This window comes from Chanodichthys erythropterus, chromosome 3, assembly GCF_024489055.1.
Source record: "Chanodichthys erythropterus isolate Z2021 chromosome 3, ASM2448905v1, whole genome shotgun sequence".
NCBI lineage: Eukaryota > Metazoa > Chordata > Actinopteri > Cypriniformes > Xenocyprididae > Chanodichthys > Chanodichthys erythropterus.
This window is the reverse complement of record NC_090223.1, coordinates 918,861-990,949: the sequence shown is the minus strand read 5'-3', so window position 1 is coordinate 990,949 and position 72,089 is coordinate 918,861. Positions and strand designations below refer to the sequence as shown.

The following is a 72,089-nucleotide window of genomic DNA, read 5'->3' as shown; positions in this document are numbered from 1 at the left end:
ATAACTCAAAATCACTCATGAAACAAAATAAAGTTAAGTTTGAAGGAAAATCAATGTCTTTCTAGACGTTTTGTCTGGTTTCAGTTCACAATTAGTTATATTTTCAGTCAGAATGATCTCTGCCGATCTTTCTGTTTTAGTCTCCTCTCTTTTCTCTCTCTCTCTCTTCGCGCGCTGGTGACGTCATCCGCTTGCTTCACGTTGTCTCTCTCCTGATAGGTCGGCAATTATGGGGGGCGGTCCGTGCCAGTTCTAAGGCTAAGCAGGCGACGGATAAGGCGCAGTCTACCCTTACGTCGCCGTCAGACCGTGTCAAATTTTGAATGGGATTGATAGGGAGGACAGACGATAGACCCGCGGCGACGTCACGGCGACGTCACTGTAGATCTAATCGTAGGCGGCGACGTGGACGGCGGCGTACGTGAGAAATTTACATTAAAAATGACGTGTGATTGGTACGTCTGAAATATGTACGTCGCATCATATGACGCCTGATCATCATACGTCGCATTATATGACGCCTGATCATCATACGTCGCATCATATGACGCCTGATCATCATACGTCGCATCATATGACGCCTGATCATCATACGTCGCATTATATGACGCCTGATCATCATACGTCGCATCATATGACGCCTGATCATCATACGTCGCATCATATGACGCCTGATCATCATACGTCGCATCATATGACGCCTTTAAACGCATTTAAAAATTTCCATTAGTAGATGTAGGCTATTTGTTATAGACTATTGTTTTTACAATAATTAGTTAACTAACTAGTGGCAACAGTGCATATGAATTCTAAATTTATTTAATGTATTATGTGTGTGTGTGTGTGTGTGTGTGTCTTTGTGTGTATTGGCTGTTACGTTAGTGTTGAAGTGAACAAATTAAGCATGTTTTGAAAATTTAAAGGCATTATTTTAACTTGGATGCCATAGCCCTAAAAGCTTATGCTCAATTTGTCTATATCTTTTTTTGTTCTTTCGTGATCTTGCCTGAATTTTCTTTGTCATTTAACATTTTCTTCAACATGAGGTGGAGAACAAGTTATTCCTAGAAAACATTCTTGGTTTCATGGATATAGTTTGTCTATTTGGGAAAATAAGAAGTTACAAAAAGTATAAACAGTAAAAAGATGATGGTAGAAAGGATTCTTCTTATTATTATATTATTATTATTACATTTGTTACAACGAAGGAATACTAACATGGTAACTTCTGACCAAAAAGAGGAGCAGTTATAATAGATGTATGAATTTCTGATGCTCAGGAGAACAGCAAATTCTAAACCAGGGGTTGTCAGCTATGGTCTTTAAGGTCCATTTTACTGCAGAGTTTAGCTCCAACCCTATTCAGCTGAGAACTCCCGGTTTAGAATTTGCTGTTGTCACCCTGAACTATTATAATTTTATTTTTGGTATTATAACCACTGCTCTAAATCATCAGCAATTTCATCTACAGCCCGAAGGCTTGAATATTAACCTTGTCCACTAGATGGAGCTATAAGATAAGGAATCATTTTAGACTTATATTATTTGTTTTCAATCCCTTTGAATAGAAATAAATGCATTTATTTATGTAGATAATTTGTGTAACTTGTGTATTGACAGTATATTTCATTTACATGTAAGTTTGTGAAATGTGAAACAGTAATAGCCTATTTGATGGTGGAAAAATATATATTTTAATGATTAATTTTAAATCATATAAATGGTGAGATGTGTTAACTTACCTGCATTTTTCCATATTTTTGTATTTTTTCATTATTTATAATTAGGGGTTATTCATGAGGGCGATGCGGTTCTAAATAGAACTGTTACTATTATCATATTTTTGAGGGAAAGTGTTCCATAAGTCTATTTTTAATTTTTATTTTCCAGAGAAGAAAGAAAAAGAAATACGTGTTTGGGACAACATAAACATCTATATCCCTTTAACCCATGTTCAGTTCAACAGTTGAGTTTGTGGCAGAACCATTTGCTTTCTTGCATTATTTTATTAACCACTACATAGCTATTTTAGTTATGAAAAAATATTATATAAACGTTAAGCCAAAACGAATTCATTTAAAGCTAAACTGAAACAGAAACCTGCGTTATAACCTACCTCTCTAATTTGGCACAAATCCAAACTATATTTATTATTTAAACGCTTTTACACAGACTACTTAAAATTAGCAGTATAACCTTTTATATGTTTGGTTGAATGTATGTTATTTTGACAGTTAACAACTGCGATGTCAAGTTACTAAAACTGATATGTTTTGTGTCCGCGTCATGAGGCGCCGACGCGTTCACTTGAATTTTCTTATAAAAGCGGAAACATCTTAAAATAATCAGACATTTATGGTGTAATAACTTGAGAGAGACACACATGCAACACCATTCGAATCTGTGAAGGTTTTAATAGGCGTATTAGTTTACACTCACAAATTAAAAAGAAAACTTTGCTTGTAAAATAAACAAAGAATTTCCTGCCATCTCGGTTTCCTTTCTGTGAACTTCTCAAATGAACCGAAACTCATATAGTCTAGTCAATTGTCGCATTCTTCCCCCTTTCATTTTTTTTAATAGGCTATGTTAAGTTATGCGCATAGACATTGGCTATTTATTCCTTTTATATAGCCTAATTTGATCTTTTTTTCCGTTCACAGAAGCGCTGCAGATGCGTGATTAATGCATCCTCATGTTCTGTTGTTTATTTTGCTATTTGTTCAAGTAGGCTAAAACTAAACCCCTGGGACTTTTTATTCACAGACACTTATCAATTCTAATTTCGTTTAATTAATTTAATTTAATCTTGTCGGTTAATGAAAAGATGATCGCGTCAGTTGAAAGTCAGGGGGGAATAAACAGAAACGATATTGACAAGGCAACAATAATTTTCGTTCAGTTTAAGTTTTTCAACTAATATTTATATTTTCTTATTTCATGTTTATTTCGATTAGCATAAATGTTTTAATAGTTTTTGTTATTAATTAACTATAATGACCCTGCAAAACCGAACTACATAACAGTAAATTTTCCCGCTGTATAAGCCACGAATATTTACAAAGATTCACGAATTATTTAATTCCGTCTGGGACACAATCTCAGGCCGGGAGTCTCACGCTCATCGAGGCCAATAAACCTAAAGCTATTGCTGAAAACAAAATTGACATTACTTTTAAGAATAATGTTGGAAAAGTGATAATAATGTGCCTCTTTTGCCCACTTTCATTTATCAGTCCCCCTTTGCAATAGTAATAATTACAAAACATATATAGCCTAAATATGTAAAAATAAATTATAAATTTTGTAAAACTATAAATAAATAAATTATTTAGCAGATGATTAAAAAAACAATCATTACTGACAGCCCTAGTTAAAACATTTAAAAATTAACCTGCATTGTTATGAAATTTGTGATTAGAATATTTTCCTATATTTTGCTATAGGCCTATTTGATTTCTTGAAAATAATAGGCTATTAAAATGACTTAATCTTCTGAAAACAATATCGCATATAGTCCGATATTGTGAGCTGATCTATTCACACATTGTATAGTCAGCTGTAGGCTATTAATTAAAAATCTTACCACTAGGCTATCAAAAGTAAAAGCTCAGAATGACATCCCAGAATATTATGTTGCATAGATTATAATTATAAATTTTACGTGCTTGAATTTGAAGTTGGTAGGCTTAATAATCGTGAACATAACATAAAATTGCGAGTTTGGTGGTGTATAATTTGGTACAGTCATTAATCTCAAAGAGAAAGTTAATGATTATTTTTTAATGATTAGGTTTTTTAACAGTAGGCTACAGAGAACTGTGCATGCAATACACCATTTGTATATCCAGTGTCATCAGAACAGGAAAGTAAAAGAAAAAAGTTATTGATAAAGAAAATACGAAAACATAGGAAAAACATGAGGGTAAGATATTAATTTATTGTGGTGGCGACGTGCTCCTTCTCCGGCGTTGGTCTCACGCGTCTGTGTTGCGACGTGCTCCTTCTCACACGTAAAAAGTACACGACTGTTTCCTTTGGTTGGTAATCAATGGCACGAATCCGCCCCCATAGGCAATGAACTCCACCTCACATTCTCTTAAAGGCAACATAACATTCAATTATGTATATTTCTTACATCTTCAACATAACAAAATAACAAGAAAAATAACAATAAAAAGAAAACACTCTTTTTGATCATTAATGAAAAGTTTTAACTTTGCATTTATGCATTTAGTTATTAAAGGTGCCCTAGATTCAAAAATTGAATTTACCTCGGCATAGTTAAATAACAAGAGTTCAGTACATGGAAAAGACATACAGTTAGTCTCAAACTCCATTGTTTCCTCCTTCTTATATAAATCTCATTTGTTTAAAAGACCTCCGAAGAACAGGCGAATCTCAACATAACACCGACTGTTACATAACTGTCGGGGTGTACGCCCCCAATATTTGCATATGCCAGCCCATGTTCCCAACATTATGAAAGGCATTAGACAACAAGGGCAGAACGTCTGGATGTGCACAGCTGAATCAACAGACAAGGTAAGCAAGCAAGAACAACAGCGAAAAATGGCAGATGGAGCAATAATAACTGACATGATTCATGATAACATGATATTTTTAGTGATATTTGTAAATTGTCTTTCTAAATGTTTCGTTAGCATGTTGCTAATGTACTGTTAAATGTGGTTAAAGTTACCATAATTTCTTACTGTATTCACGGAGACAAGAGCCGTCGCTATTTTCATTATTAAACACTTGCAGTCTGTATAATGCATAAACACAACTTCATTCTTTATAAATCTCTCCAACAGTGTAGTATTAGCCGTTAGCCATGGAGCATAGCCTCAATCTCATTCAGAATCAATGTAAACATCAAAATAAACACTGTACTTACGCGATTAGACATGCTGCATGAAGAACACTTTGTTAAGATCCATTTTGAGGGTTATATTAGCTGTTTGAACTTTTTTATGTTGTTTAAGGCAAGCGCAAGCTCCGGGGGCGTGGAGCACCAGATTTAAAGGGCCACACACCCTGAATCGACTCATTTCTAATTATGCCCCAAAATAGGCAGTTAAAAAAATGAATTTTGAGCTGAAACTTCACAGACACATTCAGGAGACACCTTAGACTTATATTACATCTTTAAAAAAAACGTTCTAGGGCACCTTTAATTTACTTTTCTCTTTTTTTTTTTTTTTAGTAACCCCTCTGGCTTATTTTTTCTTAATCTTATTTCTATTTGTAATCACTCTGGGTTACAATTACAATAATTTTTATGCCTTTTTATAAATTAATTATGCTCCCTGAATCTTTCCATGAATGAGGTTCACTGATCTTTTATTGTTTAAAACATTACAGACAAATCCCATGTTTCTGTAGTGAGAACTATTACATAAATTTGTTCAGTGACACAATTATCTAATGTGATATTAACATTAACTGTTAGATTTTATTGTACTAAAATATTTAAATTATTAAGGGCCGGTCAAAATAGACTTTTCCTTCCACTGACTTCCATTCATACACATGTGAATGTGGGACACCAGAAACACAAGATCAAGTGAATTTAGCTGCGAAAACAAACACACATTTATGCAGTCAAGTGGACGAGATTGTATATTTTTACATTATTGGAATGACTATTATTTGAAAAAAAAAAAAAAAAACGAAGAAAAAAAAAAAGACGCCACTGAGTCTATCATCATATGTCTGCCATCATTTCCGTTTCACACTTACAAACAGGTCAAATAAGTAAATGGTATGTGTATCTGGCATGCTGTCCGAGGAGAGAGCTCTGAGCTCGGTATTTGGCCCAAACCCACACTACTCCCCCAGTATTTCTGGTAAGGAGTGTGAGGAGACGGGGTGGTGAAGGGATAAATAACAAGGGACGCTGAGAAACTGTCGAGGAACATGTGAGTCGACTGTATTTATAATGTCCTCCACTTATGCTGATTGGGTAAAAATATTGATACTGATTGCTGTCTGCTGGTTGGAATGACGTGATGATTGGAAGGATCATTTGAAAGCGCTCCTCCTGAACTCTATTGGTGGGAGGACAAAAATAATCTCAATCCATTGTCTTAGTTTTTACACAAACTGTACAGTGTTGATCACATTCATCAACCCTGTTATTATAAGAAGAAAAATCTCTATATCTTTGAATAACTTCTATAAGAGAAATACAACAGTAAATGTAAATATGCAGAAGTGCTTGAATCTTTCTAACATGAATGTTGTTCAGCATCATGAATGAATGAAGAATAAACACCAACCTCTTTGTTCTTCAGTATCTTCAGTGTGTTTCATTCTGCAGGGTTCTGGATCACTCATGTTCTCACTGTCCTCTTTAATAAACTCAGTCTTTGCAGATTTCAGCTCTTCCTGATGCTCTGATGCTCGTCTGATGGGAATATTCCAGCATTTATTGGAGAACTGCTGTGGGAGGAGCTTCACTGATGATATGATTGATGTGGGAGGAGCTGATCTGCCAAAATGGAAAATATACCATTAACTGAGTTTGTTTTTAAATATAATATATAAATATAAATAATGGTCAGAAAAAAAGTTAAAAGCATAAAGCCAGATATAAACACACATATTTGTAGTCATCAAATCCCCTCAGTCTGTTGACAGCAATGAAATGAGCTTTAAGTGTCCATTTACAGCAGATCTGAAGACATCAGCATAATAAATGAGGTGAAAACAGGAACTATTGACATGAAATAAAGAGTGTTTTCAGCAGTTTCTCTGTTAATATTGATGATCCTCAGACTATCAACACTCATTCAACAAGACATTCAGATCATCTCACTTTATTCTGAGTGTTTGCTGTTAGAAACTGATTATTTGAGTCAGGATATATGAGAAAAGACTATAAAACTGCTCTACTGAAAGACAATACTGTGCCACAGATGCAGAATTTTTGACTGTGTTCACTGAGAATGGTAAAGACTGGGTGGAGGGTTTGCCGTTTTTGATGTTTGCTGTGAGAGGAACCGTTCAAGAATCCTGTGTTGTCTGCTCCGAATTTTGATTTGCCTTTTAAGCTACAGGTGGATGCTATCTAGAAATTTGGCAAATAGTCTTAGAGCTGAAACATGACAAACCAGGGCCCAGATCAGGACGCAGACAAACTGGCTAAACCGACCGTCTGCTAGCCGCCTCACGTCACAGAACTCAGATAATTCACAGCACATAGAAACTCTTTCACCTAGATATTATCACATAGAGACTGTGTCTGTACCTCGAACTAGTAAATACAAAAAATTTTCGAAACCTTTTAAGGGTAAAAATTTAATTGATGTTCAAAAAATGAAAATCACAGATAAATCAGATAAACAAATGATAAAGCTTGGGTTACTGAATATTAGATCTATTTCTTCAAAAGCTCTTATTGTAAATGAAATTATCACAGACAATAAACTAGACTTGCTGTGTTTGACAGAAACCTGGCTAAAACCAGACGATTACATTACTTTAAATGAATCTAGTCCTCAAGGTTATGATTATCGACACAATCCTCGACAGAAAGGCAAAGGGGGAGGTGTTGCTGTAATTTATAGTAATATATTCAGAATCATTCAAAAGAATTTCAAATATAATTCCTTTGAAGTGATGGTGCTTTATGTAACATTATGTAAGTTGACATTTGTGCTGGCTACTGTATACAGGCCACCAGGGAACCATACTGACTTTATCAAAGAATTTGCTGAGTTTCTATCAGAGTTAGTACTAGCTGCGGATAAAGTCCTTGTTGTTGGTGATTTTAATATCCATGTAGATAATAACAAAGACGCATTTGGATTGGCATTTGCAGACATTTTAAACTCTATTGGAGTTAGACAACACGTGTCAGGACCCACTCATTGTCGTAATCATACCCTAGATCTAATACTGTCGCATGGAATTGATATTGATGCTGTTGAAATTCTACAGCAGAGCGATGATATATCAGATCATTATTTAGTCTCGTGTATAATACAATTAGCCAAGGCTACAAAACCACCACCCAGCCATAAATATTGTAGAACCATCACGTCTACCACTAAAGATTGCTTTATAAATAATCTCCCCGAGCAGTTTCATCGCCTTAGTATACCTGACAACTTAGAAGAACTCGATGCTGCAACAGAAACTATTGGCTCTCTCTTTTCCAGCACATTAGATGCAGTCGCTCCTTTACGTCTAAAGAAGATTAAGGAAACTAATCCAACGCCATGGTATGATGAGCACACTCGGGCTCTAAAACGAGCTGTGAGAAAAGCTGAACGTAGTTGGAAGAAAACAAAACTAGAAGTTTTTCGCCTTTCGTGGAAAGAAAAAATGATTGAGTACAGAACGGCTATAAGAAATGCTAGATCTACTTATTTTTCAAATCTCTTAATAGAAAACAAACATAATCCTAGGTATTTATTTGACACAGTGGCTAAATTAACTAGAAACAGAGATTCAACTGCTGACGTTTCCATAGAGCACAGCAGTAATGACTTTATGAACTTCTTTACTTGCAAGATTGACAATATTAGAGAGAAAATTAAAAACATGCAACCGTCTACAGTTTCGCTTCAGACAGTGCACTGTAGTGTCCCTGAGGTAAAACTAGAATCATTCACCGCTATAGGAGAGGAAGAATTATCTAAACTTATCAAATCATCAAAATCAACGACATGTATGTTAGACCCAATGCCGACTAAACTACTGAAAGAAATGCTTCCAGAGGTCGTAGGTCCACTTCTTGATATAATTAATTCATCGTTAACACTAGGATACGTGCCAAAAACCTTTAAGCAGGCTATTATTAAACCTCTTATTAAAAAACCTCAACTAGATCCGAGAGATTTAGTAAATTACAGGCCAATCTCGAATCTACCTTTTCTGTCAAAGATACTAGAAAAGGCAGTTTCAACACAACTGTGCTCCTTTTTAGAAAGAAATGGAATCTGTGAGGATTTCCAGTCAGGATTTAGACCATACCATAGTACTGAGACTGCTCTCGTTAGAGTTACAAACAATCTACTCCTATCATCCGATCGTGGCTGTATTTCTCTATTAGTGTTATTAGATCTCAGTGCTGCTTTTGACACTATCGATCACAACATTCTTTTAAAAAGACTTGAAAACTATATTGGCATTAGTGGAACTGCTTTGGCATGGTTCAAATCGTACTTATCTGACCGTTATCAGTCTGTAGTAGTAAATGAAGAGATGTCGTATCGATCACAGGTTCAATATGGAGTACCACAAGGCTCAGTACTAGGACCGTTGCTTTTCACTCTGTACATGCTGCCCTTAGGAGAGATAATTAGGAAGCATGGTGTTAGTTTTCACTGCTACGCTGACGATACTCAGCTCTATATTTCCTCGCGCCCTGACGAAACCTACAAATTCACAAAACTAACAGAATGCATAGCTGACATTAAAAACTGGATGACAAGAAATTTCTTATTATTAAATTCAGAAAAAACTGATATCCTAATCTTTGGACCAAAAACTTCCTCACGAAAAAACCTTGAATACTCTCTAACACTTGACGGGTGCTCCATTAAACCTTCGTCCTCAGTTAGGAACCTGGGTGTGCTCTTTGATACCAATCTTTCATTTGAAAGTCATGTTTCTAGTATCTGTAAAACCGCATTCTTCCATCTAAAAAATATATCTAAATTACGACATATGCTCTCAATGACAAATGTTGTTATTTAGCATTCATTAGAGAGAATCATTGAAGCTACAAGAGGATCTGCATACTGTAAGTGTTTTGCTGTCGTTTCTAGTTGATTTTAGTGCTGTATAGTTGCTTTACTGCTTGTTTACTGAGGTCACGTGGCAAATCGCGTTTGGTTTCGTTTGCTCTGAGTCAGTAAGGCGTGGTCAAAGCCAGCTTAGTATATAAACAGTTGTTATTTAGCATTCATTAGAGAGAATCATTGAAGCTACAAGAGGATCTGCATACTGTAAGTGTTTTGCTGTCGTTTCTAGTTGATTTTAGTGCTGTATAGTTGCTTTACTGCTTGTTTACTGAGGTCACGTGGCAAATCGCGTTTGGTTTCGTTTGCTCTGAGTCAGTAAGGCGTGGTCAAAGCCAGCTTAGTATATAAACAGTTGTTATTTAGCATTCATTAGAGAGAATCATTGAAGCTACAAGAGGATCTGCATACTGTAAGTGTTTTGCTGTCGTTTCTAGTTGATTTTAGTGCTGTATAGTTGCTTTACTGCTTGTTTACTGAGGTCACGTGGCAAATCGCGTTTGGTTTCGTTTGCTCTGAGTCAGTAAGGCGTGGTCAAAGCCAGCTTAGTATATAAACAGTTGTTATTTAGCATTCATTAGAGAGAATCATTGAAGCTACAAGAGGATCTGCATACTGTAAGTGTTTTGCTGTCGTTTCTAGTTGATTTTAGTGCTGTATAGTTGCTTTACTGCTTGTTTACTGAGGTCACGTGGCAAATCGCGTTTGGTTTCGTTTGCTCTGAGTCAGTAAGGCGTGGTCAAAGCCAGCTTAGTATATAAACAGTTGTTATTTAGCATTCATTAGAGAGAATCATTGAAGCTACAAGAGGATCTGCATACTGTAAGTGTTTTGCTGTCGTTTCTAGTTGATTTTAGTGCTGTATAGTTGCTTTACTGCTTGTTTACTGAGGTCACGTGGCAAATCGCGTTTGGTTTCGTTTGCTCTGAGTCAGTAAGGCGTGGTCAAAGCCAGCTTAGTATATAAACAGTTGTTATTTAGCATTCATTAGAGAGAATCATTGAAGCTACAAGAGGATCTGCATACTGTAAGTGTTTTGCTGTCGTTTCTAGTTGATTTTAGTGCTGTATAGTTGCTTTACTGCTTGTTTACTGAGGTCACGTGGCAAATCGCGTTTGGTTTCGTTTGCTCTGAGTCAGTAAGGCGTGGTCAAAGCCAGCTTAGTATATAAACAGTTGTTATTTAGCATTCATTAGAGAGAATCATTGAAGCTACAAGAGGATCTGCATACTGTAAGTGTTTTGCTGTCGTTTCTAGTTGATTTTAGTGCTGTATAGTTGCTTTACTGCTTGTTTACTGAGGTCACGTGGCAAATCGCGTTTGGTTTCGTTTGCTCTGAGTCAGTAAGGCGTGGTCAAAGCCAGCTTAGTATATAAACAGTTGTTATTTAGCATTCATTAGAGAGAATCATTGAAGCTACAAGAGGATCTGCATACTGTAAGTGTTTTGCTGTCGTTTCTAGTTGATTTTAGTGCTGTATAGTTGCTTTACTGCTTGTTTACTGAGGTCACGTGGCAAATCGCGTTTGGTTTCGTTTGCTCTGAGTCAGTAAGGCGTGGTCAAAGCCAGCTTAGTATATAAACAGTTGTTATTTAGCATTCATTAGAGAGAATCATTGAAGCTACAAGAGGATCTGCATACTGTAAGTGTTTTGCTGTCGTTTCTAGTTGATTTTAGTGCTGTATAGTTGCTTTACTGCTTGTTTACTGAGGTCACGTGGCAAATCGCGTTTGGTTTCGTTTGTTCTGAGTCAGTAAGGCGTGGTCAAAGCCAGCTTAGTATATAAACAGTTGTTATTTAGCATTCATTAGAGAGAATCATTGAAGCTACAAGAGGATCTGCATACTGTAAGTGTTTTGCTGTCGTTTCTAGTTGATTTTAGTGCTGTATAGTTGCTTTACTGCTTGTTTACTGAGGTCACGTGGCAAATCGCGTTTGGTTTCGTTTGCTCTGAGTCAGTAAGGCGTGGTCAAAGCCAGCTTAGTATATAAACAGTTGTTATTTAGCATTCATTAGAGAGAATCATTGAAGCTACAAGAGGATCTGCATACTGTAAGTGTTTTGCTGTCGTTTCTAGTTGATTTTAGTGCTGTATAGTTGCTTTACTGCTTGTTTACTGAGGTCACGTGGCAAATCGCGTTTGGTTTCGTTTGCTCTGAGTCAGTAAGGCGTGGTCAAAGCCAGCTTAGTATATAAACAGTTGTTATTTAGCATTCATTAGAGAGAATCATTGAAGCTACAAGAGGATCTGCATACTGTAAGTGTTTTGCTGTCGTTTCTAGTTGATTTTAGTGCTGTATAGTTGCTTTACTGCTTGTTTACTGAGGTCACGTGGCAAATCGCGTTTGGTTTCGTTTGCTCTGAGTCAGTAAGGCGTGGTCAAAGCCAGCTTAGTATATAAACAGTTGTTATTTAGCATTCATTAGAGAGAATCATTGAAGCTACAAGAGGATCTGCATACTGTAAGTGTTTTGCTGTCGTTTCTAGTTGATTTTAGTGCTGTATAGTTGCTTTACTGCTTGTTTACTGAGGTCACGTGGCAAATCGCGTTTGGTTTCGTTTGCTCTGAGTCAGTAAGGCGTGGTCAAAGCCAGCTTAGTATATAAACAGTTGTTATTTAGCATTCATTAGAGAGAATCATTGAAGCTACAAGAGGATCTGCATACTGTAAGTGTTTTGCTGTCGTTTCTAGTTGATTTTAGTGCTGTATAGTTGCTTTACTGCTTGTTTACTGAGGTCACGTGGCAAATCGCGTTTGGTTTCGTTTGCTCTGAGTCAGTAAGGCGTGGTCAAAGCCAGCTTAGTATATAAACAGTTGTTATTTAGCATTCATTAGAGAGAATCATTGAAGCTACAAGAGGATCTGCATACTGTAAGTGTTTTGCTGTCGTTTCTAGTTGATTTTAGTGCTGTATAGTTGCTTTACTGCTTGTTTACTGAGGTCACGTGGCAAATCGCGTTTGGTTTCGTTTGCTCTGAGTCAGTAAGGCGTGGTCAAAGCCAGCTTAGTATATAAACAGTTGTTATTTAGCATTCATTAGAGAGAATCATTGAAGCTACAAGAGGATCTGCATACTGTAAGTGTTTTGCTGTCGTTTCTAGTTGATTTTAGTGCTGTATAGTTGCTTTACTGCTTGTTTACTGAGGTCACGTGGCAAATCGCGTTTGGTTTCGTTTGCTCTGAGTCAGTAAGGCGTGGTCAAAGCCAGCTTAGTATATAAACAGTTGTTATTTAGCATTCATTAGAGAGAATCATTGAAGCTACAAGAGGATCTGCATACTGTAAGTGTTTTGCTGTCGTTTCTAGTTGATTTTAGTGCTGTATAGTTGCTTTACTGCTTGTTTACTGAGGTCACGTGGCAAATCGCGTTTGGTTTCGTTTGCTCTGAGTCAGTAAGGCGTGGTCAAAGCCAGCTTAGTATATAAACAGTTGTTATTTAGCATTCATTAGAGAGAATCATTGAAGCTACAAGAGGATCTGCATACTGTAAGTGTTTTGCTGTCGTTTCTAGTTGATTTTAGTGCTGTATAGTTGCTTTACTGCTTGTTTACTGAGGTCACGTGGCAAATCGCGTTTGGTTTCGTTTGCTCTGAGTCAGTAAGGCGTGGTCTGCTGAACTAACGTTGTAATAAGCTGGTATAAGTGCACAGTGTACCGCGGCAGCGGACGCGGCAGCCCTCATGTGAAGCCCTCCTCGTGTGAAGACCGAAGAGTGTAAAGACCAGCGACTCTACCTGTGCGACTCCACCGAGCAACGACACCGACAAGGCACTTGAGTATTGCTCTTTTCTTTCTTTCCTCTTTATACCGTGTGTTCTTGTCTGTCTTTTGACTTGTTTTAGATATGTGCTTCCAAATTCCCACTATTACTAACCCTCGTAAATCGCATGCTACACGCTGTAACCAGCGCAACCATAACAACCTGCGTTCTTTACCCATGTCACCTAGTACATTGTTTTCTATTTCGATTGGGCTCTGGAATTGTCAGTCTGCTGTCAACAAAGCAGAGTTCATCACAGCTATTGCTACTTATTCAGATCTCCATCTCATGGCTCTGACTGAGACATGGATCAAACCAGAGGACACTGCCACACCAGCAGCCCTCTCCTCTAATTTCACTTTCTCTCACACCTCACGCCAGATTGGGAGGGGTGGTGGTACTGGTTTGCTTATGTCCAATGAATGGAAGTTCAATCCTTTACCATCTCTCTCTGAAAATGGCTCATTTGAATCACATGCAATTACCATCACCTACCCTACCAAAATTCATGTTGTAGTTGTCTATCGTCCCCCAGGTCAGCTAGGTAACTTCTTGGAGGAGTTGGATGTGTTACTCTCATCCTTCCCTGAGGATGGCACTCCTCTGCTAGTACTTGGTGACTTCAACATCCATCTAGACAAACCTCAGGCTGCTGACTTCCACACGCTGCTTGCCTCATTTGATCTCAAGCGAGTGGCTACCTCAGCTACCCACAAATCAGGTAACCAATTGGACCTCATCTACACACGCTGTGGCTCCACCGACAATACACTGGTTACTCCACTACACACCTCAGACCACTTTCTCATTACTTTCACACTCAACCTGACCCCCAACTCATCACACACCCCACCACACGTCACTTTTCGCCGAAACCTACGCTCCCTCTCACCATCTCATCTATCCTCTTCGGTCTCATCCACACTTCCTCCCGCTAACCAATTCTCATCAATGGACACTAACACTGCTACTGACACTCTCTGCACCACTCTATCATCCTGCTTAGATGATTTCTGCCCCCTCTTAACCAGACCAGCCCGCGCCACCCCCTCTGCCCCCTGGCTCTCTGATGTTCTCCGTGAGCATCGGTCTAGACTCAGGGCTGCAGAGAGGAAGTGGCGCAAATCTAAAAATCCTACTGACCTTAGCTTATATCAGTCACTCCTTTCTTCTTTCTCTACTAATGTCACCAATGCTAAAACCTCCTACTATCACACTAAAATTAACAACTCAAATGACTCCCGAACACTTTTCAAAACCTTCTCTTCTCTTCTTTGCCCTCCTCCCCTCCCTCCCACATCAGTTCTTACAGCTGATGACTTTGCCACTTTCTTCACACATAAAATAACAACCATCAGCGGCCAATTCTCCACACCACACACTGACAAGAACATCTTAATTGAAAACACACAAATTCTCCCCTCCTTCTCCATGCTTTCTGAGGCAGATGTTTCCAAACTCATTCTTTCCAATCACCCTACTACCTGTCCGCTAGACCCTATCCCCACTCCTCTTCTTCAGGCCATCTCCTCCTCAATTCTACCTGCACTCACTCACATTATCAATTCCTCCCTTCACACTGGAACATTTCCCACAGCTTTTAAGCAGGCTAGGATTACCCCACTGCTTAAGAAACCCACTCTGAATCCAGCTCTTTTAGAAAACTACAGACCAGTATCCCTTCATTGCTAAGACACTTGAGAGAGTTGTATTCAACCAACTGTCTACTTATCTCTCACAGAACAACCTCCTTGACAACCACCAGTCTGGTTTCAAGAGTGGCCACTCTACTGAGACTGCCCTGCTCTCAGTCACTGAAGCCCTGAGACTGGCACGAGCATCTTCAAAATCATCAGTACTCATCTTGCTGGACCTGTCTGCTGCCTTTGACACAGTGAACCCCCAGATCCTCCTGTCTACACTCATGTCGTAGGGCATCACGGGAACCGCGCTCCAGTGGTTCGAGTCTTACCTCTCAGGTAGGTCCTTCAGGGTATCTTGGAGAGGTGAGGTGTCCAAGTCACATCATCTTGCTACTGGGGTACCTCAGGGCTCTGTGCTTGGTCCACTTCTCTTCTCCATCTACACGTCATCACTAGGATCGGTCATTCAGGATCATGGTTTCTCCCATCACTGTTATGCTGATGACACACAACTCTACCTCTCATTCCAACCAGATGATCCGACGGTTGCTGGTCGCATCACAGCCTGCCTGACAGCCATTTCTGCCTGGATGAAGGACCACCACCTCCAACTCAACCTTGCAAAAACGGAACTGCTTGTGATCGGTGCAAACCCAACACTTCATCACAACCTTTCAGTTCAACTTGGGTCTTCAACCATCACTCCTTCCAGGACAGCCAGAAACCTTGGAGTGGTGATGGATGCTGGTCTAACCTTCAAAGATCATGTTGCAGCAACGACCCGGTCCTGCAGATTTGCCTTGTACAACATCAGGAAGATTAGACCCTTCCTATCTGAACATTCCACACAAATTCTTGTCCAAGCTCTTGTTCTATCCAGACTGGACTACTGTAATGCTCTCTTGGCTGGCCTTCCAGCATGCACTATCAAGCCTCTACAACTGATCCAAAATGCTGCAGCAAGACTGGTCTTCAACGAACCGAAGAGAGCGCACGTCACTCCTCTCTTCATCAGTCTGCACTGGCTGCCAGTAGCTGCTCGCATCCAATTCAAGGCTCTGATGTTTGCTTACAGAACGACAGCTGGCTCTGCACCGCTATACCTTAACTCACTACTTCAGACTTACGCGCCCTCCAGAAACCTGCGTTCTGCAAGTGAACGGCGCCTTGTGGTGCCATCACATAGGGGCACAAAATCACTCTCACGGACCTTCTCCGGGACTGTTCCTGGCTGGTGGAATGACCTACCACGCTCTATCCGAGCAGCCGAGTCTCTAGCCATTTTCAAAAAAATGCTAAAGACGTATCTTTTTCGTCAGCACTTGACCCAGTAGTAGTAGCACTTACCTTGACTAATATTCTTCTCCTATCTGTGTATTTATTTATTTAAAAGAAAAAAAAAAAAAAAAAAAAAAAAATTCGCTATGAGCACTTTACTGACATAACTGTGACTTCACTCAGCACTTATACACTGTTGTTCTCATGTTGATTTAATTGATTCTACTACTCTCATTTGTAAGTCGCTTTGGATAAAAGCGTCTGCTAAATGACTAAATGTAAATGTAAATGTAAATGCGGAACAGTTGGTTCATGCATTCATGACCTCAAGACTAGATTATTGTAACGCTCTACTGGGTGGTTGTTCTGCTCAGCTTTTAAACAGACTACAGTTGGTCCAAAATGCGGCAGCTAGAGTTCTTACTAGAACCAGAAAGTATGACCATATTAGCCCAGTTCTGTCAACATTACATTGGCTCCCTATTAAACATCGTATAGATTTTAAAATCTTGCTACTTACTTATAAAGCTCTAAATGGTTTAGCTCCCCAGTACCTAAATGAGCTCTTAATGCATTATAGTCCTTCACGTCTATTGCGATCTCAGAATTCAGGCCAGTTGATAATACCCAGAATATCAAAATCAACTGAAGGCGGCAGATCCTTTTCCTATTTAGCACCTAAACTCTGGAACAATCTTCCTAGCATTGTTCGGGAAGCAGACACACTCTGTCAGTTTAAATCTAGACTAAAAACACATCTCTTTGCTCTTGCATACACATAACACATTATCAATACATTAACATTTTTCAAATCCGTTAAAGGATTGTTACGCTGCAATAATTAGGTCGGCCGGAACCGAGAACATTTCCTATAACACTAGATATACCTGTACATCAGAATAAGAATGGCATCTACGCTAATATCTGTCTCTCTGCTTATCCTGAGGTTTGCCGGGTGCTGGATCCAGGCCGTATCCAGATCAGATGGAGAACCTGTGTCTGGACCTGACTACAACGTAGCCCAGGAGACAATGGGCCTACAGATCCAGTTCTGGCTGCATCTATAATTCAGATTTTTAATCCCCGTATCCGCTTACATATATTTATATATAATCTATTTTTAATCTCTATTATAAAAATGTATAATTCAGATTTTGATCTCCATATCCATTTACATATATTATATATATCTTCCAAGGGGTTTTTTCCCTCCTAGGACTTTTTTCCCAGTGTTAGCATGCTGGGTTTTTCTCCTAGGGGGGTTTTTCCACCCCTGGGAGTCAGCCGACATTGGCTTAATGTAGCACCATCTTGTATATGTTACATATTACCACGCTTGTTTGTACAGCTTATTTTTAACCACTTCCCTTTTTTCTGTGCTTCTAATATGTAAAGCTGCTTTGAAACAATTACCAATTGTAAAAGCGCTATATAAATAAATTTGAAGAAAAAAAAATTTGAAGAAGCATTGTGTCTTCATGTTGGGTTCAGCCTGAGGAATTTGTCCACATCACAGACAATGTCATGCCAGGCAAAGGAAAAAAATCATCTAGTGTGCCAGATCCAGTCTTGACAACTGTCTCCACACCTTGCTCTTCCTCATCCTTATTCTCTTCCTCCTCATCCACCACCTCTTACACTCACTCTTCCTCCTTTTCCTCTTATATTGTATTGTTTCCATCCATTGTTGGTATCAACATTCAGTGCAACATTTTGAGTCAGTTTCGGCACTCTGAACTGTCTTGTATTATGTACAGTTGGTTTGATCACATAATTAGAAATAAGTGTAATGCAGTTTTTTTTCAATTGTTTACACGCAGTTTTGAAAACCGGGTTCTTTTTTTCAAAATATAATCACAATTATCCAAACACCATACTCAATTTGCATAATTCCAAGATTGTTTGCAAAATGACACACTTCAGTCAAAACATATACACATATTTGTGAAAATCCTATTAGTTTTCATTTAACCAACACAGTCCTCAAAGTTCAGACACTATTGCAGCCAGTTTCACACTGCTGTGATAAATAAAAAAACACACTTTTTTTAGGAAATAGCATGTGCTAGATTTTTGGCCAGACATAATTATAATGAAAAGAAAAATAGTGACAAACCCACAACATTCTTCAAGATTAGTTTGAGATATAGGGAGAATGTACACAAACAGGCCTACTATAAACTTACCAAGCACTGCACAACACTGAATATTTCAAATATTTATTTCAATACTTACAGTATTTCATGGTTGATAGCATGGTCAATAAGTGTTGCACGGATTTCTTGAGTCAAATTTGGTTCTTGTCTTCTTTGTTCAGGTTCTATCAACTCTTCAAGTCCTTCTCTATCTCTTCCTCTACCTTCTTCTCCTTTTCCTCTACCTAGGCCTCTTCCTCTACCTCCTTCATCTCTTCTTTGAGCTCCCCCTTTCATTCTCACTCTTCTTCTTCTTCTAGCTCCTTCCATTTTTGTTGAAGACAGGTGAACTCACCTGCTGCCTTTTATCACACCTGAGTGCTGCGTTTTCAATTTAGCAAATGTGCTTCCACACCTGGTGGATGTGATTATCCAGTTCGTTCATTGGTGTGGTCATTGGAAATCCGGGGCTTTGTAATGACAAGGAAGTAACCTCACAATCCTTATCTGTGTCTAAGGTGTGAAAATGTGTGTAGAGTTTTACAAATCAAATGTGTGTAATGTTGTGCAAATCTGTGGAGGTGTTTTGCTCATTGGAGTAGAATTTTGCAAATTGTGTGGAAATTTTTATTTTAGTGTGTAAACAATCGTAAAAAACTGTAAGAATTTTGAGTCATTGTGTGTAAAGGATGTACTGTGTTGTAGTTGTGTTTAAATTTTGCCTGCTTGTGTTTAGCGTTTTGCAACACAAGTGCATCACAATGAGAAATGTGTTTTAGTGAGTGAGAATGTGTTTAGAGTTTTGAAAAGAGTGCATGAGATTTGCAAACAGTGTCTAACTGCCTGAACTTGTTTAAGGTTTTAAAGAAGGAGTGATTTATTTGACAGACTGGTTTAGACTATTGAGAATTTGGTTCAGAGAATGGGATTAAGTGTTTCAGCAATTCAGAAAAACTGTAGTCATTTTAATGGGAAGTGACTTGACTTGTATGCATGTTCAGTAATTACCAAATAAACAGAAATGCAAGTGTCAAAAATGTATTTGTTTCTCAAAACATTGAGTGTTGATTTGTAAGTGATCAAATTAGGTATATTTACACTATAAACCAAAATGCAAGAGGGTAAAAATACTTTCTTTCTTTCTGAAAACCGTTTTGATTTCTAAGTGATCAGTTAAAGGTGCCCTAGAATGTGTTTTCACAACATGTAATATAAGTCTAAGGTGTCTCCTGAATATGTCTGTGAAGTTTCAGCTCAAAATACCCCATAGATTTTTTAAAATATTTTTTTTAACTGCCTATTTTGGGGCATCATTAACTACACACTGATTTTTGCAGAGCGCCGCCCCTTTAAATGGCGCGCTCCCTCCTGCCCCAGGAGCTCTTGACTATACAGTGCATAAACAAAGTTCACACAGCTAATATAACCCTCAAATGGATCTTTACAAGATGTTCGTCATGCATGCTGTATGCATGCTTCGGATTATGTGAGTAAAGTATTTATTTGAAGTATAGTATAGAAGTATAGAAGTAAAGTATATTATTTATGAGTTTGAGGCTATGCTCCGTGGCTAACGGCTAATGCTACTCTGTTGGAGAGATTTATAAAGAATGAAGTTGTGTTTATGAATTATACAGACTGCACGTGTTTAAAAATGAAAATAGTGACGGCTCTTGTCTCCGTGAATACAGTGAGAAACGATGGTAACTTTAAACACATTTAACAGTACATTAGCAACATGCTAATGAAACATTTATAAAGACCATTTACAAATATCACTAAAAATATCATGATATCATGGATCATGTCAGTTATTATTGCTCCATCTGCCATTTTTCGCTGTTGTTCTTGCTTGCTTACCTAGTCTGATGATTCAGCTGTGCAGATCCAGATGTTAATACTGCCTTGTCTAATGCCTAGAACATGGGCTGGCATATGCAAATATTGGGGTCGTACATATTAATGATCCCGACTGTTACGTAACAGTCAGTGTTATGTTGAGATCCGAGTGTTTTCTGGAGGTCTTTTAAACAAATGAGATTTACATAAGAAAGAGGAAGCAATGGAGTTTGAAACTCAATGTATGTCTTTTCCATGTACTGAACTCTTGTTATTAAACTATGCCGAGGTAAATTCAAATTTTGATTCTAGGGCACCTTTAATGTGTAAGTGTTTTCACACATGATCGTTGGGTGGGTAATTGGGAAATGAGTGAGGTATTTAGTGTTTTCCAAATAAAACAAAAGAGATGTTAGTTTTGAGGGATGTTTCTAATGTAGAAAACTGTTTAGAGTTTTGCAGAAAGTTTGTTTTACAATTGCAAATGAGTGTAAAGCAGGCAATGTGCAGACTTGGTCTGGAGATGTACAGTTGCAAGAAAATGTATGTGAACCACTTGCAGAATCTGTGAAAATGTGAATCATTTTAACAAAATAAGAGAGATCATACAAAATGCTTTTTTTTTATTTAGTACTGTCCTGAGTAAGATATTTTACATAAAATATGTTTGCATTTAGTTCACAAGACAAAACAATAGCTGAATTTATTAAAATGGCCCCATTCAAAAGTATGTGAACCCTTGGTTCTTAATACTGTGTTTTGAACAGGATGACGATGTCACAATTTTTCATATTTTGTTTAAATATCATTGTTTTTCATTTAATACTGCCCTTTCGGAAGCAGCATGTTTCCCGGAAAAAAATTAAGTACAATTTACCTTGATATTTGAATTAAAAAGTTTTCACCCCCCGACTCTTAATGTGTCGTGTTTCCTTCTGGAGCATCAGTGAATGTTTGAACCTTTTTTAATAGTTGAGTTTGAGTCCCTCAGTTGTCCTCAGTGTGAAAAGATGAATCTCAAAATCATTCAGTCACTGCTGGAAAAATAAAATATAAATAACATGCATTTTTTATGATCTCTCTAATTTTGTTAAAATTATTCACATTTTCACAGATTCTGCAAGGGGTTCACATACTTTTTCTTGCAACTGTATGAGTGATCTTTTTAGTGTGTAAGCAAAATTAAAAAACTGTAATTTACACAAGATTGTTGAAAATGATTCTGATAAAAGTGTTTTCCAAAAGTATGGCACTAATCTCCTGCACATACTTTACTTTCCTTCCTTTTTTAATTTTAATTCTCCTTTTTGAAATTTCTCTCTTGTTTTGCCTCCGGTGCTGCTTAATCAACTGGATCCTATGATTGTGTAATTTAATAACAGTCTGCACATTTTTAATGTAGGGCGAACTCTGTCAGAGTCCACAGGACAGCACAATGAGTTCAAATTCAGATAACAGTTCACTGCAGAAAAACAACTTCCTATTCCCCAAAAGACTGTCATCACCGCAGTGTCACAGAAATAAACTATTTAACCAATTACCATGGAAATCAAATTTAATTATAAACTGGCACCATTCCTGACACAAATGAGAGATTATTAACACAGAATCAGGGCTCCAACCTGTGATATATATAACACACTTTTCTGTCAGATGGACTTACGTTTGGGCTGATCTGAATCTTCACCCACTGCAAAACAAGACAGTAAAACACAGTGTAAGTGAATCTGCTGAACATTATGGCTTGACTTGCATTACTACATGATATTGAATTTCATCAGATATTCACTATGAATACAGAAACATCAACAACCCTAATGTTGAGGACACAAATCAACCATGTGCATTTCATTCACTACATTTAACTTCTGCTCGAGCATAATCCTGTAGTAGTGTCCTCAAATAACAAACTAACACACAAGACAAAACAAACAGAGACAAACAGATGAAAACCAAACTGACGAAATGCGCATTTAATAGCATAAAACATTAGTAAACTAAAGTAACTGATGAATGTTTCACGGTAAGAGTCAGATAATGTAATGGACTTACTGTAGGGGCGATCAAAATCTAGACTGCTTCTGCCTGCTGCAAAACACACACACACACACACACACACACACACACACACACACTGAGGTTCAGTTCAGTCATTGAAAGTCTAATTTAAACCTGAAAACAACAAGCTTTTAGGATTTTGAAAAGTTTAAATATAGACTACATGTAAATTTGTAAGGCCAAAGTATCGGCTCTGATTTGGACAACGGTCACTTCTGTAGTGAATATTACAGTTTTTTTCGATTGCTAAACGACAGTGGGCACAACTGGAGTCACATGTGCAAAACTCTAACTACAGTCTGTACAGCAGCAGTTCATGTGGACCAAACTCTAGTTCGTTTTTCATTGCTTGAACACAGTTTTCAAAACTCTACACACTTATCCCATGACTTTAACCACAACCTGCACAACACTGTGGATTTACAGCACTTTGTTCAAATGCTAACACACTGCTGTCAAAACTGTGAACCACACATTCAAAACAGAATAGATTTCAGCCTTGTGCCTTTCAAACACTGCTGATTGCAATTTTGCAGGATCAGCCCCTCAATTATTTGTTCGAATTACAGTATGTACTTTTAGTTTCTAACTTTTTTTTCTCATTACTGTAATTCCGTAAATTACTACAGACTATTGAAGCAATTTTCATTTACCTTAAAGAATTGTTATGTTCTAAAAATTTAAATAAATCATGTGAAAGAATGTCACTCTTTTCTTTGAAGAAAATATTACTTTGTATGAAGTCACTGAAATTGTTCAAACTGTAAAGATGAAAAGTTTGTATTTTCTGTGTTGGTGTTTGATGCTAGTGTTTTTACTCTCAGTGTGTTCTGAGTGACAGTGTGTGTTATCTCAGTGAGGGTTGTGCATAGTGTTTGGCTGCACTGAGCCTGTTTTGAGCCATGTGTTAACTGTTTAGCTCAGGTGACTGTTGGTAGTGCAGACTGTAGTTAGAGTTTTGCACATGTAGCTCCAGTTGTGCTCACTGTCGTTTAGCAATCGAAAAAAACTGTAAGCTGCATGTCATTTGGAGTGTGTCCACTAGAGGGCAACAAAGAGCTTTATTCTCAGAGTCAGCAGAGTGTTGTTGTCTTGTGCTCCTTGATTAGCATCTGCCAAATAAAGACACATAAATTACATCCTTCTGCCTCCGTATTCTGCTGCCTTACAGTATATTGCACTTCAAGTATGTTTTTATTCTTTTTACATAATATTTGTTATATTTGCATTTAACATATCTCGATAAATGTTATCACACCAGTAATCAATATACTTAAAGTGTAAGAAGTCTTACAGCTGCCATCTCAAATGGTCTACAGTGATGAACAGACAGATATAGACAGTCTAGTTAAAACACAACAACACCAGTGTTTGCTGAAACCCATCTGCCAGTAGTAACATTGTACATCAGTGGTTCTCAAACTTTTTTCCCAGTGGGCCGCACAATGGTCCAAGTGCAAGTCTCACGGTCCGCATATAATTTACATATGACGTCACCAATGCAAACCAATCAGATTTAATGTTGTGGTATTAGCAGATAATACTATTATTATACCAAGATGTTGCACACAATAAATAACAAATAAAAACTAACTTACTGACATTAGCTTTACAATAATTATCAGTAGGCCTAATGCTCAATGAACACACAAACTGTATATACAATCACTTTAAGTTGCTATTTAATTCTGTATGACTTTATGACTCTCTTCAACATCATCGCAATAGTCACCAAACAATCAAATAAATGCCTTAATAAGCAAATGTTACTCAGCTCTTTTTACAAACAACACTGAGCGCACTGTAGGCTAATTACAATCTCTGACGATATCAAGCATTCTGTCACGTCGCAATCCCTCGCACAGCATCGGATCCGCGAGCGCGCGCAGAGTTGGGCTCATCCAGCCGCGGGTGCGCTGATGCGGTTATTTTACTGATTTAAAATACATCAAACATCGAATTCACAGTTCAGTCTTTTGAAATTGTAGGTTTTGCTTGTCAAGTACTTTACTACAGAGCAAACAGGAAGGCCCATCTCTGATTCTTCCATTCTTCTTACCTTTACTGCTGATACTGCGACTCTTCTTGTTTGCATGTGTTCCTTCATTTTATCTTCCACATTTAGTTTTTCTCCTTTAATAACAAATTTGACCATTTTGAGGCTTAAATTTACAAAATTAATGGCTACTGTTTGAATTCTTCCTAAGCGCGCACTTGTTTGTTTCGTTAACTGAGTGATTGCGTCATTAGCCTACATTGCCTGATGTCTGAAAATAATAAATGCTCACCAAAGTTATTTTATACGACAAATAAAGCATTATAGCTCATTTATATATATTTTTAATTCACTTTTCACTTAATTCACAATTAATTTAAATTTTAAAACAAAAATAAATTGTATGCTAATTTTTATTTTTATTTTTATTATTATTATTATTATTATTATTATTATTGTGGTCGGCATATCGCGGGCCGCATTTATATTTGTGACAGGCCGCAGGTTGAGAACCACTGCTCCACACCCATTCAAACACTTAGCCTACTGCGCGTGAAGCGTTGCGTCGCGCGACTCGCGCCCAATTACATCAAAAGTATATGCTCACTGGATGTCATGGCAACTGAATCACGGAGGAAAAATTTAAATATCTCGCCTTCGCTTTAATTTCGGACCATCTCCAAAAAGAGAAGTGCTGTTGTACATGTTTGATATATTTCCAGTAACTTAAGTTATCAAAGACTTTGACTGTTTGTCACTTTGTAGGACTGTAGGAGAAATAATGACCGTCAGCTTGGTCCAAAGCTCCTGCAGCAGGTCTGTAGAGTTTGAACAACTGAATAAAAATGATCTGGGAGATGGATAATGTCAAGACCTTATAGCTGGGTGGTGAAGTGGACTTCAGTCCATCAAGATCATCCTTTTAGCACAACCATACCGAACATAAGAGACGGCAGCTGAGAATGTGTTCATGCTAATATAGGGTCAAAGCATCCAAGCAAAGCTAATGCAACATCTGGACTGATATCTTCTCCACAAACCTTCCAGTACCTCTGAAAAATATTCTTACAAAACCCTCGGGGCAAAACCAAAAAAAAAATACTATGTAAGTCAATGGTGCCCCAGATCTGTTCAGTTTCCCGTGTTCCTCAAAATATCTTCCTTTGTGTTCAACAGAACAAAGAAATGTGTACAGGTTTGGAAACACATGAGGGTGAGTAAATGATGACAGGAGTTTCATTTCTGAAAATGAAGTGAACCATTGCTTTAAATAGCTTTAACATTAAATATAAGTATTGTCATGTAAATACCTGCCAGGAGACAAGAGGTAAAATGAATATATTTGGATGTTTGTTTTCACTGTTTATCTACTTTTTTCAGCAGGCAGATGCAGACTTTGTCATTTCCAGGCAGAGTTCAGTGAGATACTTCTGTCTCAGTGAGGGGAGTGATGGAGTATTTTATCCATCCTTCAGAAAACAATTGTAGAATTAGTTTGCTTATTATAAAAGCTAGAAGTGTTGTGAGGCCTCTTGGCCTTTGTAACTGTAAGGGTCAAACAAGTTTACTTGGCCACAGAGCATATTTTGTTGGTAATTTTCCACAAGACAACAGGTGGCTGCGAAATGAACAAGACCATCATTAAAGGGTGTCACGTGAAGGCCTCTTGCCTCCGGGGAGTATGGACTGTTTTGATACAATGTTTCATTTGGCCAATGGGAAAAGGGTTGACCATCAATTGGCAGAAGGCCATGAGAGATTAAGTCAAAAGATGTACAGTAGTTGGCAGTCGGCCAAAATTGTCTCTTACATAAGAAACACCTGAAGTTGGTGAATTGACTGGGGTGGAAATGTTGGGGAGTACATGGGAAAGAAATGAAGGAGAGCCCCTGTAAGTGAGAATATGTTCTTCTTTGGTGTGTTTTAAGAGATAAGAAAACTGTGCCCCAGCTAGAGAGATTCAGATGTGGAGCAGGCATCTCAATTTATTGTTTGACAATAAAGTTAAATACTTCTGAGACCTGGAACTTCAACTCTGAGGGTTTTTATTCAAGACCAGAACTGAAGGGACACAGGGACACACATTTGGGACAGGGCCTAAATGTGAAAATAAACGAATGTAGAAATAAATAAAAGTGGAAATAAATAAAAGTAGAAATAAATAAATTACAAAGTAAATGTTTTTTTTAATATATATATATATATATATATATATATATATATATATATATATATATATATATATATATATATTTCTGTATATTTATTTATTTATATGTATATTTATTTATTTATTTATTTTACATTTCTTCATATATATATATTTATTTATTTATTTATTTATTTTTTTAATTTTGAAAGCTTTGGAACTCCATACGAGAACACCATTCCAGAGCTGAATATAACTGTAACTATATTATAGTGTACTGCCATGTAGGTATTTTAATATGCAGATGTTTTTTTTTCATCCATTTTGCCAATAAAATGATTATTTGTTAAACTTCAAGTGGTTTAATCCATGTCTTCTGAAAAGATACATTCACTTTACATGATGAACCGATTTTAATTTAGGCTTTTATTTACATATAAACATTGATCAAATACCATTAAAATAATCTCACTTAAACATTTGCTCATTCTTTGTTGCTTACAGCACAAGGAAGTTTGATTTAAATCTGAATTTACAAAAAGACAGGTAAACAGTCAGTAATGAATTAATTTATAACGCATATTACCATAATTCAATTAAGGTATTTTGAAATATGAAAACACCAAATATTTATACGCAGTGTTACTGTTATCTTACTGACTTTTAGAGATATGTTTGCAGGTTTTTACAATCACAAAACAACAGATTAAACAATCAATATACAGTATATACTGAACATGGCAATCTTAAAAAAATCTCAAATCTGATTCTCATGAAATATTTTAGAGAACTGAAGTAGAAATTAGTGTAGGAAGATCTGGCCTTTGTTGTTCAATCAGATTAACTGGCCCTTATTTTCTTTTTGACATTACTATTGTTGCTACTGCTGCTACTGCTGCTACTGCTGTTACTACTGCTACTGCTACTCTTGATGCTCCTACTCCTACTACTCCTGCTACTCCTGCAGCTCCTACCACTCCTCCTCCTCCTCCTCCTCCTATTACCCCATAGTCCCACAGTTTTTGTTTGAAAGCCTCTTGTTCAATCTTCCTCTGGGCTTTTTTATATATCTCATTAGTGTAGTGCTGTCCTCCATTGTTCTTCACCATTTCATCAATCTTCTGCAGCAGTTCTGTGACCTGAGAGCGATTATTCTTGTCTTCATTGTTGAATGAGTGAAATCTGCCACCGCACTCATCAATAAGAGCCCTGAGATCATTACTTTCACTGATGTATTCATCTAATGAAATACCCTTCAGATGATCAGCGTGAGTGAACAGAATGATGGTGTGATGAGAAGCTTCTTTTCCAAAGTTTTCCTGAATCCATTTCACTGTTTTCTTCTCTTCTTCTGTGAATCTCACACCCACTCTGATGACCAGCAGAAACACATGAGGGCCAGGAGCAGACATGTAGATGCACTTCTTGATCTCTTTCTTCAGCTCTTCTTCACTCATTGATGTGTCATATAGTCCTGGAGTGTCGATCACTGAGATGATTTTATCCTCCACTGTTGTCACACGTCTTTGACAGCTTCTAGTAACAGACTTAGAGGAAACACCATGTTTAAACTCAAAGTTGCCGATGATGGTGTTTCCTGTTGAACTCTTTCCTGATCCAGTTCTACCCAACAGCAGAATCCTCTGATCTGCTAAAGAGAGGAGTTTAAAATGTTATTTACACTTGTGATAATAATTCAGCACGTTGTCTTTGTTCAATAGAGGGCCTCAAGATGACTTAAAATAAGACAGAACAAGCATAAAATAAGTTAACTAACATTATTTTAATTTTTTCCCCCATCAAATAACCTGGGTTCCTGTTGCTTTGAAAAACCTGGATATACTGTACAAGGTCAGCTAATATTAAAAGTGTGATTTCTAGAAGTTCTAAAAGATTCTTTGCCCCCATATCACATTTTTTGTTTGCCTCCACTTCATGCAACCAAGACATAGATTATCACATACATATAATTTACCTTTTTTACATGAAAATCTCTCAGAATTAAAAGAAATGAAACCACAAATGGCTAAATATTTACCCAATTTAAAGCGCAATCTCTCTTCAGCAATCTCCCTTATCAGTCCTTTAATCTCTTCCGGATCTTCTTGGTCTGCAGCATCCTTCTTTCTCAGATTCAGTTTAAGTCTATTTCTGTAGTTTTGTCCTCCATTGTTCTTCATCATTTCATCAATACGCTTTAAGAGCATCGTGATCTGGTAGGGATCACATTCATTTTTGCTGTTTATCACATGATATCTTCCCTCAAAGTAGTTCAGCAGCTCTTTATATTTTTCACTCTCAGTGATTTGAATCCATTTTCTTTTGGATATTTTTTCTCGTCTAATAAACAGCACCATAGTGAACCTCATAGCTTGAGCTCCAAAGTTCTCCTGAATTTGCTCCACAACGTTCCTCTGCTCCTCTATGAAATTCTCCAGGTTGATGATGAGCAGGAAGACGTAAGGACCAGGATCAGAGAGATCCAGACTCTTTATCATCTGCTTCTTCTGCTCTTCATCAGTCAGGTGAGTGCTGAAGAATCCTGGAGTGTCGATGATGGAGATGTTTCTGTCTTCTACTCTTCCTCTCTGTCTCTCACTTTCTATCGTTCTGCTCTCCTTAAAAGCCTCTTGACCCAGTATTGCATTTGCTATTGGACTCTTTCCAGCACCAGAGACTCCCAGCAGCACAATCCTCAGATCGTTTAAATCATGTTGTTCATCAGGCTCTGTGAAAGAGAACGTCACTTTAATAAGCTGTGTTTCAAAGATGACATTTTATTAAGCACGAGCAGACAACAGCCTCTATTTATGCTTTTAAATGAGTAAGTTTGCTTTCATCTAAATTATATAATTAACTTTAATCATTTTGACGAAAATCACAGTCATTTTATACTGAATTACAACGCTCTAGTCTATGTTTTCATACAAGTATTATTAATAAAAATAATATTAAATTTGATAACAAATCTTTCAAATAAATAGAGACACAAATATTTAATTCCTTCCAGGAACAGCAGGGAAACACTAGTGTACTAACATACAGTAAGTGTATTTGTCCCTTATACAGAGGTGATGTAATGTGTCTTCTGCTAGACCTTCATCATTCCAGAGAAAATTTAAATTACCTTAAATAAACAGGTAAAACCTAGTGTATGAGATAAGCTGTTGCCAAACAGAACTCACACATACACATTCTAGTAATCTACTAGACTATGTGTTAGGAAGGGATGGGGATTATAGCTTTTTTCTTTAGGCTGCCAGTGATCAGCACAGTATGGCTTACAAAACTCTGCAATCATGAGTTCAGTGAAAGACAGGTAATTATATAAGGGTGTACTCACACTAGGCACGGTTGCCTTGAGCCGAGCCCGAGCATGATTTTCCACTTATTTTCCTTTTACCAAAGCAATTGTTGCTACTGCTGGTACTACTGTTTCTGCTGCTCTTGATGCTCCTACCACTACTAATCCTCTTATTACTGTAAGAGCTTTTTGCCCGCAAATTTTTTTGAATCACAAATTATTCCAAAAAATTAGGACACTTTTCTTAGGATCGGATGGAAAAGAAAAATCAGATGAGCCCAAGTTCTGCCTCTGCTCGAGGCCGTGCATAATTTGTGATGGACATTTGCATTTATAAACATTATATTTTCATGATTGTTTAATATTCTTTATAAGTTTTGTTTTATCTGCCACTATTATGTAAGTTCCTATGTGAGGACTTTTATTTTGACGTGTTTCCACGAGCACCGCACATTGGGTAACACGAGCTTATGAGCTTATGGCGCAGCAAACGCTTAACATATGTTTTTGTTGCATCTGATTCGATCATCCTTCTAAACCCTGTCAAAAGCGATGGCTGTAAGTGTAACGAAGCGGGACTCAGACAGAGATCCATTTGCAGCTTTATTAAAGTAAGCGTGGTCGTACAGGCAGGGTCTAGTCAGGGGCAAACAGGAACAGCAAGGGAATCGTGGTCAGGATACAGGCAAAGGATCGAGACAGGCAGAAATGGGTCATAAAACAGGAAACAGGCAGAATCTGTAACAAACAGGCAGACAGGATACAAACGCTTAGAATTGTCACAGGGTGAATCAAGACTTTGCAATCAGGTGGTGTGTGTGAGTCTTTTATAGTCCAGGTAATGCATGGCAGCTGGGTGTAGTGATTAGTGTAGAGTGAACATGTGACTGGCAGGGAGGATTGTGGGAAATGAAGTCCGGGAACTGACAGGAACAGACGGTGATCATGACATAACGCCCTCCCGGAAGGCGCGTCCTCGCAGCGTAAAATGAACAGCTAGGGAGGGAGGGAGGGTGGGTGCATTGGAGACCTGCATGCAGACAGGAACGGGGTCCCCAATGCAGGTCCAGGAACTCGGGCAGCCATGGTGGGTCAGGAGCCTCGGGCAGCCATGACGGGTCGGGAGCCTCGGGCAGCCACTGTGGGTCGGGAGCCTCGGGCAGCCACTGCGGGTCGGGAGCCTCGGGCAGCCACTGCGGGTCGGGAGCCTCGGGCAGCCACTGCGGGTCGGGAGCCTCGGGCAGCCACGGCAGGTCAGGTGGCTTGGGCAGCCGCAGCAAAACAGAGTCCATAGATGACCACGGTGGGTCAGAGTCCATAAACGGTCCTAGTGGGTTACAGTCCATGGGCGGCCATGACAGTTCAAAGGCCGATGACGGCAGTGGCCAGGCAGGGTTGGGGAATTTAATGGAGGCCGTGGCGGGGTCGTGGGCAAGGAGCTCAGGTGGTGCCAGCAGGGCAGACAGTCTGGGCGGCGGCGGCAGGGTCTACCAAGGGTGCTCTATGGCCGTATCAGGGAGAGCGGGCAGCTCAGTGACGACCTCCGTGGCTGTATCAGGGAGATCGGGCAGCCCGGTGACGGCAGCGGGCTGGGACTGCTCTGGGACGGCAGCGGGCTGGGACTGCTCTGGGACGGCAGCGGGCTCGGGCTGGTAGAGTGGTCCAGAGTCAAAAGCGCCTGAGTGCATCCTCCAGGCACGTAAGGCCGCCAAAACATAAAAAGTGAAGACAGCCCTCTTGGCCATCACAGGACTGACAGGGAGAGCATGCTGGACTGGAGTGGACTCACTGACTGGAGCGGATTCACTGACTGGAGCGGATTCAGGAACGGACTCACTAGCTGGAGTGGGCTCTGGAGCGGACTCAACGGCTGGAACGACCCCTTTGTTCACTGACACTGAAGGGGTGGCCATCTTGCCCGTGAGCACTAGCGAAACAGCCATCTTGTCCAACGCATCCAGAGAGCTTGAGTACGATGTAATGGACGAACTTGAGTGCGTTGCGACCGGCGAATCTGAGTGCGTTGCGACCCGCTGGCTTGAGTGCAAAGCGGCCGGCTGGCATGCATGCAAAGCGGCCGGCTGGCTTGAGAGCAGAGCCGCCGGCTGGCTTGAGAGCTAAGCGGACGGTGGAGGTTTAGGAATGTCAGCCGCTCGTGCTGAAGACAGCGGTGGATCAGCCACACTGGAACGCAATCCTCTCCACTCTCGGACAGGACCAGTGACGTGACTCTGGGTGATCAGCGGAGGCGTGGCGTTGCTCTGGGCGATCAGCGGAGACGTGTGACTTGATTTTGCTCAGGAAGATCAGCGCTGACTTGACTCTGTGTTGTTATGATGGCAGCCGCCATCTTGTGAATGTCCTTTGGCGCGGCGGCCATTACATGATGCAGCGAGGTGTCGCATTTCTCCGTGACACCCACAGTAAACGGAGAGCCAACAGTCAATAAAGCATAATCCAAAAAGCAAGTAAGTGATGAACGCGGCCCCTCTTGTCTAAGTTTATTCTGAAGGGGTTGGTTAACGCCATCACAGAAAAAGTCAATCAGTGCACAGTCAGGCAGATCAGAACAATAAGCAATGTCCAAATATTCCTCAATGTAATCCTCCAGTGACCGTGAGCCCTGCTTGAGCCCTAATAATAATAGTGCAATGTTCCTACCAGACCAGGGTTCACCAGGAAAGCTGCTGGATCGTTGTTGCGGCGAAGTCTTCTGTAATGAAGCGGGACTCAGACAGAGATCCATTTGCAGCTTTATTAAAGTAAGCGTGGTCGTACAGGCAGGGTCTAGTCAGGGGCAAACAGGAACAGCAAGGGCTAGGCAGAATCGTGGTCAGGATACAGGCAAAGGATCGAGACAGGCAGCAATGGGTCGTAAAACAGGAAACAGGCAGAATCAGTAACAAACAGGCAGGCAGGCAGGATACAAACACTCAATTGTCACAGGGTGAATCAAGACTTCGCAATCAGGTGGTGTGTGTGTGAGTCTTTTATAGTCCAGGTAATGCATGGCAGCTGGGTGTGGTGATTAGTGTAGAGTGAACATGTGACTGGCAGGGAGGATTGTGGGAAATGAAGTCCGGGAACTGACAGGAACAGACGTCATCATGACAGTAAGTTTATTTGAATCATCCATCTGTTTAATGTTGCAAGAGTTTAACGTGATATAATCAAAGATGTTTATGTTTTTGGCGATTGGTGCTAACGTGGTGTATTGATAATGCTTCTAACCTGAGTTAGCGATGTATCTATATACATTTCACTCATTGCACTGTTAATAAGCATAATTTCATTTTGATTGTAATAATTTTTCCTTATTTCTTTTATTTAATTTACAGTTTTACTCGGTTCAATGGCCGTTGAGTTTGCCTGTGTAAACCACAAATTGGAATATTAAAGGAGCAAGGCACTCATATCCTGGCTCTTGAACAGAGTTTGGCTTGCTGTTTATTTATATTTCATGCTTGTCAAGTCAAATGTCAAGAGTCCCCAACTAAGCAAGCCAAAGGCGACAGCGGCAAGGAACCCAAACTCCATCAGGTGACATCAGGTGGCAAACAGGTGGCAAATAGGTGTTTAAATGGAGAGAAAAAAAAACCCTTGGGAGAAACCAGGCTTAGTCGGGGGCCAGTTCTCCTCTGGCGAACAGTGCTTTGTTACGATTCAGGTTGCTATAATAAGTTTGATAGCATCGCAACATTCAAAGTATTTGAATCAGAGTGACAAAACTACAGAGCCAGAGGCTTTTGATCTTGTGAAATACAAAATTATAGTTCTTTACATTTTATAGTTACATTTTACAGTTCTATTAATTTTTATATGGCACAATATAAATATACTGCCCTAACAAAATCAATTTTTTTATCAGTTTTTACCGTATCAATGTTTTTTCATAACATACATAAGGCCTTGAAATATTATGCACAGCCCTGACGAAAGCCACATTTTGCACAGTTTTTACCAGCCTTTTTTATGGATCCCTGAACTTGGCAAATAAAACAACAACGCACACATCCGTACTGCACCACCAGTCCATTCACAGTGCTGTCTCTCAGCCATCACTGTCACAGTCACCGTCTGTTTCGCCTTCCCTGGACTCCACTTCACAACATTCCTCTGGTTCCTCACCTGTACTCACTCTCCAATCACCTGCACTTGAAAGCCATCACCCTTATCTTTCTTCAGCACACTACTTGAGCCCCACGTTCACTCCAACACAGGGTGTGGTCTCATCTATGTGTAGCACAACGTCATGCATACCTGGACTCCTTGCCTGCTATTTACCTGTGTTATCCTGCTGTTGCCTCTCCTTCTCCTGTGTCCTGTTCTCCAGCTGATCCTGTAAAGACAATCCATTGATTACTCCCCAGCTAAGTGACTGTTTCCATGTGCTTGCATATCTACTCACCTGCTTCACCTGTCTGCCAGTTTCCGTGCCTCTGTTTATAATAAAGAGCTTGTTAATCACTTACCTGCCTGCCTCCGTCTATGTGCCTGATAGAAGTCCAGACCACATGCAGAGCACCATGGATTCTGGTAGGGATTAAGCATCAGTCTCATCTGCTTCATTTCATACTGTGCTTGCTGATCACCTGCTCACCCTGTCCCAGGATGACTGCCCAATTGAGGAGTACGTTACGGAGTTCCTTGATCTCTCTGTGCTGTGATTGAGTGATTCTTCCCTCACCGTCTGTGAGGTTGACGAGGACACTACCGCCACTCAACCACAGTCACCCTCATCTACTCCAGTCACCAGGGTCCCCACGCATGAACCTCCAGTCTTCTTACAGTCACTTCCCAAGATGGCTGCCAGTCCCAAGGCCCTTTGCAAGATGGCCGCCACTTCAGCGTCCCATAGTGAAATGGCCGCCACTCCAGTATCCCTTCCCAAGATAGCTGCTAGTCCCAAGGCCCTTCCCAAGTTGGCTGCCAGCCCAGAGTCCCTTTTTAAGATGGCCACCACCACGCTTGAGCCCTCAGAGAAGATGGCCACTGCCACAACTGAGCCCTCATTCAGGTTGGACATCACCAAAACTGAGCCCTCAGCAGTAATGGCTCCCACACTTGTGCACACTTGTGACCAGTGTTGCCACAGTTACTTTGAAAAAGTAACTTAGTTACTTTACAGATTACTTGATTTAAAAAGTAACTTAGTTACTTTACAGATTACTTGATTTTAAAAGTAACTAAGTTACTTTACAAGTTACTTTATTAGTTACATTCAGCAGCTGCCGACAACATAAAAATGACAACCGGTTTTGCCAACACTCACTTTATTGGAAGTGTATTTTTAACAGTAACATCAACAATCTATCTCCTGACAATTAAAGTTGAACTTAAAAACTATTTCCTGAAAAAATACATGTTTTTACAAAAAATAAAGGCAGTCTTTCTTGACTTAACATAAATACTTGTTTTAATAAAAAATAAAATAGTCTTTCTTGACTTCACTTAACATAAATACTTGTTTTAATAAAAAATAAAATAGTCTTTCTTGACTTCACTTAACATAAATACTTGTTTTAATAAAAAAATAAAATAAAGAAAAAGACTATGAAAGAAGAAAAGGCTGTTCTGTGAGGCAGCGCGGCATTGACAGTGGTAGGGATCTTGTTTATTATGGCATGAAACGAGGGCGAATCAACCGTATTTAATGGCAGCATTTCCTCCACAACAAACTGCCCGACTAACTTCTTCAACTCTCCCCCACTTACTGGTTTTGCACCGAAGTCCAGCTTTTGTTGTTTGGGTGGTCGGGGACCTCCTGCTCTCTGCTTCTCATCACCTGGTGTGACTTGCTCTATAAGTTTGACTGCGCAGTGCTGCGACTCCAAATGTTTTTTTTCAAATTCGACGTAGTGTTTTTGTAGCTAGATAACACTTTGTCGCCGCCAGCACAGAGTCTAGAATGCATCTAGAAAACGGACATCTCTCGCCTCCCTCCATTGTTTACATTTGTGCCGCTGCGTGGTACGTACACGTGACGTGAACTTCATGCATGCTGAAAACGTGACTTGTTGCATACGTGACTTCACTCCCCGAGATGCAAGAAGAAATAAATATATATTTTTATTAAGGAAAATGACAAAAATAGTAACGCACAGTGACTTGGTTAAGTAACTTTAATCTGATTACTGGTTTGGAAATAGTAATGCGTTAGATTACTCGTTACTGAAAAAAGTGGTCAGATTAGAGTAACGCGTTACCGGCATCACTGCTTGTGACATACTCGTAGAATATGAGGGGATGACCTGGAAGCCAGAATCCGCTCCAGACTCCTTCCCAGTCTCCGCTCTAGTTACCGAACCTGCTCCTGTCTCCTTCCCAGTCTCCGCCGTGAGCCCAGAGGGGGCTCCAGTCCCAGCCCATGAGCCTGCTCCCTCCTGAGAGCCCGTTACAGCCCATGAGTCAGCTCCAGACTCAGTCCTCCACGAGCCTGCTCCAGCTCTCCATGAGCCCGCTCAGCCCACAAGTCAGCTCCAGATTCAGTTCTCCATGAGTCCGCTCCAGCCCTCCATGAGTCCGCTCCAGCCCTCCACGAGCCCACTCCAGTCCTCCACGAGCCCGCTATAGTCCTCCACGGGCCCGCTCTAGTCCTCCAAAAGCCCGCTCCAGGCTCTGTTCCAGCCCACGGCCCTTTTCTTCTAATAAAGAGCTTGTTTATCACTTACCAGCTTGCCTCTGTCTGTGTGCCGGACAGTCACAGAGGATGCTTTAAAACGGACACAAGACCGTGATATTAGATGCATAGTCCTACTGCTCTAACAACAGTCAAATTTCTCGAAAACATCACTCACTTTCTCAAAACCTTAAACATAAAAACTAAATCTGCAAACAACATTCTGAGAACCACTGAATCTTTTGGCAAAATCAAACAATTGACTCAAAACAGTTTTATCTGTGCTCAAAATCAAACAAAGTTTGACAGCCATTCAAAATATAAAGACTCCAGATCATTCAGTACCCACGGCAGCACAAAAAAAAAAAAAAAAAAAAAAATATATATATATATATATATATATATATATATATATAAAATAGCATCCAATGAATGCAGTTAAAGAAAAAGAGTATATTGTAACAAACTAAAAAAAAATTGGGTAACACTTTATTTTGATGGTCCCTTTATAGATAGTCTGCTTACTATAAGTTACTTTACAAGTGCATATCTACTTACTCTCATCAGGATAGTATCTGTAGATTGTCTATTATGTGTTTTGTAACAAGCATTACACTGTATGTAACATGTATACAGCTATTAAACAGTCTGTCAGTAAAGTGTTACCAACGTGTTATCCATTTAGGTTGTAGATGTTCAACAGCATATTAACAGACATGCAACAAATCCTCAACAAGTTTTCAGTACTCTAAAGCAGTGGTTCCCAACCACATTCCTGGAGTACCCCCAACACTGCACATTTTGCATGTCTCCTTGATCAAGCACACCTGAATCAAGTCATCAATTCATTAGCAGAGACTCCAAGACCAGAAATGGGTGTGTCAGACAAAGGAGACATGGAAAATGTGCAGTGTTGGGGGTACTCCAGGAATGTGGTTGGGAACCACTGCTCTAAAGTACAACAAAGTAAGATCTTTTAAGTAGTCAGCATGTAGCTATTAACCAAAGTATCAACAGACTTTCACTAAACATTCAGTTGTCTATCAGTAGCAACACAAACATTTCAAATGAACTTTATGTATATATCAGGTTACTTACAATTGATATTTTGCTTTCGCAAGGATTTTCAGAAGCGCTCAACTAACAGTTTGTTGCATTTAAATTACATTTCAGTAGACTGTCATTTTACTTTGAGGTGAATTCATATATCCATCTGTTGCCATATTAGGCCCATCAAAATGAAGTGAAAATCTAGGAAATGCTGTCGAATGACTCTTACAAGAATTTTCAGGAGTGCTCCACTGACTGTTTGTTGCATGTAAGTTACATTTCAGTAGACTATCGTTTTACTTTCAGGTAAATTCATTTATCCATCTGTTGCCACATTTGGCCCATCAAAATGAAGTGAAAATCTAAGAAATGCTGTTGAATGACTCTATAGGCCAACATCAAAGACAACATGGCTACTAGTTGTCAGTGGATTTTCAGCAGACAGTCAATAGATAGTAAGTACAGACACCAATAAGTATTTGGTCTAAGATTAAGAAAATGACAGCACCACAGTACAAGTACATATCTGCCTAATGGGAAATAAATACCAGAGTCATTAGTTTGTCCAGCCAACTGCTTTTAATAAACTGCTGTAAAAAAAAAATAATTAAATAAAAAAAGGAGGCTGTGGACAACACAAAATGAAATTCTCTTTTTTTACTTTGATATATGTGTGCGCATCTGTGAGAAAGTTCCAAGAAAAAAACATGAAAATTTGATATTACCAACAACACTTTTTTATAGGGTTATAAACATGAATTAAAACAAAAAAAATAAAATAATAATAATAATAAAATAAAGTCAGTGATAGAACTGACTGATATCATGCAAAAGCCTTCCGAGAATCCCCTGTCTGTGTCTCCTGCCTAACCAATATGTCCATTCTATGTATATCAGATGTTTTTTGAGAGCCTTCTCTGACCGGTTTGCACGCAACCTCCACACTTCCCTTTTGAAGTTTGCCCATGCCCTTTCAATGTTTTGTGTATGCACCCCAGTCAATGGATTAACAAAATTAATGCTATGGTTCACTGTGTGGTGTTGGTATCCTCTCTCTGAAAGCGCTGAGTATGCACGCCACTCATCACTATGAATGATGCTGCCTCTTTTTACATGTTTCTCTATGATTGGTAAAAGGGTTGTCTTGTCCCTTTTGTCCACCAACCGCAATACTGGTTTTCGGGAAGGCAAAATCTCAACCATTCCGAATACCCAGCTTTTCCTTCTCCATGCACCTCCAAAACGGCCTCTGGCATACTGAAAAAACAGAAATTTATGTCAGACACTCCTGTTTTCTAAAAGTAAAAATCACTAGCCTTACAATAAATATTTTCATGCCAACTGATAGGCCTACTTCTAATCCAAATTTAAGTAGTTTTACAAGATTTATAGTATCTCAATTTCTTTTAATTTTTTATTTTATTAATAATGTAACAATATTGTGTCTTGTCTACACATCCACATGTAAAGATATATTAGATATGTTTTCTGAGGTCAAGGCTTACTTTTCGTCTGTGGCGAAACTTGCTTTCGTCAATGTGAACACATACATTGAGCCCACCAACTTTTTGTCCTCTTTTTTTCCTCAGCCTCCGCATACTTCTCACACATACACTTCGCAATTTCATGGACATCTTGGACAGAGTCGCACTACTATTTGAGATGTCATCTAGCATCATATCCACCTGTCGCATATGGAGACCCTGTGAAAATCTAAACACAATGCCATACAATATTGTTTTAAAAGGAGAGAAGCAAAAAATAAATGTGCAGACTTATGGATGAAAAGGCACTAGAGAACACAAAAAATAAAAACTTACCTGTGTATATACTTCATCCAACTAAAAAGGCTTGCATGGGAATGGGAAAAAATGGACTTAGTCCTAATGCTTTTTCTGTTTCGTCCACATGACTTCTTGCACTGCCTGCAAATGAGAAATATTCATCATATAAAATACATTCCTGTTGGCACTGCCTTAAAAAACAAACAAACAAACAAAAAAACCATCAACCTAGACTGATCTGGTTTAGTGGGGATATATATATATATATATATATATATATATATATATATATATATATATATATATCAAAATAATCTAATTTTATTTATTTTGACTTGCGTTTGAGAAGCCCCGATTTATATCCATACAGATGTATATGGCAACTTGCAAATTCTAAAGACTACTACAGTGGGGCTTGATAACTACCTTGACATATTGTCATATGAGCTACAGACACAAGACTCATTTGTTAGTGAATTGGTTACACTGCATGTTATGGATTCATTGCACACGAACAACAACAACAAAATTAAAGATATAACTTTCAGAATTATTTAATTTACTCTGTTAAAGATTATTAAATTTTGTTTGAAGATTGTTAAATTTTGTTTGAATTCCCATTCATTGGTCTTCAAACTTTAACTCTTTAATATAATCATCATCCCACACTGTCTGGAATTATCTTGTTAAATTCTGAAATGATGTCTCTTAATTTGTTAATTTGTACGTAGGAAAAAAATATTTTAATCTTTCTCTAAAAAAAAAATAAAAAAAAAATAAAAAAAATCTTTATTTTTTTAACACAATGATAAAGATGTCAATCTTTTTATATCATATCAATATATATATATATATATATATATATATATATATATATATATATATATATATATATATATATATATATATAATTATTTTTTGGAAGATTATTTCTTCACAATTTGAAATGGAACCCAAATCTGAATGATTTCTGATAGGTACTGTGTTACTATAAGATGGTGAAACTTTGTAAAAGTAGCAAAGCAAAAAGATTTGTTAAAGTCTAATAGTATATAAGTATCCATTAATGCTTATGTGAACGGAAACCTGTTTTCCTTTATTTTTTATTTATTTTTTCCCAGTTATAATCATCTAAATGGTACTTCTATTGATGCTATTTTCTCAACTTGTTTAACATGCCTTATATTTAAATATCCATATAAATGAATAAATCAGATACTTACCAGATGTATCCATCTTTACAAGAAGAGGTCACCATTTTCATGCGTTTCTTGCATCGCCTGCATTTCATTTTACCATGGAGTAATCTTTTTCTTTGCATCCACTTTATTAATTTCAGACGTGACTTTTTCGTTTCACTAACATAAACTTTCTCAATGAGTCCTCTTAATAAAGTGCTCATCTACACGGTGGATTAGCCTTAATGTCCAACTATTCTTTTTACTTCTTTTACCTTCTGTTTGATATCTTCCTTCCTACTCGAACTTCATAACCTGCAAATTCAAATGTTTTTTTAATGTTGAGCTCTAACTGCGCGATTTCAGTTTCCAATCAGGCGCGAACAGACAAATCCGGAAATGGGCGGGACTTGACGGCCCAGTTGTTTTGGCAACAATTATTATTTTAAATAAAATAATATACTCTATGCTATTTGTTTTTATAACGTTTAATTACTATTAAGTTGTAACTAAGTTTATTTGTTTTATTATTTAGTAGTTTTTTCTGTCCCGATTGCACCAGCGGCGTTGTCATAAGGTACCTGATACATATCTCAGCGCTGTCGTCACACAGTGTTTTCCGATTACTCAAACCAAGTTTATTTAATCATTTTTAAAGCTTACCGGGGCAGATTTTCATTTGTATTTCAGATATATTGTAATGATATGTTGTACTTTTTAAAAAATAAAAAAAATTATTATACGTTTTAGTGTTATAAGACAGACTCGAATAGAATATACGATTTTCGGAGCAGCCAAACGCCCTCTTGAGGAAGACTATGGTGCTTAAAAGTTTTGCCGCCCAGTGGATCTTCTTTAACGGCAGAAAGCAATTTTTGAACTCCCGCACGGTGTGATCGAACGCTCCAGAAAAAAAAGGTATTTTATTTAGCTTTTTATTTAAAGTTACTATGTCACTTGACAATGTTCAAAGTATTGTTTTAAGAAGTGAAAAGTGATTGGCTTTATTTGTTTATAAAAAAAACTTATAGTGTGATCCATTTAAATGTATCAGGCTATATTGTAGTCACTAGTAGTAAACTACATTTTTGTTATTTTCTTTTTAATGCCTAAAAGCTTTTGTATACAAGTATACCAGAAGTATAACAATGACAAAGTGGAAAAATTAAACATTGTCATTCAGGAAACTGGGCCTGTTGCACGAACTGCTTAGTCATCAAGTCATTTTTAAGTCACTTACATAAAAACTGGTCAAATCTATGACCAAAAACACAAACTAAGACTGATTACCCCTTGGGGAACTGGCTAACGTTAACTTGGCAATACATCTGATACTGTATTTGTTAATCTTTGTTAAAGTTAGTTGATAAAAATACAGCTGTTCATAGTTTGTTCATGTTACTTCACAGTGCATTAACTAATGTTAACAAATACAACTCTTGATTTTAATAAATTAACATTAAAAAATATTAATAAATGCTGTAGAAGTGCAGTTCATTATTAATTCATGTTAACTAATCTAGTTAACTAATGTTAATTAATGAACCTTATTGAAAAGTGTTACCAGACTGTCTTTGCAACTGGCCTATGGTCTTACCTTGAAAATTTTGCCACCCACTGAAATGATTTATGGTATGCATGCTTCTGCATGTAACATAATTTATTAATTAATTATTTTATTTATTTGATTATTAGATGTCACATTACAACACCCGCAAAAAACGCAACGCAGAAAATGTAGAGGATGAATGTGAAGGTAAGTCATTTGACAAATAATTATATAGCAGTTTTCTTACACCTAACTTCACACTGGTTTCTTTAGTTTATTTGTGCCCTTCAATATATAGGAAATCTGTTATGTCTTTATATATTTGTATGATCTGTTGCTTGTGTATAATAGTGCTGCTAACTCTGTATATAACTAAACTACATAAATGTGTAATCACTGTTTACAACAGTGAAAAGGGTCACAGTGTTTTTGTTGTTGTTTTAGCTCCAGTGAATACAATGAAGCCAATAAAGCAAGAAATACTGATGTGGCAGAACAAGGCAGAAGTATTACAAAATAAAGTGAATGAGTTAGAAGCCTTGAACAGCGAGCTTCGGCAGCAAGTTGTGGAGCTTTCAGCACAGCAAAGTAACAGCTCAACACATTAATTGTATAATCTATACATTATTATATACATAGAATATATTAGATTGTATAGATATACATTTTAGATGTGTAAAATGTATTTTGAGCACTGTTTCAGATAGTACACCAGAAATTCATTGTATGTATCATGAAAATGTATATTGCCTTTGTATTGATTTTGATGCAATATTTGTTATATTTCTTCATTCAGATCTGATTCCTAGTACTTCAGTGGCACATGGAGAAAGTGGTGCTGATGACCTAACTAGTGATGGGAACACATCAACTGATGTGGAGTCATCGGTCACAGAAGAATCATCTGATGATTCCTCTTCAAGTTCAAGTTCTGAAGAGACTCAAAGAAAAACAAAGAAAAGGAAAACCAAGAAAAACAAAAGCAAGAAACATAAGAAGAACAAGAAGAAGGGCAAGAATGAATATGACAAGATAAAACGAGGTAAACACAGTTGACTTTTTATGGTTGTTTTTCTGTTTAAATCATAGTGAATGATAAGCTACTTATTTATTTATTTAATTATTTGCAATGCAAATACTTATTCTTATAAATACGTATCCACATTTTGTATAGCACAGGAAGAGGCAGTTAGGTAGAGGTGTGGATTACTGCATATAAAACAGAATTTAAATACTTTTGCACATCTTCACACTTACAGGAACAGACCACACTCCACAGACACAAATGTGTTTATGAAAACGGAAACTTTATTCAACCTCATGTTGTATAATGTACACCGTTTTATCTTTGAAACACAAAAAAAAAATTTTTTTTTAAAGAATATTACTGGATGCTGATTCCCATGCTTAATTCATTTACATTAGTCATGATATATTTGTGTGCGAAAAACTAATACAGTAAAAATTTTACAGTACGTGTATTTTCCTGGTACATATATAGTAATTATGTTGTACGTACAGGTAAAAGAGTGGTAACACAAGGTACTTACCTGACATGTATGTACATGGAAACTAATAAGAAACACTGCTGTACTTTCCATTGGTACAAACATGGTACATACTTTGTACATATAGACAAGTGTTGGGTAATAACAGGCACTTACTTATCGTGTCCGTATATGGTAACCAACAGACACATTACTGTACTTACTAATGGTATATACACAGTAACTATGTTGTACTTATGGACAAGTGTGGGTAATAACAGGCACTTATGTGTGTGGTAACTAGTAAGACCTATTACTGTACTTCCTAGTGGTATATACATGGTAACTATGTTGTACTTACAGACAAGTGTGAACACACATAACAGACACTTACTTACTGTGTGTGCATGTTAACAACAGTACAAAACAGAGGCTTACCAAATAGTGTTTTCTCACTGATGCCATTTAAAAAACAAAATTATCAAGAAATAAAGTAATTGTTTTGCTGCACTATGTATGTATTTATGTTGTGTTTTATGAACTGTTAATGCTAAATTGCTCTCCACAACAGTGCATCTTATTTTACAGTCCTTACTAGTTAATATGCTTAAGCTTATTATTACAAAGGTTAAAGAGCTGGTCATTCCTATGTAATGTTTATGTACAAGGGTGTACTTTATTTTATGGTCCTATTTCCATGTACTTACTATGATCGTACTAGTGAATATACCAGTTAGTTAACGTGTAAGTTACACCTGTGGCCGGTTGCATAAACTTAGCCTCTATGTTAAGACTATGACTTAAGATCTAGTTTGACCAACTAGCAGTTAATTAGGGCTAATCAGTCTTACTTTTCTGATTAGACTGATCTACCTTTTTATGTAACTGACTTTACAAAGTTAGTACCAGTCTTGAAGAAAAAAATAGATGACTTTAGTTTTAAGACTAGTCTAAGCAGTTTAAACTGGCCACTGGTAAGAGCCGGTAATTCCTATGTAATGTTTATGTACAAGTATGCACTTTATTTTATAGTCCTAATTCCATGTACTTAGTATCAACTTACTAGTGAATATACCAGTTAGTTAATGTGCGTGTGTGTGTGTGTGTGTGTGTGTGTGTGTGTGTGTGTGTATATGTACAAAGTAATTACCATGTATGTACCATTGGAAAGTACAGCAGTGTTTCTTATTAGTTTCCATGTACATACATGTCAGGTAAGTACCTTGTGTTACCACTCTTTTACCTGTATGTACAACATAATTACTATATATGTACCAGGAAAACACACATACTGTAAAATAAAGTGCTACCACCATTTCAAACAAACAAAATAGCAAATGACAAACAATATTTGTAACAAACTATAAAATAAGAGTTCACTCATTCAATCTTTATATAATTTATAGATGTGATTTATATAATTTATATGAGCTGTGTCATAAAGCTACAATTTCAAAACTAACACAATCTCCAAATGTGTGATTATTTGTAAGTCTTAGCTTTCTATTGATATATTACTATGCTGGCCGTCATAAAATCCTGTTTTGAGAAAATGGGTTCTAAGGATTCCAAACAATTTTTGACATAATTTGACACAATTGAGTGATTTATGCAAACATGCATTAACATTAAAAAAGTAAAAAAACTATATATAGTAGGGGTGCAACGGTTCAGATTACTCGCGGTTCGGTTTGTATCACGGTTTTAGGCTCATGGTTTCGGTACGGTTCGGTATGTCAAATAAAAATAAAGAAAATTAGTACAAATAATTAAACAGCACAATTAAACACAGTAAAGCAAAGATAAAAATAAATAAAGTTTTTTCTGGTTTTTCATGTATCCAGTTTTAAGGTACAGAAATTGAATAAAGTAGCTAATAAAATGTAAAACAACATTGCATGTAATCTTCACTGTATAAATTGAATAAAGATCAATCATTATTAATTATTAAGTTACTATTCCGTCATGGGCAATGAGTGATTTCCTTGTCTTTTGTTGTTTGATTAACATTAAAAACACATTCAGAGAGCAAGAATGCAAGGGCTGCTGTCTCTTTAAGACATAATACATGGATCTGTACACTGAAACTGAACACATGCGTTCTTTCTCGAGTGTAGAAAAAAAGAAGAAGGAGACCTCAATATTTGGTTGAGTGCACAAATCTTCTCACAGCACGCACACTCTTTCGCGACTTGCACTTGAATGTTTAAATTGGCAAGGCTTAAATGAGTTTGGTTTAAACGCAGATAGCAACGTGTGCTGTTCAGGTCTCACCTGCACTCGCGCGCTATCAACACCTGGGTGATGATAAATGATGTAAATTACTGGTCATATAAAGCATAGCCTACGGCATCCTAAATGTGTATGTGTCATCACGTGCAGATGAACTGTGGTGCAAGTGTGTGCCGAACCGAGTGTGCAGAACGGTATGGTTCGATTTTTTTTACCGAGAACCGTTTCACCCCTAATATATAGGGCACAACAGGGCTAAAGGCCCCCCGGGGTGAAAGGCTCCCTAGATTTTATTTTTTCTTTAAACCACTAGATGGCGCAAAAACTTTCCGCAGTACTTTCTAAAACATCCACTTTTCAAGATGTTTACTTTTTAACTTGATCTGGAAAAATAAACCAAACAAAAGTAAGAAAATATCCTTGTGAAATTATTTGAAGGTGGGTTAAATGTGTTAAATTCTTTTGAACTAAATTTTAAAAATCACTGGCCTTAAAACCTAATACAACCAAAGAAACATATGGCCTCATATTATTTAAAATAAACTGGTTGGGGAGTATCTCTGCCATTGAGGTAGTCACTTTTGTTTGTTTAAATTGTTTTTCAGCTAATAATGTTCGTGATGTCATACGTCGATACAAAAGGCTTTTGAAGCTTACGAAACGTGGAGCCACCATGACCAAAGCCTTCAGAAAAGAGGGTGTCTCTCGGAATGCAGTGGCCCAGCTCGCCCCTATCGCAGAGCTGTACTTTGCAGACAGGGTGCAGTTCAACAGCATCAGCTTCACACCAGGGAAGCTAGCCGAGTTTGCGGAGAGATGCCGAGAACACATTGTGGGAGATGTTAAAAAAAGTGTTATCGATGAAAATTAAAGGTTCACTTTTGCCTTTTTGTCTGAATAAGTGATAAGTTTGTTTGCTATGTTTGCTCTTCGCTAAGAGGATGTTTGCATTGTTTATATTTCTAACTGTCATTTGCTACAGTGTTTGAACTGAGGGGAACATTTTATTGTTACAGAAAGGTTTTTTTTTGGTGAATCTAGGAAAAACAGACTACTTTTTTCCCCATGTTTACTTTTTCTGTGGTCTGTTAATTTAATGCTGTCCACTTTATTTATTTATTTTTATTTTATTTTTTTACAGCAGTTCATTAAAAGCAGTTGGCTGGACAAACTAATGACTCTGGTATTTATTTCCCATTAGGCAGATATGTACTTGTACTGTGGTGCTGTCATTTTCTTAATCTTAGACCAAATACTTATTGGTGTCTGTACTTACTATCTATTGACTGTCTGCTGAAAATCCACTGACAACTAGTAGCCATGTTGTCTTTGATGTTGGCCTATAGAGTCATTCAACAGCATTTCTTAGATTTTCACTTCATTTTGATGGGCCAAATGTGGCAACAGATGGATAAATGAATTTACCTGAAAGTAAAATGATAGTCTACTGAAATGTAACTTACATGCAACAAACAGTCAGTGGAGCACTCCTGAAAATTCTTGTAAGAGTCATTCGACAGCATTTCCTAGATTTTCACTTCATTTTGATGGGCCTAATATGGCAACAGATGGATATATGAATTCACCTCAAAGTAAAATGACAGTCTACTGAAATGTAATTTAAATGCAACAAACTGTTAGTTGAGCGCTTCTGAAAATCCTTGCGAAAGAAAAATATCAATTGTAAGTAACCTGATATATACATAAAGTTCATTTGAAATGTTTGTGTTGCTACTGATAGACAACTGAATGTTTAGTGAAAGTCTGTTGATACTTTGGTTAATAGCTACATGCTGACTACTTAAAAGATCTTACTTTGTTGTACTTTAGAGTACTGAAAACTTGTTGAGGATTTGTTGCATGTCTGTTAATATGCTGTTGAACATCTACAACCTAAATGGATAACACGTTGGTAACACTTTACTGACAGACTGTTTAATAGCTGTATACATGTTACATACAGTGTAATGCTTGTTACAAAACACATAATAGACAATCTACAGATACTATCCTGATGAGAGTAAGTAGATATGCACTTGTAAAGTAACTTATAGTAAGCAGACTATCTATAGACTATCTATAAAGGGACCATCAAAATAAAGTGTTACCAAAAATTGCAATTACACAAAAAAGTAAATCAACTTACAGTACTATTGTGAATATATTGGATACTGTATGCCCTACAAGTAGTATTGTACTGATTATTGTATTGTAGGCCTGTTGAATGCATGTGTATTCAGCACTTACTGTGAAAATACTGTAGTCCAACAGCAAAAGCCAAAAAGGTTACAAAAATAAATAAATAAATAAATGAAAAGCATCTTACAATACAGTCAAAAGAGTCATGCAACTGCAAAATCAAGGTCAATGAGAGATTCTTTGTAGATCAGCATTGTGTCTTCATGTTGGGTTCAGCCTGAGGAATTTGTCCACATCACAGACAATGTCATGCCAGGCAAAGGAAAAAAATCATCTAGTGTGCCAGATCCAGTCTTGACAACTGTCTCCACACCTTGCTCTTCCTCATCCTTATTCTCTTCCTCCTCATCCACCACCTCTTACACTCACTCTTCCTCCTTTTCCTCTTATATTGTATTGTTTCCATCCATTGTTGGTATCAACATTCAGTGCAACATTTTGAGTCAGTTTCGGCACTCTGAACTGTCTTGTATTATGTACAGTTGGTTTGATCACATAATTAGAAATAAGTGTAATGCAGTTTTTTTTCAATTGTTTACACGCAGTTTTGAAAACCGGGTTCTTTTTTTCAAAATATAATCACAATTATCCAAACACCACACTCAATTTGCATAATTCCAAGATTGTTTGCAAAATGACACACTTCAGTCAAAACATATACGGGTGATTCTTCAATTGGGGGCTATTTTGCCATCTTCCATTTTGATGAATGAAATTTGTTTGAATTTTGTTAGAATTATGTCATGACAATGTTTACATGCTTTGATGTAAAGATATAATAATGGCCACGACTGAGCTTAAATATAATTTGAGTATTTTATATCTATTTGCCAACTGGCACTGCAAAACGTCATTACCATCACAACATCAAAAAGTATCATAATGCAAAGAATGTATCAACGAGATCATTTAAACTCATTTATCTTGTAAACATTGTTAACCTTCAACAATACGTATAAAAAACAAAATGTTTCCATTCAGTGAATTACATATATTTTCTTGTTCTTACCATCAAAATGGGTTTTTCTGTGTTCATCAAAGCACACTTTTGTTTAATTTCTGGAAAATTAATTTGAGATGTTTTTTCTTTGAATAGGTGGATGAGTATTTCATTAGGCTTTTCATGTAGCACCTCAAGATTGAACATAAAACGGTTTTAAAGGTATGTTTTCTGTAAATTAAGCAACGTGGCGGTAATGACATACTGTTCTGGTAATGACATAGTGTTTTGGTAATGACATAAATGAAAAGTGCACTGATACATAAAGCAAATTTAAAGGATTAAATAATGACTTCTGGTGAGTGTTTTTGAAAGAAATGGACAGATGTGAGGAGATATATATAAATATGACACAACCATCAACTTGAACATGTTTATTTCAATCATGAAGAAACCATACAATATTTTCTAGAGAATCAATTGTCACAATGGGATAAAACAGCATAAAAATATCCTTCAGAAACATTTCATAACTATGACTATTAGGTGAAATCAAGTTTTTAACATAAAAGTTTAACATAAAAGTTTTTAACAGAAAACAAAAGTTTTCAAACTCATAAAAGTTGCATTGAGTTAAAACAATGCATACACTGTGTGCAGAATTATTAGGCAAGTTGATTTTCTGATCATATTTTTTTTTCCAGGCACATTTTACAAATTCCAATCCACATCAATCTTAATAACTACTATTAATATTGTTTTTAATCATTTATAAGTGATATATAATTGTTCATGAAGGCTGGAAATGAAAAATGCCCTATATTCAGGTGTGCAGAATTATTAGGCAGGTTTTCTTTTACAGATAAAATGATAAGATTTAACTCAGACTGAAAAGTCAAAAATTATTAAATACTCATGAGAAGGACACAATACTAATGTAATACTAGAAATTGCAAAGTTAAAGCATGACCATTGGACAGTGAAATGCTCATTGGGTCAGCGGGGTCATACAAAAACAGCTGGAGAAGAAAAGACACGTTAACTGCAAAATAATTAAGAATTAAGGTGAAGAATTAAGTGTGAAACCATCAGGAACCCTTTAGTCTCCAGCGCCACCATTTCCCAGTACTGAAACCTACCTGGAGTCTTCAGAAGTGTGAGGTGTCAGGATCTCAGAGACTTACATTAGCTAAAGAATCCTAAAAAATGACCTGCTCTTAATAAGAATCACAAGCTGAAGTGTTGTGAAATACATACCAGCAGGACCAGCACCACATCCTCTTGTACCACTTTGTGAAGAATTTATCTTCCAGAATCTGGCAGTAAGTTTTGGAAGATCATTTAGTCCATCTCTGCAAGATGGGCATTTCAGGATAAGAGATGGACTAAAAGTGAACTCCCACACCTTACTGCCAGATTCTGGAAGATAAATTCTTCAAACAGTGGTACAAGAGGATGTGGTGCTGGTCCTTCAGGAGTCACTCTCAAGCTGTCTGTCTATAAGGCCTATAAAAACCCAGTCTTCATGTACTTTATAACACTTCAGCTTGTGATTCTTATTAAGAGCGGGTCATTTTTTAGGATTCTTTAGCTAATCTAAGTCTCTGAGATCCTGACACCTTGCACTTCTGGAGACTCCAGGTAGGTTGCAGTTCTGGAAAATGGTGCCGCTGGAGACTAAAGGGTTCCTGATGGTTTCAAACTTAATTCTTCACCTTAATTCTTAATTATTTTGCAGTTAACATGTGTCTTTTCTTTTCCAGCTGTTTTTGTATGACCCTCTCTTTTTTGGCTCATTTTGCCTGTAAAAGAAAACCTGCCTAATAATTCTGCACACCTGAATATAAGGCATTTTTCATTTCCAGCCTTCATGAACAATTATATATCACTTATAAATTATTAAAAACAATATTAATAGTAGTTCTTAAGATTGATGTGGATTGGAATTGGTAAAATGTGCTTGGGAAAAAAATATGATCAGAAAATCAACTTGCCTAATAATTCTGCACACAGTGTATAATGAAATGTGTTTGCTTTCAAACATGTATTTTACAGGATCTTCCTTAATTTTTTTTCCTTAATCTCTAGACCTTTTAGCTGATTTCTTGGGAGCCATTCTAGTTAAAAAATAAGAAAAAATAGTTTTAGGAAGTAAGGCATCTCATTTAAGTTTCATTGTAAAATAACAATATTATGCTTCTTTAACTTAATTTATAAACACATAATATGATATAGATAGTGACACAGAACATGTCATTACCACCATCACTTGTCATTACCATCACAACAAGTTGTGTGTTGGTAATGACGTGTTGCGGTAATGACATTTTTTTTGTTTTTCAGGAAAAAAAGATGCTAGGTCATGGATTTGCTAACATCACTCAACAGCTAGTACAAAAAGAACTTTAAATACACATAAATCATGTGAATATATACATATATTTATCACAATATTGCCGCTACAGCATTAATGGTAATGACGCTGAATAAGTCTACTCCATGATCAGAAGGAATTCATGATTAAATTACTTACTTTTTCAGACATCAAATGTCACTGTTCTTCCATGGCTGACATGTGCTCCCCTGCTGGTCTTCATTTCCATGGTTACGGCATAAACAAGTCTTACCCCCCAAAAAATCCTTGTTGTAATCATAGACTGTCGCGGTAATGACAGTATTGTTGTGGACAATACTAAATTGTTAAAAATATTCACAAATTGCACGGATATGAACCCAAATTATGCATCAAGTGCCTTTTTAAGTTACTGTTTAAACATATATTGTGATTTTTTAATGAACTGATAACATTTTATCACATTTTCAGAGCAGACAAGTTTTAAAGTCTGGGTTGGGGACAAGGCTTGAGTAGCCAAATATTAGTGATGAAAACATTTTTAAACATGGAAATCATACTGATTTTTGTGTATAACATTTTTTGGTGGTGCAATAAATATTATTTGACATAACTAAACTATTTATTTTATAATATATTATTTTTAACATGAATGTATAATCTGGGGACATAAAAGTTCCCCTAATTGAAGAATCACCCATACACATATTTGTGAAAATCCTATTAGTTTTCATTTAACCAACACAGTCCTCAAAGATCAGACACTATTGCAGCCAGTTTCACACTGCTGTGATAAATAAAAAAACACACTTTTTTTAGGAAATAGCATGTGCTAGATTTTTGTCCAGACATAATTATGATGAAAAGAAAAATAGTGACAAACCCACAACATTCTTCAAGATTAGTTTGAGATATAGGGAGAATGTACACAAACAGGCCTACTATAAACTTACCAAGCACTGCACAACACTGAATATTTCAAATATTTATTTCAATACTTACAGTATTTCATGGTTGATAGCATGGTCAATAAGTGTTGCACGGATTTCTTGAGTCAAATTTGGTTCTTGTCTTCTTTGTTCAGGTTCTATCAACTCTTCAAGTCCTTCTCTATCTCTTCCTCTACCTTCTTCTCCTTTTCCTCTACCTAGGCCTCTTCCTCTACCTCCTTCATCTCTTCTTTGAGCTCCCCCTTTCATTCTCACTCTTCTTCTTCTTCTAGCTCCTTCCATTTTTGTTGAAGACAGGTGAACTCACCTGCTGCCTTTTATCACACCTGAGTGCTGCGTTTTCAATTTAGCAAATGTGCTTCCACACCTGGTGGATGTGATTATCCAGTTCGTTCATTGGTGTGGTCATTGGCAATCCGGGGCTTTGTAATGACAAGGAAGTAACCTCACAATCCTTATCTGTGTCTAAGGTGTGAAAATGTGTGTAGAGTTTTACAAATCAAATGTGTGTAATGTTGTGCAAATCTGTGGAGGTGTTTTGCTCATTGGAGTAGAATTTTGCAAATTGTGTGGAAATTTTTATTTTAGTGTGTAAACAATCGTAAAAAACTGTAAGAATTTTGAGTCATTGTGTGTAAAGGATGTACTGTGTTGTAGTTGTGTTTAAATTTTGCCTGCTTGTGTTTAGCGTTTTGCAACACAAGTGCATCACAATGAGAAATGTGTTTTAGTGAGTGAGAATGTGTTTAGAGTTTTGAAAAGAGTGCATGAGATTTGCAAACAGTGTCTAACTGCCTGAACTTGTTTAAGGTTTTAAAGAAGGAGTGATTTATTTGACAGACTGGTTTAGACTATTGAGAATTTGGTTCAGAGAATGGGATTAAGTGTTTCAGCAATTCAGAAAAACTGTAGTCATTTTAATGGGAAGTGACTTGACTTGTATGCATGTTCAGTAATATTTACCAAATAAACAGAAATGCAAGTGTCAAAAATGTATTTGTTTCTCAAAACATTGAGTGTTGATTTGTAAGTGATCAAATTAGGTATATTTACACTATAAACCAAAATGCAAGAGGGTAAAAATACTTTCTTTCTTTCTGAAAACAGTTTTGATTTCTAAGTGATCAGTTAAAGGTGCCCTAGAATGTGTTTTCACAACATGTAATATAAGTCTAAGGTGTCTCCTGAATATGTCTGTGAAGTTTCAGCTCAAAATACCCCATAGATTTTTTTAAATAATTTTTTTAACTGCCTATTTTGGGGCATCATTAACTACACACTGATTTTTGCAGAGCGCCGCCCCTTTAAATGGCGCGCTCCCTCCTGCCCCAGGAGCTCTTGACTATACAGTGCATAAACAAAGTTCACACAGCTAATATAACCCTCAAATGGATCTTTACAAGATGTTCGTCATGCATGCTGTATGCATGCTTCGGATTATGTGAGTAAAGTATTTATTTGAAGTATAGTATAGAAGTATAGAAGTAAAGTATATTATTTATGAGTTTGAGGCTATGCTCCGTGGCTAACGGCTAATGCTACTCTGTTGGAGAGATTTATAAAGAATGAAGTTGTGTTTATGAATTATACAGACTGCAAGTGTTTAAAAATGAAAATAGTGACGGCTCTTGTCTCGGTGAATACAGTAAGAAACGATGGTAACTTTAAACACATTTAACAGTACATTAGCAACATGCTAACGAAACATTTAGAAAGACCATTTACAAATATCACTAAAAATATCATGATATCATGGATCATGTCAGTTATTATTGCTCCATCTGCCATTTTTCGCTGTTGTTCTTGCTTGCTTACCTAGTCTGATGATTCAGCTGTGCACAGATCCAGACGTTAATACTGCCTTGTCTAATGCCTAGAACATGGGCTGGCATATGCAAATATTGGGGTCGTACATATTAATGATCCCGATTGTTACGTAACAGTCGGTGTTATGTTGAGATCTGCGTGTTTTCCGGAGGTCTTTTAAACAAATGAGATTTACATAAGAAAGAGGAAGCAATGGAGTTTGAAACTCAATGTATGTCTTTTCCATGTACTGAACTCTTGTTATTAAACTATGCCGAGGTAAATTCAAATTTTGATTCTAGGGCACCTTTAATGTGTAAGTGTTTTCACACATGATCGTTGGGTGGGTAATTGGGAAATGAGTGAGGTATTTAGTGTTTCCCAAATAAAACAAAAGAGATGTTAGTTTTGAGGGATGTTTCTAATGTAGAAAACTGTTTAGAGTTTTGCAAAAAGTTTGTTTTACAATTGCAAATGAGTGTAAAGCAGGCAATGTGCTTAAAGTTTTGCAGACTTGGTCTGGAGATGTACAGTTGCAAGAAAATGTATGTGAACCACTTGCAGAATCTGTGAAAATGTGAATCATTTTAACAAAATAAGAGAGATCATACAAAATGCTTTTTTTTAATTTAGTACTGTCCTGAGTAAGATATTTTACATAAAATATGTTTGCATTTAGTTCACAAGACAAAACAATAGCTGAATTTATTAAAATGGCCCCATTCAAAAGTATGTGAACCCTTGGTTCTTAATACTGTGTTTTGAACAGGATGACGATGTCACAATTTTTTTCATATTTTGTTTAAATATCATTGTTTTTCATTTAATACTGCCCTTTCGGAAGCAGCATGTTTCCCGGAAAAAAATTAAGTACAATTTACCTTGATATTTGAATTAAAAAGTTTTCACCCCCGACTCTTAATGTGTTGTGTTTCCTTCTGGAGCATCAGTGAATGTTTGAACCTTTTTTAATAGTTGAGTTTGAGTCCCTCAGTTGTCCTCAGTGTGAAAAGACGAATCTCAAAATCATTCAGTCACTGCTGGAAAAATAAAATATAAATAACATGCATTTTTTATGATCTCTCTAATTTTGTTAAAATTATTCACATTTTCACAGATTCTGCAAGGGGTTCACATACTTTTTCTTGCAACTGTATGAGTGATCTTTTTAGTGTGTAAGCAAAATTAAAAAACTGTAATTTACACAAGATTGTTGAAAATGATTCTGATAAAAGTGTTTTCCAAAAGTATGGCACTAATCTCCTGCACATACTTTACTTTCCTTCCTTTTTTAATTTTAATTCTCCTTTTTGAAATTTCTCTCTTGTTTTGCCTCCGGTGCTGCTTAATCAACTGGATCCTATGATTGTGTAATTTAATAACAGTCTGCACATTTTTAATGTAGGGCGAACTCTGTCAGAGTCCACAGGACAGCACAATGAGTTCAAATTCAGATAACAGTTCACTGCAGAAAAACAACTTCCTATTCCCCAAAAGACTGTCATCACCGCAGTGTCACAGAAATAAACTATTTAACCAATTACCATGGAAATCAAATTTAATTATAAACTGGCACCATTCCTGACACAAATGAGAGATTATTAACACAGAATCAGGGCTCCAACCTGTGATATATATAACACACTTTTCTGTCAGATGGACTTACGTTTGGGCTGATCTGAATCTTCACCCACTGCAAAACAAGACAGTAAAACACAGTGTAAGTGAATCTGCTGAACATTATGGCTTGACTTGCATTACTACATGATATTGAATTTCATCAGATATTCACTATGAATACAGAAACATCAACAACCCTAATGTTGAGGACACAAATCAACCATGTGCATTTCATTCACTACATTTAACTTCTGCTCTAGCATAATCCTGTAGTAGTGTCCTCAAATAACAAACTAACACACAAGACAAAACAAACAGAGACAAACAGATGAAAACCAAACTGACGAAATGCGCATTTAATAGCATAAAACATTAGTAAACTAAAGTAACTGATGAATGTTTCACGGTAAGAGTCAGATAATGTAATGGACTTACTGTAGGGGCGATCAAAATCTGGACTGCTTCTGCCTGCTGCAAAACACACACACACACACACACACACACACACACACACACAGTAAACAAGCTTTACAAGCATTTCACCGATTGATGAAAATAGTGTGATTTTACAGATTTGATATGAATGTTTGAAAGGAAAAGACCCAGACAGCAACATAGTGTGGCCCAGATCCGGCCCACACCTGGTACATGTGGATTACATACGGACCAGATGTGGACCAGATCTGGGCCGACACTATGGTGCTGTCAGGGGAGCGACCTGATTGTCAGAATCCAGATGTTAGGCTACTTCAGATTTCATTTTTAAATTCAAAGCCTGATATTTTTCTGTGTTGTTTTTGAGACTTTTTTTTTTTTTAAGTTACAGCGATATAACAAAAACACCACACGCAGAACTTCTGCATCACAAAACATTCAGTAACTTTTAACGCTAAAGTGTATCTGCGTGTGTATCTGTCCGTTACTCTCTCAGTTCATAAACAAATTCATATCAATAAATCATTGCTTAAGTAGGAAGAGATTTGATTATGATATTTCATACAAACGTTTAACATGTTAATATACATATTTTGTTGTTCTTAAAACCTTACCTGCACTCTTCGCCATGTTCTGTTCACCTCCAACAAAACCGAAAATAACCCTGTGTCCCAATGTCCAATACTGTCCATCCTAAAAATAGTATGTGAGATTAAAATAGCCTAAGTGTGTCCCAAAGCATAGTATGTTTAAAATAGTATGCCAAAAGTCCCCGGATGGTCTACTATTCCCGGTGGATTTTCGAAGTGTGGATCCGAGCACATATAAAGGCTAATATTGCCCGGCCACAACCCATTGACCCGTTGGACGAGGATTCAGTTCAGAACTACAAACACGAGTAAAAAGTGTTAAAAACTACAAAACCATGGCGGATACGCGCGATCGACGCTGAGAGGTTTGAGTGACTAATAATAAGTTCCCTTTCGATACTTCACTCGTACTGCGTATGGGGAAAGGTCTCCCTTTTTCCCCGCTGCTGAAGCCTTTTTCAATAACGCAGTGTAACTGCACCGTCATTGGTTCACTCATAGACAAGTTGTTGAACCAATGGCGGCGCGGCATAGCTGCGCGGCCTATGGCGACAAAGCGCGCGAATATTCCCGCCGAAATGGGCGGGGTATAGGGCTATATAAGCAGGCGTTTCGCCATAGGATTTCAGTGTTTTCTCCTTCAGCGACGACATCTACTTCTCTTCGCTGATCTCCGCCTGAAGCCGAAGAAGCTCGCCGCCTTCTGCTCTCGCCGCCGTCTGAAGAGGCTCCCGCAGCGGACTCGCCTGGACTCGCCGGTGGAAGAAAGCGCCGGCGCCCTCGCGGACTGCAGCTTCTAGCGCCGTCGCCGAGCCGCCGCCTCCCGCTTCCCGCTTCCGGCCGCTTCCTGTGCGTCCCCTGCCGCCATCCGGCGCGCCGCCTGAGAGCTTCATCCGCGGCTTAAACGCCGCTCTAAAAGAGCGATTTCCAGCGGTTTTCACCGCTTTAAGAGCTTCCGCGGCCCTCGCCGCTCTAAAAGAGCCACCCAATTGCCGTTTTCACGGCAGCGGCGTCTCACGATGCCCCGCCACTCATGTGGTACTTGCAGGGCCCCCTGCACGACGACGATGGACACAGCGAGTGTGTCGCTTGCCTGGGCAAGCCCCACGCAGACGGCGCGCTCGCTGGAGACTCATGCCCGCACTGCGAGTGTATGAGTCTCGCTTCCCTGCGCTCGCGGGTCGCCTTCTTCACTGAGGGCGATCTCGCCGCTCGCGCCCTCCCGTCTCCTTCCTCCCGCGGTCCGGCGAGGAAAAGACAGCGGGGTAGAGCGACTCAGCGCCAGGAGTTGAGCGAGCTCACGCCGGCCCAGCCCCCGCGTGCCTCGCCCTCTCCTCCCAGGGAACTCTCTCCAGTTCTGTTCTCTCGCCCTGAGCAGCGTCCCTCCGCAGAAGCGAGTGACCTCGTCTCATTCGGGGGAACAGACGACGAACAAGACGACTCCATGTCTCTTGCGGCTTCCGAAGCGGAAGGATGGGCTGGCGAGCCGGAAGACCCCGCTCCACCGCCTCCCTTGGAACCCATCGAGCATGGCCAGGGCATGGATGCCGAGCTCTTCCGCATCCTGTCTAGAGCCGTTGAAGAGCTGGACCTCGAGTGGGCCCCTCCAGAGGAGCCGTCTCGCAGCCGCCTGGACGAATGGTTTCTGCCAGGCCGCCGCCAAGCACCTCGCCAGCGTTCAGCGCCCTTCTTTCCTGAGGTCCACGAAGAGCTGACGAAGTCGTGGCGCGCTCCTTACTCTGCCCGCCTCCACACTACGCACCGCTCCGCCCTCACCGCCGTCGACGGCGCCGAGGAGAAGGGATACGAGCGCTTGCCACCCCTAGATGAAGCGGTGGCTGCTCACCTCTGTCCTCCCGCGGCTGTGGGTTGGAAGACGAAGAGGGCCCTTCCTTCCAAGCCCTGTCGGACCACCTCTACTCTGGCTGGACGGGCTTACACCTCGGCGGGCCAAGCTGCCTCTGCGCTCCACACCATGGCCATATTTCAAGCATTCCAGGCCAAACTCCTCCGCTCTCTGGATGAGTCTGGAATCGACGCGCCAGCCTTCAAAGATCTCCGCAGCGCCACGGATCTTGCCCTGCGAGCTACGAAGGCTACGGCCCAGGCCATCGGTCGTTCCATGGCCAGCCTGGTCGTGTTGGAGCGCCACCTGTGGCTCAACCTAACGGAGATCAAAGACCTAGACAAGACGGCCTTCTTAGACGCCCCGGTCTCGCCTTCTGGTCTCTTCGGGCCTGCAGTGGATGGCTTCACTGAGCGCTTTACTGCCGCGCAGAAATCGTCTCAGGCTATGAGGCATTTCTTGCCTAAGCGCTCCAGCTCCGCTTCTGCGTCTAGCCGCCCCAGGACTGCGCCGGCTCAGCAGAACAAACCAGCCCCACCTGCAACACAGGCAGCGCCGCCCCAGGAGCATCGCCAGCGCTCGCGCCCTGCGAAGCGCCCTCCCTTCCCGAGGCGCCAGGGACCCCGGCCCAGGATTGTGCTGGACCCGGTGCCTCCGAAGTCGTCCTGATTCGTCGGACAGGAAGAGGATGGGGGACCGTCCCGTTACGACCGGACCACCCCAAAAGCTCCCACGGGTAATTTCCCCTCCGCCTCGTTTATTTCCGGGCGTGGGAAACATACTCCAAGTGACAGCTGGGCCCACACCTGTTGCGCCCACTCCAAACGCCGTTTTCACGGCGGACAAATTTTTACCTCATCACAAAAAGAGCAAATTTCCTCTTCCACCCCTCGCGGTGTACGACCCTCTCAACGGCGGTCTGTCACCCAACATTATTCAACCCCTAGCCACTCGGGCCGAGGCCTGGCAGGCCATCCCCGATGTGTCAGAATGGGTCATGGGGATCGTAAACCAGGGCTACTCGCTCCAGTTTGCACGACGGCCCCCCGCTTCGCCGGGGTGCTTCAAACATCGGTCAATCCGGACGACGCTCATGTCCTCCGGGCCGAAGTCATGTCGTTGCTGGAAAAAGGAGCTGTGGAAATGGTTCCTCCGTCAGAGAGCGAGACAGGCTTTTACAGCCGCTACTTTCTGGTCCCCAAAAAGGATGGCGGTCTCAGACCCATCCTAGACCTCAGGCTTTTGAATCACTCCCTCATGAGACGGAAGTTCAAAATGCTGACGCTGAAGCAGATCCTCGCGCACATTTGCCCCGAGGACTGGTTCTGCTCGCTGGACCTGAAGGATGCGTATTTTCACATCCAGATAGCCCCCGTCACAGACGATTCTTGAGATTCGCATACGAAGGGGTGGCATACCAATATACGGTCCTGCCCTTCGGGCTGTCTCTGGCTCCCCGCACTTTCACCAAGTGCATGGACGCGGCGCTTTCCCCTCTGAGACAGATGGGAATCCGGGTTCTGAATTACCTCGACGACTGGCTCATCTTAGCCCGTTCGCGAGACGAGCTGGAACGCCACAGATCCGTGCTCCTCAGCCATCTACAATGCCTGGGTCTCAGGGTCAACTTAGCCAAGAGCTCGCTATGCCCCACTCAACGAATTTCGTTTCTGGGAGCAGTTTTCGACTCGGTCCGTATGACGGCAGTAGTCTCGCCAGAGCGCGCCCTGGCAATTCAGCAGCTCACGGCATCTGTCACGAACAAAGCCTATCTCCCTCTGAAGTTTTTCCAGAGGCTGCTAGGGCTGATGGCTTCCGCCTCCCCGGTGCTGCAGCTAGGCCTTCTTCGGATGCGGCCTCTTCAGTACTGGTTGAAGTTCCGGGTTCCTCCCAGCGCATGGCGGCACGGCCGCCTATGTCTCAAGGTCAATCGGGCCTGTCTTCTAGCCCTGAAACCTTGGATGGATCCAGTATGGTTCCAACGCGGAGTCCCCTTACAGGCGGTCTCACGGAGGACGGTGCTCTCAACAGACGCCTCCAACTTGGGCTGGGGCGCTGTGTGCGAGGGCAGACCGGCCTTCGGCTCGTGGAGCCACGAGGAAAGCCATCTACACATCAACTGTCTAGAGATGCTAGCAGTGATGAAAGCCCTTCAGTTCTTTCAGGCTTACTTGACGGGACGTCATGTTCTAGTTCGGTCAGACAGTATGACGGTGGTGTCATACCTGAACCACCAAGGCGGTCTTTCGTCCAGCCGCTTATGCGCTCTGGCGAAACGACTGCTGGAATGGGCTCTTCCGAGGCTTCAGTCGCTCAGAGCGACTCATGTTCCTGGCAGGAACAATCTGGGTGCGGACATGTTGTCACGGAGCAACATCCCCTCCGACGAGTGGATGCTCCACCCCCAAGTGGTCCTCACGATCTGGGAGTTCTTCGGGAAGGCAGAGGTAGACCTCTTCGCCTCAGAAGACAACTCTCATTGCCCAACATTTTTCTCGAAGGAAGTAGATGCTCTGGCCCACACATGGCCCAGCACGCTCCTTTATGCTTTCCCTCCGATCGCACTGATCCCCCAGGTCATCAGGCGTATCAGAGAAGACCAGCACAGAGTCCTTCTGGTGGCCCCGCTCTGGAGGAACCAGGTTTGGTCCTCAGAGCTATTCAGGCTCTCTCTAAGAGCCCCGTGGCCGATTCCCCTGAGACGGGACCTCCTCTCTCAGGCAAACAGAACAATCTGGCACCCACAGCCGCAGCTCTGGGCTCTGCACCTCTGGTCCCTCGATGGGAGCCGACTAGCCTCCCCGAGGACGTCCTAAATACCATTTCTCAGGCTAGAGCCCCATCTACGAGGCGCCTCTACGACCAGAAGTGGTCAGTCTTTGTTGATTGGTGTTCAACACGCAACATAGACCCTGTGGAGAGTGACGTATCTTCCATACTGTCTTTCCTCCAAGAACGCTTGGAAATGGGGCGCTCCCCTTCCACGCTTAAGGTTTACGTAGCAGCCATTGCAGCGTTCCACGCTCCTATTGCTGGCCAATCGGTGGGACGAAACGGGCTCGTGATCCGTTTTTTGAGAGGTGCTAGGCGTTTGAATCCTCCTCGCCCTCTCACTATTCCCTCCTGGGACCTCTCGTTGGTCCTCAGGGCCTTGAAAGGAGCCCCATTTGAACCAATGGGTTCAGCCGACCTCAGGCCCCTAACACTAAAAACCGCTCTGCTACTAGCACTAGCATCGGTAAAGCGTGTTGGCGATTTGCAGGCCCTCTCTGTGAACCCTGCATGCCTCGAATTCGGGCCTGGTGACTCTAAGGTCGTTCTGAAACCTAGGCATGGCTACGTCCCTAAAGTGCTCTCAACTCCGTTTAGAGCTCAGGTCATCTCGCTCTCTGCTCTTCCTCCCTCGGCGGACGAACCAGAGCTGCAGCTACTCTGCCCAGTCAGGGCATTGAGGACCTACATAGACCGATCACAGTCTTTCAGACTGTCGGATCAGCTCTTTGTTTGTTTTGGCGGCCGCACCAAAGGGTCTCCGGTCTCGAAACAACGCATTTCCCGTTGGATAGTGGATGCTATTAACCTGTGCTACTCCTCACTGGGCACTAATTGCCCCATAGGAGTCAGGGCCCACTCCACTAGAGGAATGGCTTCCTCGTGGGCTTGGTCCAACGGAGTTTCCATCCAAGACATCTGTGAGGCGGCCGGCTGGTCTTCGCCGTCCACCTTTGTCAGGTTCTATCACCTCGATGTCCCGACCTTACAAGCTCGGGTCCTGTCGGTGTGATTAGCGGCTTCCAACAGGTCCCGCTTCACGCCACCATAGGAAGTATCTTCCTTCAGTGTAACCATGGGTTCGGTTAGGCTTTGCCTCCGCTTGTCCTTTTTGCCCCCTCTGGGTGGCCAAATGCAAGCTATATCGTTCCCAGCCGTGGCACGGCGTGGTTGAATTCGTTCCCCATACGCAGTACGAGTGAAGTATCGAAAGGGAACGTACTCGGTTACTAACGTAACCTCGGTTCCCTGAGATACGGAACGAGTACTGCGTCACTTGCCGTGCCACGAGGCTGCGGCTCAGGGTCGTCGCTTCAGTCGATTGACACTGAAATCCTATGGCGAAACGCCTGCTTATATAGCCCTATACCCCGCCCATTTCGGCGGGAATATTCGCGCGCTTTGTCGCCATAGGCCGCGCAGCTATGCCGCGCCGCCATTGGTTCAACAACTTGTCTATGAGTGAACCAATGACGGTGCAGTTACACTGCGTTATTGAAAAAGGCTTCAGCAGCGGGGAAAAAGGGAGACCTTTCCCCATACGCAGTACTCGTTCCGTATCTCAGGGAACCGAGGTTACGTTAGTAACCGAGTACGTTTGAACTGATGTAAAATATTTACTTAATGTTATCCGTGTTATATTTCATCTGCAAATAACCAATATGGACTTTTATAAATATCCTATTGGCCATTAACTTTTAAATGCATCATTATGGATTATTAAGAGGAGAGTTTTCCACATGAAAGACCCGCGACTTCAGATCAACATTTCTCTCCGATACGGTAGGAAATTAACTAAATGAAATGTGGAGGATGTAAGATGATTGACATGCCAGTTTACGGTGACAGGATGCGACAGAGAGAAAAGACGCGATTGTATGAAGTGATAGTAGGCCTATGTCCCAAGCTTGTCTACTCTTTTGCTACAAAAGACTCAGTTTATGAAGAAAAATTATATAGTCCAACCCTATGACCTGGGTGGTTTAAACATAAATTTTGAACAGATGAATGGCATGTTCAATGGCATGTTGAAGTTAAGCAATTTTATACAATTCAGAGAGTTTAATGGGCCTTTAGCAGGAGTGTCAGTGCGTCAGATCAGAAAGTGTCCGGCAGGTGGCGCCAAACACTCACCGATGACGTTTGATCTTCCGCTTCTGAGTTCGCGCCTAAAAGCTGAACGCTGCAGCCTGTTGTTCCTTCGGGTTTTGTGGCGTGTTTGTTTAACAGAGTTGTACATATACATTGTGTGTCTCCACTTGCTGAATATAAATAAGAAGAAGTTAAATAATCGCACTGGAAGATCATTGGACAGAATAAGGGATAACAGGGCTCCTATTGGCTGGCTGGTTCTTTGTAGCCTACTGTGTGCGCCCTCTATTGCACTTATCAGTTTGTGTGTGTAAGTCGTGTCATTGAAAGCTCTATAGCCTAATTGTTAATGAAATGTGTGATATATTAGCAGCAACAACATGTGTATGTATATGTATATATATATATATATATATATATATATATATATATATCTATATATATATATATATATACCCAGCAAGCAATTTTATGTCTAATAGACGTCTAATAGCCGTCAAAACATAGCCCGGCTGTCTAGGCTAAAACGAGGCTGTCAGTGAAAATCTAATAGACGTCTAACCATAACCCAAGAGTAGACTAGTCATCAATTAGACAACTATTAGACGACTACATATTAATGTCTAATAGACGGTGAATATGGATCTAGGCTAAAATAAGGCTGAATTTGGGCTGTCAGTGAAAATCTAATAGACGTTTATACAGCTAATGAATGACTACATCTATACATGCAATAGACAACAAAATAATGGCTAAAGGATTCTTTGCACTTAAATATAACAGGTTCTCGTAAATGACAATCCATCCAAACAAATTAAATATAAAAAGGTTTTATTTAGAAAAAAAGAACTTAAGATAATACAAAATTATAAAAACATGAGGAAAATTTAATTTTACAAATAAACTTAAAAAAAGGAACAATTTACAACTTAAAATAATAAAAATATAAAACTACAAAAAAGTAAAGTAAAAAAAAAAATTATCCACCCCCCAGAAAAGCATTGTTGACTTAAGTTTTTTACTTTAATTACACTAATTTTGACAGGGAGTCTATTTTGTTTAGATGCACACTAGGACTTGTCAACAGTTTTTTAAAAAAATAAAAAAATAAAAAGACATTTTAGGTCTCACTGTTCAGCCTAAAATCAGAGATAAGTTGTCAAGTCACCGTTTGCACGCACACACATACCTCTAATGACAGAGAACAATGCTGTGCCCTTGAAAGCCTCCTTCCGCATTAGTCCACCACCCTTCATATTAAATTTGGTCATCAGAGAATTTTTTAAAACCCTAAAATATAATACAATTTAAGGTGGTTAACAATTGCAGACAAAGACTGACATTTAAAAATGACTGGTAAAAGTAATGTTTTGTACATTTCTGATTTGTGTCGTGACCACATAAAAAGACTCATTTTATTATTATTTTTATTATTTAGTATTGACACCACAATGTTTAATTAATGTTGCACATTTTATAGGCTTTACCTGTCCAGCATCCGTCTGGCACTATCCTTAAGGTTTTTCCCGCCAATTTTGCACAACTTTGACACCTGAATAACACAAGCAAATGTCAGTACTTGGCATGCAGTATTTTATTCCCTTAGAGTACAGAAACACTTTACAATAATGTTCATTAGTTAAACTTTAGGTAATGTATTAACTAACATGAACTAACCATGAGCAACACATTTGTTACTGTATTTACTATTCTTTTTAATGTAAATGAAAATACAGTTGTCCATTGTTCATCTTAGTTCACACTGCATTAACTAATGTTAACAATTTATTTTTTTTTTTTTTATAATGTATTAGTAAATGTAGAAATTAATATTAACAAAGATTAATAAATGCAGTATAAGTGCAGTTCATTATTAATTGATGTTAAAAAATTAACCTTATTGTAAAGTGTTACCTTGTTTACCAACCTTCAACGTTGATACCCACTGACCTGCCAGTTTTCCATCACTTACACTAAAAAACTGGTTATTTCAGCATAATGAGGGCCTGCACCTTAAGACTGAGAAAAAGCTTTTTTCCTAATGTGCCCCCTACAATCTGTTTTTTTTTTTTTAAATTGTCTGGCACAACTGACTCAATTACAACACAGCGACAGCTGCTGTAACTAAAAAGTAGCCCAGTACAGTTTAACCTCAAGTGTACATGGACCAATACATTCACACCTACTGTTTCTTTTGTTACATTTTGTGTTCTGTTTAGGTTTTAATGCTGCATTGCACATCTGAGCTATTTGCACTATTGTAATAATGTTAGCTACTTTTTATAGTTGCAAATTTTATTTTGCCATTTTAAATCATTTGTTTTTTAAAGCTGTGGTCCTTCACTTTTGGTGCTGTAGTGGTTAATTAACAGAACCTCATGCATCTTGCAGAAGACCATTGAAGCCGGAGCTACTTCTCTCTGTTTATGTCTATGGCGAGTCAAGCAGGTACTGTGATACTCCACAGTGGTTCCTACAAGACCGGTCTAAAATAGTCCAAATATTAACACTTATTGAAAGTGTACCATAATGATTCAGGATAAAACATGGTTTGGAAAATTGATTTATGTTATAAAGTTTTTTTAAATTTTGAACTAAAAAAGTTATGGACAGCAGCTTTAAGTTTTATTATAAAATCAATTTGGAAGTTTCAAACTTAATGTTATTTAACTTGTACAATGACACATATATTTTATTAATATGAAAGAGCTTATGCTGTCTCTGTATGCAACAAGCCATAGTTCAGTCATAAATTCAATATTATATTTCAAATAAACAATGGACTGTCAATGATCTGAGGAAAAGTTGCTCTGGAGTCTGGAATGTGTGTTTTTATTTATTTATTTATTTATTTATTTATTTATTTATTTTTACCATTGCTGCCCGGATATCCCGACTTTCCAACTGCCTTTCCAAGTTTTGGAACTCCTCCTCAGTGGCCAAAGAAAACAGGTGGAACACAGTGTCTGGTTCCACCCTTTGTCCAATTCTTCTGAGCTCTTCTTTAATTTCTAAAAGCTGCGTCAGCACTTTTCTTTGGAATCCTAAATATAACAAAGGCATTGCGTTCCTTTAAAATACCATCAAAGATTACATTACAATACTGATGTATGACCACTCCAATACATCCATAAGAAAAAATTTGTATGACAATTTGAACTCAAATCTCTTGCCTCCTCATCTTTGAGATAAAAAGAGAAGTACCGTGGCCAGATATCAACCAGGGGTGCGTTTCCCAAACAATGATGTAACTCGCTTCTGAACAACATAGTACAATGCATCGTTGAACAAATCAACTAGCAAGTCACGACTGTTTCCCAAAACCGTATTGTGGCAAACTTGTCATTCAACCACATTGGTGGATGACGTCACACAGGTGGTGAGAAATAACTTATTTAAATGAATCCGTTTAAGATTGAATTAAAAATTTCTGCTATGAATTACAGACATGGGATTAGAGGACTAATTCTCACTATTCTCAGCTATTTCACTTTATATCCAGATTAAATCAAATGCTTGTTCTAGAGCACGTACGCACATGCGCACTCTTCAAAAATGGTGCTTTAAAATCTATTGACAAACTAAAATATATAAATGACATTAAATGATATTTTAAAAAAAGATATACACTGTACTTAAAATCAGCTTCCTTATTTTGCTCAAGATAACGATTTATTTAGTCCACGTCAAACTTCTAACTACAGCTCGAGAGCTGTCGTTCCAACCACACAAGTTTACGATGCAGTTTGCAAATGTTCGTTTGAACTATGGTTTCGGGAAACACTAAATCGTTGAACTATGTAAGTTACGACGGAACTTGCGATGTTAGTTGGCTAACGATGCTTTTGGGAAACACACCCCAGAAGGTGAAAGAGAAAGTAGAGAATCCTTATTTAACTTCATGGACGTAATTCAGTAAAATGTAAAAAATATTTTTTGTAACAATCAATTGATACTTACTTTTGTCTGACATTGGGAACTTGTCTTGTTTTTCTAAAAAAAAAAAAAAAAGGATTAAGCAAAGGCATGTAAAAGATATGCAATTTGAAAAAACTAATTCCCCTAACAAATTGGGGAACAGAATTTCCAACCATTTACATTCAGTAAAAGTTGAAAAAGTACTGGATATTGCATTTTATTTCTTGTGACACATTGCTGCAAATAAATAAGTGATTAAATGTATACCTTTAATATACTACATATCTACTGTAAATGTTAGAAGCACTTTAGTAGATGTAATTATATCTCTTTCAAATATATTTATGCATCAGTTTAAAACACAAAGGAGTCTTTCGTTGTAAAATGTGATTTTTATTATATTTAATTAGATTAATTATATATTTAAGGAATCTTTCTCGTCAGCCGGAACCGAAGGAGATCTGTCGTCATTTACCATAAATGGACAAGTAAGCGTGACGCATCTGTTCAGCTGTGTTGTGATTGGCTGTGACTCTATCGCAGAACTCGCTGTGATTGGACTACCTTTCAACCCATATAAAACGGCGCTTTATCTTACAAAGTTTGTTTTAGTGTGAATATTACGTTACTCATACATTAAGTTAACTATAAAGTGTTTCCATGTTGTGAGAAATTACTCCTTTACCGAGATCCCAACCCTAACCCTAGCTTCTCAATGAACTACAGCGCCATGTTTCCCGTTCATTGATAGAATGACAGAGACATATGGGTAATGTAGTTTAAAACGTTTAGTAAAGAAATGATAAATGTTAAAATAATAAGATCTTTAATGGACAACTCGATATCTAAATATGTTTATTGTGCAAACATTTATTACATATATGAGGGACAGGCTGAAATTTAATATTTTACTGTAATCACTATTAAAAAACCTTTATGCCAGCTTTCCATGTATGTCTGAAAACTGTGCCCAACATTATTTAGTAATCATAGCATAAGCAGTTGTCCTGTTGATTTTCTCTTTGATACGCTAACCGGACTTTGAGTTACAGCCATTTGAAATGTGCATTTTTTTGCTCTTCCAGGGGCCGGTACTGGCCCCTTGGGGGTGGAAGGGCATTAAAATCTACACAGGTGTGTACTCCTCATCATGGATAACAAACTTTGTTGAATCACATTTAAATATTGCAGTATTTTATCATTTCCTCATTTTCCATTCTAACATCATGCTTGTATAAGTTTTTGATGGGTATTGTGAGACCATCTGATGAAATATGGAAATATTATAACAAAATGTTGTAATAGAATAATAATAATAATAATAATAATAATAATTGATTAATTGAATTGTAGTTGATTATTTCTTTGCTTTTTTTTTTTGTATGAACACCAATAAATATAATGGATGAACCCACAACAACTTGCCATTATCCAGCTGCCAGTGTTGGCAGTAAACTAAAAACTATTTATATTTACACTTCACTATTACTGTTACACAAGGATAATGCACTATTCAGTAAAATAAGAAACTGTGCCAAAATGTCATTATCACCCCCTCTTCTTGCTCCTCACATGCCTGACATCAGTAATGTCCAGCTGTCATTTTGAATGCAGTAGTAGATGTACCAGAATGATCAACATCCATCTTCTTCAGTTCTGCTTGAAGTGTTTGTATCAGTATAACCCACTGCAGCCTCTCTTTATTCACATTCCTTCCCTTTATTTATCTGGAAACTGCCATCCTTGTCACAACATGAAAGTATATGCAACTTTTGGTGCATTGTTGTCCCAAATATCATGAATTAGATCAAAAATATTTATGTAATATATATTTATGTATTAATAAGTAAAACAATCACGGAAATTATATGTCATTTTTTTAAATTATGAAATAAACTCAGCTTAGTTAAATTGTATTTACTCTACCAAACACCACGTTCACCATAATTTATTACACAACACTTTATTGGAGGATACAGTATAAGGTTGAAATTTGCATAAAGACAAATGAGATTCAAGATAAATAAAAATGTGTCTTCAAAAATACGTTAACGTCATAATAATCCATTCACAGACTTTACTCCTATTGCACAAATGAGCGCCACAGAATCCCATCCAGTCAACTATGATCCAGAAAACAGATTTGATATTGAGTTTAAAATAAAGATTCATTATCACAGCTGAACTGGGTTCTTGCTCTTCCCTGTACATGTCTCTATCATGTTCATGTTCTTCTTCTTCTAAACAGTTTGTTCAGTTGTACTCTACAGTACAACTGATGACCAGAAGATGTGATCACTGATGTGCTGTAGCTTTTTCTCAACCAGAGGAAGAAGTCTTAACATCCCATTGTCAGGCGTTCTTCAGTCCTGGTCTAAAAGTAAAACAAAAAAACACAGACAATTCAAGTTAAGTAGTTTAATGGACAGCCAGGTCAGCTTATGTTCTGCATGATTTAAACAGTGGTGGGCTACTCTGGCCCTCAGCGTCCACGGTCCTGCAGATTTAGCTCCAACCTCAAAAGTACACCTGAAGACTTTGGTTAAAATTTTCAGGTGTGCTCAATTATGGTTGGAGGTAAACTCTCCACCTCAAAAAGGAGACAGCAAAAGGGCTGGAGTTGCCTGTTCCTGATTTAACTTTACAAAACAGCAGTACATAATATATATATTGTAATAAAAATGCAGCACAGACTGTAAGCTAAGTACTGAACAAAAACTGTTTTACCCACATTAACAGCAACCTGTTTTAAAAGATCTTTTAGAAAGGCATGCTCTCTTTTGAGCCTTGATTTCTTCCAGGACAACATACTCTTCTGTTTCTTGTTTCAAGAGCATAATTTGGTCAAAAACCAAGTGATAACCTGTACAATGTAAAATTGTTAAAATACTGCAATAAAAACTTTAAGGCAAGAATTAAGAATAGGCACAGGACTTACCGTACTCATGAAGAAGCCATGGCCATGCATAGTTTCTGCCTCTTGTGTTCCTCCGTAGCTGCACATCAGTCGTTTTTCCTCTAGGATCTTCTGTTAGTGACTTCACTTGCTATCTGTTTTAAAACACAAATACAATGTTTTAGGTCTGTGCAGTATAAGGCCTTATTTCAAGCCAAAAAAACTAGGTATTACACATAATTTAAAGAACATTTACTATTTAATTCCTATTATACTATATTATATTATATTACCTCATTATCTTCCAAAGCTTCCCTGTCTGCTTTTATCTAAAAAAAACAAACAAACAAACAAACAAAAAAAAAAAACAGAAGGAACAGTTTTTAAGAACTTTTTAAGAACTTAATAGTCCTTTGAGAGAACAACATTAAATTCTGTACTACATATTACAGCATTGCCTCAACACAAGACATACCAATGGACTTCTGTCTTCTTTGGGCATGAGATGGTCATGTTCCTTCCTCACCCTAAACAAAGGACTTCGATGAGCTTGCTTTGATATAAGGACTGGTCTTCCTTCTCTGCACAGAAAAACAAGAAAGTCTCTACTTACTCTGTGTGCAATTACTCTTGTTCTTAAAACATACAAATTGAGACAGTTATAAATAAGTTAATTTACCATACCATCCAGGAGAGCATTTGATGAGTAAATACTGATTTAAATATCTAGAAACTTTACCTGGAAAGGGCTGATCACGGCAGGTTTGCAGCGACTCACTAGTAGCTCTTGTGAGGGTCGGCTCTTAAAAGAGCTGTTGAGTTTGATGTTGTAGAGATCCTAAAAAGAAGGACTAAGTAATCTGCAAGTAATCCTGCAAGACAGAAAGGAAGGTAAATTTATTACATCACATTCAAGTTGTCAATTTACACATAACTGTAGGATTTCCTTCTGTAAAGAGTGTTGCATAATTAAATGTTAAATGCATTTATGTAATAAGTTCACTGATATGTGGGCATTTCCATGATTAAACATATGTCTTTAATAGCAAGCTATATTTATATTTAAAAGAATAAATAAAAAAATAACATGTTTCACATGCAAGCAGGACATTATCAGCAGTGTAACTGATTAGATATTGAATAGACATCAGATATTCAATTATTTTGATTATGACAAAATAATTGAATATCTGATGTCATGTGACAAGTCAAATGATAATTTCCACTCTTGCAAACAGAGGTAGTTATGAGGTGCGGAGAGACATCATGTATCATTGGAACATTTTGGGCCCAATCTGTAATCATTTTAAAGAATTCAATGGAATTAATATAAACTTTTATGTGTGGGACGTCCAACTGTCCAAGAAGGGGCACAACTGATTTACAAATAAGGTGATAAATATGTACAGGATTTGACTTTAATTTTAATTTACTGTGAGACTATTTAACAAATGCTTGATAAAATGTTTGATAAAGGGTTAAAAGCAACACATACATACCATTGCAATTATTTGCCTTTGCAGCTTTCTGTCTCCTTCATCCATTTCCGAAAGGCCCTTTTTGTCTTTTCAGCTAAAACAAGAGAAAAGAAAATATCATTATTTATAATATATAGGTTTATATATAAATATATATAGGAAAGAAGTTCTTATTGACCTTACAGTTTTTGGATTTAACATTATTAGGCATTAAAAGCATGATAAGTGTTGTGGTTACTCTGTATTTACAACAAAAATCACATTAAAACTACCAATACTGTGGTAAAAAGCATGGTAAGTGTTGTTTTTTACCGTGCTTCTACAACAAATACCATTTTGAAACTACACTTGTACTACTTTGAACCTGATATGAATATG

The 72,089-nt window shown here is 38.6% G+C and overlaps 1 protein-coding gene and 2 long non-coding RNA genes across 3 annotated transcripts; all 3 read right to left on the bottom strand.

Annotated features, from left to right (window-relative positions):
* Positions 1 to 27,465: 27,465 nt before the first annotated feature.
* Positions 27,466 to 31,264, bottom strand: LOC137014651 (GTPase IMAP family member 8-like). Its single transcript, XM_067379072.1, has 3 exons — positions 30,949 to 31,264; positions 28,653 to 29,342; positions 27,466 to 28,265 (listed from the first exon to the last, which is right to left on the bottom strand). Exons 1-3 carry the CDS (start codon positions 31,262 to 31,264, stop codon positions 27,466 to 27,468), a joined length of 1,806 nt encoding a protein of 601 aa, XP_067235173.1.
* A 7,010-nt stretch (positions 31,265 to 38,274) lies between these two features.
* On the bottom strand, positions 38,275 to 41,150 carry LOC137008030 (uncharacterized). The gene is made up of 4 exons (XR_010892744.1): positions 40,595 to 41,150; positions 39,408 to 39,512; positions 39,093 to 39,300; positions 38,275 to 38,844 (listed from the first exon to the last, which is right to left on the bottom strand). It is a non-coding gene; the product is annotated as an uncharacterized lncRNA (long non-coding RNA).
* Positions 41,151 to 69,379: 28,229 nt separating this feature from the next.
* LOC137008024 (uncharacterized) lies at positions 69,380 to 71,936 on the bottom strand. The gene is made up of 5 exons (XR_010892743.1): positions 71,733 to 71,936; positions 70,973 to 71,105; positions 70,709 to 70,814; positions 70,276 to 70,388; positions 69,380 to 69,711 (listed from the first exon to the last, which is right to left on the bottom strand). It is a non-coding gene; the product is annotated as an uncharacterized lncRNA (long non-coding RNA).
* Between the last annotated feature and the right edge of the window lie 153 nt (positions 71,937 to 72,089).

What these genes read in the sequence shown, in the direction of transcription:
- LOC137014651 (XM_067379072.1), bottom strand. Translation starts at nt 31,264, where the DNA reads ATGGACTGTAACCCACTAGGACCGTTTATGGACTCTGACCCACCGTGG. An exon ending in CCGTTCCTGTCTGCATGCAG is followed by an intron (nt 29,343 to 30,948) that starts GTCTCCAATGCA and finishes TCTCTTTCACAG; the next exon opens with AGCCTGATGAACAACATGAT. An exon ending in GAGATTGCGCTTTAAATTGG is followed by an intron (nt 28,266 to 28,652) that starts GTAAATATTTAG and finishes TCCTCTCTTTAG; the next exon opens with CAGATCAGAGGATTCTGCTG.